General features: G+C 39.3%; 1 protein-coding gene and 1 non-coding gene across 3 annotated transcripts; one reads left to right on the top strand and one right to left on the bottom strand.

The window, feature by feature from the left end:
* The first annotated feature begins 39741 nt into the window (after positions 1–39741).
* On the top strand, positions 39742–43257 carry LOC110877646 (beta carbonic anhydrase 5, chloroplastic). Of its 2 annotated transcripts, XM_022125809.2 has the most exons (10): positions 39742–40038; positions 40201–40268; positions 40955–41013; positions 41118–41280; positions 41363–41411; positions 41502–41615; positions 41782–41835; positions 42214–42296; positions 42423–42528; positions 42857–43257. In XM_022125809.2, exons 1-10 carry the CDS (start codon positions 39979–39981, stop codon positions 43058–43060), a joined length of 960 nt encoding a protein of 319 aa, XP_021981501.1. In that variant the 5' UTR covers positions 39742–39978; the 3' UTR covers positions 43061–43257. The 2 variants fall into 2 exon arrangements, with proteins under 2 accessions (XP_021981501.1, XP_021981502.1); XM_022125810.2 differs by lacking the exon at positions 40955–41013 and having other exon boundaries at positions 39744–40038; positions 41128–41280.
* Positions 43258–53063: 9806 nt separating this feature from the next.
* LOC118482481 lies at positions 53064–53170 on the bottom strand. Its single transcript, XR_004868516.1, has one exon. It is a non-coding gene; the product is annotated as a small nucleolar RNA R71 (small nucleolar RNA).
* Between the last annotated feature and the right edge of the window lie 18919 nt (positions 53171–72089).

Genomic DNA, 72089 nt, shown 5'->3' with positions numbered 1-72089 from the left:
CTTGTCAGCGTAGCTTTTCTGACGGTCACGAGCTGCCGCCATGCGTTGCCTGATCTGGGAAATCTTTTCCGTTGTATCTACCACTAGTTCTGGGCCTGTGAGTTGACTGTCACCTATTTCCGCCCAGCAGAGTGGTGATCGGCATTTACGACCGTACAATGCCTCAAAAGGTGCCGCCTGAATACTGGTGTGGTAGCTGTTATTGTAGGAGAATTCCACCAACGGCAGATGCTTCTCCCAGTTCTTGCCAAAATCGATCACACATGCTCTAAGCATGTCTTCCAGGGTTTGGATGGTGCGTTCAGACTGCCCATCCGTTTGCGGGTGATAAGCGGTGCTCATGTCCAAACGTGAGCCAAAGGATTTGTGCATAGCTTGCCACAATTCGGAAGTAAAACGAGCGTCTCGGTCAGAAATAATAGAAGTTGGCACCCCGTGCCTGGAGACTACTTCCTTCAAATAGATTTCTGCCAAGGTAGAAAACTTGTCTGTTTCCTTAATGGCCAGAAAGTGTGCAGACTTAGTCAATCGATCTACTATCACCCAAATAGTGTCATTCCCGCGTTGAGATCTAGGTAGCCCTGTAACAAAATCCATGGAAATCTGTTCCCATTTCCATTTCGGGATTTCGGGTTGCTGTAGTAGGCCTGCTGGTTTCTGATACTCGATCTTGACTCTTGCACAGGTCAAACATTTGCCAACATAGGCTGCTATGTGGGCTTTCATGCCAGGCCACCAGTAGGTGGTTCTTAAGTCGTGGTACATCTTATCTGAACCAGGATGTACTGAGTAACGGGACTTATGGGCTTCGTCCATCACAAGCTCTCGTAGATCTCCGTAAAGTGGGACCCAAATGCGCCCTGCCACATAGTAGGCGCCGTCCTCTTTCTGTTCTAGTTGCTGCCTCGATCCTCGCAGGGACTCAGCCCTGATGTTTTCCGGTTTCAGAGCTTCAATCTGAGCATTTCGAATCTGGGTAGGAAGACTAGACTGGATGGTAAGTTGTAATGCTCGCACGCGCTTTGGTATAGTGTCTTTCCGGCTGAGGGCGTCTGCCACAACATTGGCCTTGCCCGGATGATACTTGATGGCGCATTCATAATCATTCAGAAGTTCGACCCATCGGCGTTGTCGCATGTTTAACTCCTTCTGCTTGAAGATATGCTCGAGACTCCTATGATCGGTGTAAATGGTGCACTTGGTACCGTACAGGTAATGTCTCCATATCTTAAGCGCAAATATCACTGCTCCTAGCTCCAAGTCGTGTGTTGTGTAGTTCCTTTCATGTGTCTTAAGTTGTCGGGATGCGTAAGCAATGACTTTCTCGCGTTGCATCAACACGCAACCGAGCCCATGAATAGACGCATCACAGTAAACCACAAAGTCGTCCGTTCCTTCAGGTAACGAGAGAATAGGAGCACTGCAGAGGTTATCCTTAAGCCTCTGAAAAGCAGATTCCTGTGCTTCATTCCACTTGTAGGTGATGCCTTTCTGAGTGAGTGTCGTGAGAGGTTGTGCAATCTTAGAGAATCCCTGAATAAATCTGCGGTAGTAACCTGCCAATCCTAAGAATTGGCGAACTTCAGTGGGAGTCTTAGGGGTAGGCCAATTCTTTATAGAGTCGATCTTAGCTGGGTCGACGTGGATTCCGTCCTTGTTAACCACGTGCCCAAGGAAATGGACTTCTCGAAGCCAGAAGTCGCATTTCGAGAACTTGGCATACAGTTGCTCGTTGCGAAGGAGTTCGAGGATAAGGCGTAGGTGCTGTTCATGCTCTTCCTGACTTTTCGAGTAGATCAAGATGTCGTCTATAAACACGATCACAAATTTGTCGAGGTAGGGTTTGCATACCCGGTTCATGAGATCCATGAACACTGCAGGGGCGTTGGTCATTCCAAAGGGCATAACGAGGAATTCATAATGACCATAACGAGTTCTGAATGCAGTTTTGGAGATGTCTTCGTTACGGACCCTTAACTGATGGTAGCCTGATCGCAGGTCAATCTTAGAATAGTAGCTCGATCCTTGCAGTTGATCAAACAAATCGTCGATTCGCGGGAGAGGGTAACGATTCTTGATGGTAACCTTGTTCAACTCACGATAGTCTATGCACATTCGGAACGTGCCATCCTTCTTCTTAACAAAGAGTACCGGTGCTCCCCAGGGTGATGAGCTAGGACGGATAAATCCTTTATCCAAAAGTTCCTGTAGTTGAATAGAGAGTTCCTTCAATTCTGCGGGGGCTAGTCGATAAGGTGCACGAGCTATAGGCGCTGCTCCGGGAGCTAGCTCGATTTGGAATTCGACCTGACGATGGGGAGGGAGTCCAGGTAATTCCTCAGGAAATACCTCGGGATAGTCGCGTACTACTGGAAAGTCTTCAATCCTCTTTTCCTTTTCCTGCGTGTTGGTAACAAGTGCCAAGATAGCGGTGTGCCCTTTCCGTAAACACTTCTGGGCCTTCAAGAACGAGATAACGCCTGAGACTTCTCCGCCTTTGCCACCTTGTACAATGAGGGGTTTGCCAGAACGGCGAGGAATACGAACTGCTTTCTCTTGACAGAGGATCTCAGCGCGATGCTTGGATAACCAATCCATACCAATAACGACGTCGAAGCTTCCAAGAGTAACAGGGAAAAGATCGATACTAAATGTCTGACCAGACAACTCTAGTTTGCAGCCTTTGACAACATGTGAGGCTTCGATGTTTCTTCCATTAGCTAACTCGACGATATGAGGAGAACTTAGTAACGAAAGCGGACGCTTAAGCTTCTTACTAATACGTAGGGATACATAACTAGCATCGGCACCGGAATCAAATAACACAGAAACATAACGATCATCGAGTAGGAACTTACCCGTCACGACATTGGGGTCATTCCTTGCTTCACCAGCTCCAATCACGAAAGCCCTTCCTCTAGCACCATTCCCAGCATTGTTGTTCTGGTTGTTGTTCCCAGCTCCCTGATTATTGTTGCGATTCTGATTCAGTTCAGGGCAATCCTTCTTAAAGTGCCCCTCAGCTCCACACTTAAAACATGCCCGGTTGTTTCCCTGCTGCTGTTGCTGTTGGGGTTGCTGCTGGTTCTGTCTAGCTGGGAACTGACTTCTGCAATCCTTGGCCTCATGCCCCATCTTGTGGCATCGACACTGGCCCTTGTTACACGTCCCATGGTGGTGTCTGTTACACTTGTTGCACTTTGGGTAGCTTCCCCGGTAGCCACCCTGTTGCTGGGTGCCTTTGCTGTTTTCAGTTTTCCTTTGCTGTGCTGGGGCCTGAGTGGGGTTAGCATCCTTGCTTTGACTTCCTTCCCACTTACGCTTGCTGTCACTAGAAGTTCCAACAGTGGCACTAATCCTTTTGGGCAACCGGCCCTCTTCTACGGCCTGATCTGTAAGTTTGTGAGCAAGTCGAACAATCGGCTGAATGGTAGTGTGGTTGGCTGAAGTGACATGGCTTCGAATCTCTGGAGCCAAACCTTTGATATACAGTTCGATCCTTCGGTACATTGGTCGGGACATGTTCGGGCAGAGAGCAGCATAGTCATTGGACAACTTGGTGTAGGTTTCAATCTCTGACCCAACCATCTTGAGCTCATAGTACTCGTTCTCAAGCTTGTGGATGTCATCCCGGTGACAGTATTCATCCTTAATCATATCCTTGAAATCCTCCCATGCCGTAGCATTAGCAGTTTCCAACCCAAACATCTGAATCTGCGCCTTCCACCAAGAAAGCGCGCTTCCTTCAAGCGTAGCAGTAGCAAATTTCACCCAATTTGCAGGAGGACACTCGCAAACGGCAAAAACAGCTTCAATTTTCTCAATCCAATGCAGAAGACCTATGGCACCCTCAGTGCCGTTGAAAGGGAGAGGCTTGCAATCCATGAAAGTTTTGAAAGTACACACTGGTGGTTGCGCCGGTGCATGCTGACCTGTTCGTGAGAAGCGAAGCGTATAGGTTTAGAGGCGAAAAGTCGATGTGGCGGTAGGATCTATACATCCTAAAGCAACGAGCTTACCTATGGGGTGGGCTGCAAAAGCCGCAGCCACTGTGTTGAGCAGGTTAGTGAACTGAGCCTGCGTCATGTTAATGTTTCCTCTTCCGCGTCCACTCATTGTCTTCATAACCAGAAAACATAGTATGAGTGTGATGTCGTAGTGTAGCGAGAATGAGATAGAAGAGAGAGGTGTATCTATCTAGTTTAGGCACACTAGTACGTATAGCATAACAGGAAACATAAAGCAAACAAGTAAACACTGGTCCGAGCTATGAGGTCAAATGTGTCGAGCCTTGCACTTGGAGTGTAGTGTCGTCGCGAGTCACGGGTTATAGTCTGGTTTTCTCCAAAAAGATTTTCCCCTTTTTAAAACCAAGTTCACTATAACCAATGGCTCTGATACCAATCTGTCACACCCCCAAAATCCACCTGCGGATAACACCCGCTTCGGGGGCGTGACCGACCAGGATCCAGCCACCAATTATACTGAATACTTATGTTGATAACAAAAGTAATACTTACTAATCATAAGCTTAGCAAATATTAAGTTCAGAGTTTAAAGTGTTAAGTTCAAAACAGTAATAAATAGCGGAAGCATAAGTAAGGTAGTTTAAAACAAAGTTCATGATTCAAAATAAGGTAACACCCAACACAAGGGTGAACAGACACTACACGTTCCCAAGCTGCAAGCTCCTTCGTCACTGGTTACCTGCAAAGCATGCAGTAAGGGGTCAACAATAATGCTGAGTGAGTTCACTAGTTGTCCAGTTTTAATTACCAAAAACTTTGTTTCGCCGGTTAATTTATCCGTTTATACATGCCCTGGGGAGCTACCCCAAAAGTTAGCGACTAAACTGTTTTTCCAATACCGAACACTAGGTAACCGTTGCGTATCCGCAGGATGCCCCGATGTCAATGTTCTATCATCATTGACGAATATCTGAGTACATTAGTTCACGCCCGTCCCAGACCAGGGCACGGTGTGAGGCTGGTAAACACCTAAATAGCGCTATCAACTAATAACCCGTTCGCCTAACCCGGCGACTAATCGGTATTTGTAGTAGGGACTTGAGTGATAGAGTTTCGTTTAGTGCCGTTAGTTGCAATCCGTATAAACAGTAATTAACCAAAAGGTTTCCCAATACCCGGGAAGAAAAAGTAGGTTTTGTTCCCAATAACTAGGGAAGGTATGTAAATGGTATCCCCTTTTACCAGGGGATAGGGTTGTTAGTCTCGTGTCCCAAACCACCGGGACGCATGCTTTTAAGTTGTGAACTCACCTTGGGTTGCTCGGTAGGTTTAGGTTACTTGTCAATCACGTTGGTCACCACGTCCTAACATGGTTACCGGTATAGGTCAGGTTCGGTGCACAAGCATTCACGTAAAACACATATAGGCACGTATCAAGCATATAAGTAAACAGTCATTGGGTTATTGGGCCGGCCTAAACAATTAAACAGTCAACCGCATCACATAGTCCATTTAACAGATAGTCCAAGTTAACACAGAATGGCCCAATAACCAAAATGGACAGCCCACTCGCAACCAGCTTGTCTCGAGTCGCAACCAGGTGGTCTCGGCTTGTCTCGTTATGGTTGCGAGTCGCAATCGTGGTCTCGAGTTGTCACGTGTTGGTTGCGAGTCGCAACCGTCGTAGTCTCGAGTCGAAATCTCGTGGTTTCGACTTGTCATGCTTTGGTTGCGAGTCGCAACCGTGTGGTTTCGAGTCGTAATGCCGTCGTTGCGAGTCGGAATGCTGTCGTTGCGAGTCGGAATGCTGTCGTTGCGAGTCGGAATCTGTCACTTTCATATACACGTGATGATGCAGAAAAGACAGTCCAAATTGTACATATGAAATCAGACCCATATTTGGAAACAGCCAATAGGGTTTCTACAAACACTTTTCCTAATTTTGACCATATACAACAATAGATCAAACATTACCATTTTAAAATCTTCAAACTATCTTCAACAAGTTCATCAAGTTCATAGTTTTTCTAGGGTTTTCATGCCAACATAATCACACATTTTGGACCGAAAATCACCTATTTCTAACAAGATTAATATGCAAGAACAAGTAAAACATACACTTAGTGGCATTAACATAACTCGGTTGGCCCTAAACATCCTTAAACCATTATTCCATAACCATTTAAGCATGTTAGCAAGTATCATACATAGGGTTTAACACACATAGTCAAAACTTCACAATCTTCCTAAAAATCATGCATAGTATTTCTAACCAAGCATAATATTTCTAGTTCATTTAACCCACATAAATCTTATACACAAAAGATACACAAAGATAACACTAACCGGTTATGAAAGGAGGAGCCGAAAACAAAGAAAAGAGAACCGAGAAGATGGAGTGTCCGAATTGGTCTTGACCGAGTTTCCTTGTCCGAGATCCTTGAGCTTGAACCGAAAGTTTGGAAGAGTTTGGATGTTGTTGGCTTGGGGTTTTTAGTTGAGAGAAAATAGAAGAGGTGTGTGTTTGTTTGGTGTAACAAATGAAGGAAATGAGGAGGAGGTGGGATATATATTCATAGGGTGTTTCGGGTTGGGCTTGGGGGTTTCGACCCAAACCGGTTACGGCCCAAAGGCCCACTCGCAACCGAGTGACCCACTCGCAACCGCCCGGTTGCGAGTCATGGTCTCGGGTCGTGGTTTCGGCTCTCATATTTACATATATAATACATACATACGTCACATATCAAGTAAAAATCACGTTTTCATTTACTAATATATATATATACACAAAATGTTACAAGGTGATCGTTCGGAAAAACCTCGAGTGTCACAATTATTCATCAAGCACACATTTTTGTCATATATTATCATCACCATACATTAAACTATCCACACAAATGAGCACTTTTTGCATAGAATATTATCTTGTTCAAAAGAAACAACTAACCGATCGTTGTGCAACTCAAAGGTGTGCAAGAAGGTGATAAAGTGGAGTCTCCGAGTGATGATTACAAGCCGATCCGAAGGCCTTTTTGTTACCGGTTGGTCCGAGTAGAAGGGAGGAGGATGATGGTGGAACTTTAGGGTTTTCTAGTGAGAGAAAGATGAGAGAAGAGGGAGAAGGAGAGTGTGGAAGTGAGTGTGAGGGAATGTTGGTTGCCCAAAAATGGCAAGGTTGGCTAGGAGCATGAGTTTTATACTTGTTCCAAGTTGGTGCACCCTAATGGGTTCCGAGTGGGCTAAGGAAGGTTGCGGCCCAACCGGCCCAGCTATTTACTGTTTACTCAAGACCGAGTGGTCTCAAGTCGGGTTCATGGTCTCGGCTCACCACATACATATACACATATATACATATATATATATTCTACGTACACATTATCAACACATAGCACATCAAGATAACACACAACTTTCATTTAATAATATATACGTACACATTGTCACTACAAGATATATGCTCGGGAAAACCCAGAGTGTCACATATGGTAAGTTACTACAAGTTTTACAAGAACTTCAAGTTCATGATGTAGTATGATTTACATGATCTAGGCTTATGGTATGACTTGATTGTGTTGTTGATGCTTGATGATGATTTAAAAGAAAATAAACACATGTTTTGAAAACATGGGAAACCTCCATTTTTAGGGGAAACTATGTCAAAATTTTTATAAATTTTGACACTTAGAAAAATATAAGTTTTTGAGAAACTTATTCCCTAAAAATATATCTAAAAATATTTACCAAGGTTTCCCAAATTTTTGTGTTAAGAAATGATGATTTCTTCAAGATTAAAATTGATATTAAGTATGTATATTTTTGAGAAAAAATATATATATTTATTGATCACCAAATTTTGTGCTAAGTGTATGTAGTATGTATTATATGTAATAGTGTATTAGGACTTGAAAATACACTAAATACTCCTAAGGAGTGAAAATACGAAAATACACATACAACACGCTTAGACAAATACAAGAAAATATATTTGTGAAAATATATTACTTGGTAGAATAAATAACTTGGACAAGTTATGAACATGAAATGAAGTTTTGACAAAATACATAATTCGGGTGAAAAATACAAGATACTTATAATTATTTTTGAGAAAATAATATAAGTAAGACACATAGTTAAAAATATAAATTATTTTTAACACAAGAACAAATACATAAAAGATGGCGACTTGTACTTGTGCGATACAAGTCTAGTGACTAACGTTAATAAAACACGTTTAGGTCATGACGCTAGATAAGCAAAAACCGGTGAAGTTTACGGCGCAAGGAACGCAAAGTTGTGAGTTCATGCTCCCCCTTTTCTTTTAACTGTTTTCAGTTTTATAACTTCGGGGGTGAAATACATGTTGCAAATATTACAATGTTTACAAATGGTATGATGGATACAAAAACAAGAAGCACTCTTGGTGATAACTAGTACCAAGTATGATGCGTTTTAAGGAATGATACGAGAAATCGTGTCACGAATAGGGTACCATAAGCACCATTAATCGTGTACATACTAAGACCGCAGAACAAAAGGTTAGATCTAATGGGTTTTCGGGCAGCCACACTCTTGGTGAAAACTAGTACCGAGTAGTGCTTTTGTGTCTCCGTCGTGAATCGACAACTAGAAAATGCCTATGGTTTGGTTGCTTCCTATGTCGTGTCACATGTTAATGGCCTTGCAACCCATTAACAACTTGATACATACAGAAATACTTGATTTATACAAGATACATACCATGTTTTTCATACAAAGTATACAAACGTTTAATACAAGAACTGAATGAATTCACACCAACATTATGTTGACGTTTTTCCAAAAACTCACATGTATTTCAGGTAACTAAAGTGGATGTGCGAGCGGTCTTACTCATGCTCCTGGACGTTGTTTATGTTTATCCTTAAATAAAGTTGTAAACTCTCAGACAATATGATGTCTTTTGATGTAAACACTTAAACTATGATTTCAGTCATGTAATGTTGGCATTTGAAGTTATTTTTATGAGCATGTAGTATGTTTACCAAACGTATGCAATGAAAACCTTTCATGATCACACCTCGTGCTTCCGCCTTAGAAAGGGGTGTGACAATTTTTTGCTAATGGAAATGAATACTCACATGGCTATTTTTTAGCCGATGGTATTTATCCAGAATATTCGATTATCCTAAAACATTTAGAAACCCCATTGACGCAAAAAGAGCTCATTTTAAAAAAGTACAAAAATCATCAAGGAAAGATATTGAAAGGGTTTTCGGTGTTCTTAAAGCGCGTTGGCATTTTGTGAGGAATCCGTGTCGAATGTTGACAAAGGACAAAATAGGAGATGTTATGTATGCTTGTATCATCTTACATAATATGATTTTAGAGGACGAGGGCAAAGCCATTTTCCAGGATTATTATCCATCACATGTAGAAGCACAAACAGAAACAATTACAAGTACGGAACAAAGATTTGAAAATGCGGCGTTAATGCGTAGTAGGGAAGCACATAATTGTCTAATGGCTGATTTGGTCGAGCATGCTTGGATGAGATGTACAATTGAAGATGATTAGTTTTTTTTTTATATTTTAGCATTGTTGATTATTTTTAAGTGTTTTATAGTATTTAATTGCTTAAACACATTTTTAATAAAATATTTACATTATTATTTCAATGTGTGGCTCCTATGATTCTATTATTTTCAAAGTATATAGTTTTAAATGAGAAGAATATTGGTGATTGATATTGAGTATATCAAGTGAATCAAGTATCTATGGAATATAGCAGGTTTGACAAATCATATCATCAAAATGATTTCAATATTTTCTTATTGTTTTAAGTGATTCTATTTTTTAATATTGCAATCTTTTGATCGTTAAAGAGCCATCTAGTCAGTTTCATCTATTTAAACACACCATCCATAGGTTGAGCAATATAGCCAAAATGTTTCCATGGGGACAACCATACAACCCAAATTACCGACCCCCTCGACAAAACGGTCAAAACCAACCTCATCCAAACACGACAACCACACCAAACACGCTAACTACGCCAACGATGCCGGCTCAAGTGGAGTATTTTAAGCAAAATGAGACGAAGAACGCCCATCTTTTTGGCATGATGGCTAATTTGACAATGCCTTCTTTTGGTTATCAACATAACGTCATCGGTTATCAACTGTCGGATGTTCAAAGGCAACAATATCCCGTATTTGTGCCAGAAACACAAACCAGACACAACCGACCCAAGCGGAGCCAACACAACCTCGGAAACGTTCACACAAGAAAAAATCAACCGATGAGCCGAGGGCAAAAAAAACACACACGCTGTGGCCATCAAGTAAGGAATACGCTTAACCATTACCCATGGTCTTAGGAAACCATTGATAATAATTAGACCATGGGTAATGGTTAATGCCCTCAAGGGGCATTTTACGCCACATTAGCCCCAACTCATCATCATTCTTTTTAGCAAAAAACACGACCGGATACGTCATGCCAACAACGAGCCAAAGCGTATTCCTCACTTGATGGCCACATCGTGTGTGTTTTTTTTGCCCTTGGCTCATCGGTTGATTTTTTCTTGTGTGAACGTTTCCGAGGTTGTGTTAGCTCCGCTTGGGTCGGTTGTGTCTCGGTTTTTGTTTCTTGCACAAATACGAGATATTGTTGCCTTTGAACATCTGGCGGTTGATAATCGATGACGTTATGTTGATAACAAAAAGAAGGCATTTCCAAATTAGCCATCATGCCATAAAGATCGACGTTCTTCGTCTCATTTTGCTTAAAATACTCCCCTTGAGCCGGCATGGTTGGCGTAGTTAGCGTGTTTGGTGCGGTTGTTGTATTTGGATGAGGTTGTGTTAGGAAACTTTTTATGTAAGTATTGAAGAAAAACTTATTCAGCCTGATCTAAAGAAGAAGATAATGTCCTGAAGATCAAACAACAAGAAGAAACCAGATAGGACGCTTGAAAAGAACAACACATCTTCCTCTAAGAATCAGAAGTTGATCAAGAACAAGAGAAGATTATCAGAAAAGGCCATTCTGATGGATCTGATGATATTTCTAATGAAACTGATGAAATATCATCAGTTTCTGGCAAATCTGATCATCAGACTTTCTGATGATTTGCTCATCAGAAATTCTTATGAAGTGGTTATCAGAAATTCCTGATAAACCCCACTTGTCTGAACGAGTTCTACCCTGCCACAATAACCGAAGCAACTTGACATTATTGTGTTGCAAGTTGGTACGTTGGGCAAGTAAGAAACAAAACTGTGTTGCAACATCAACAGCTGAATCTAAATATGTAGCAGCAGCAAGTTGCTGTTCACAAGTGTTGTGGATGCAAACTCAGCTGAAGGATTATGGAGTAAATCTGACAAAGATACCCATTCTATGTGACTCAAAGAGTGCAATTGCAGTTACAGAAAATCCAGTACATCACTCTAGAACCAAGCATATAGATGTCAGATATCACTTCATAAAGGATCATGTTGAAAAAGGTTACATAGAGATGTACTTTGTTCCAACAGAAAACCAAATTGGTGACATTTTTACAAAACCTCTTGATGAAAAGATAAATAATTTTCTAATCAGCAAACTTGGCATGGTTAACATAAAAGATGAAGATATTTCAGAAAACACAAAGTCACAAAATGAAAATCAAACTGATGAGTCTAAAGCAGATAATCAGGGTGTAAACAAAAATTCTGATGATCAAAGAATGAAACAACAGATTTCTGATAAAGAAATCCTTTAATCTGATGAAATATCAGAAAATCTGATAAATTATCCATAATCTGATAATTTACCAGAAAATCTGTTGATTCAGCAGAAAATCCGATGAATTATCAAAAAATCTGATGAATCATTAGAAAATCTGATAAAACATCGGAATCACCACTGATTATCAGAAAATTTCATAAATTTTACCATCTTTATTCATATCTCATATTTGTATAAACACATAAATGTAGATAATCTATTTTTGAATTTTCTTTCTTTACATAGTTTAAGTTAAAAAAATCAAAAAGGGGGAAAGGCCACTTGCATTAAGATAAATTCAAAGCCACCATAGGGAAAATCAACCGTCACAGGTAAAATTTTCTGCAAAAAAATCATTTCACTTCTACTTCCAAAGCATGCAACGTCATCGTTCATAAGAGTATTGCAAGACACATGGGCATAAAAATGATTAGGGGCTATAAAAGTAGTCGCCTAGTTATTCAATGCTACTCCCGAACGGGGGCTTAAAACTCTGTCATATACCCTCTGAACCAGATATCGTATTAAATGAAGAGAAAAAAAAAGAATAAGAAAATCTTGAGTTGTTAATACCAATTATGGCATAACTATCACTTTCATCTATATATATTAACAACTTCTGAAGACTTTCTTCTTCATAACAACCTCCACTTCAAAACTGTTTTAGAAAATTTCACTTTCAAAAACCTCAAATGGCAAAAGAAATCAGAACCGAGCACTTTCCTCTCATCCTTCACACCACACACAACCTAAGACTAAGGTCAAAGCTTGAAGGTCCTGCATGGGTGGACCACCGGGTGGTGTACAATATGTTAAAGCAAAGTCCTTTGGGCCATGCTATATCAACACATGTCACAATCTACCTTACACTCCTTCAAGAGTTTTGGTGGAATGCAGAAACGACTAACGCGACTTAGTAAATATATATATATATATATATATATATATATATATATATATATATATATATATATATATATATATATATAGGGAGGGGCTCATGCGAGAACTCCATTTATTGCGAGAACCGCGAGAACCACTTACAAGGACCAAATATGAACATTAATTAAAGTTGTAAAAAAAGGACGGATGGCTAGACTGTAATAACGCGTAACTGTGGATTGTATTTAGGGTTTATTGTAAACTATTCGAATACACACACAAACGACTCATCCGGCGGCGATTTGTAACAATTTTAGGCAATTACGATCGATAACCGACGGCGATTACGGCTGTTCTAAGTTGTTGCGGAGTATTATAATCGCCGATAATACAGTATAATGAATACAGATGAAATCAGTGAATCAGATGACAAACGTGAAACCAGACAGGGTAGATCGAAGGGCATTCTGAGGAAGAAGACTACAGGTAACAAATTATACATAGATTCTGAGGAAGAAGACTACAGGTAACAAATTATACATAGATTTATTGTATTTTTAGTTTACACATGTAAAATGTACAGTAATTTGAAATTGAAACACATATTTGTACAGTTACAACAAATTAGGGCACATTTCACCCGTATAACACATTTTTAGGTCAATTCTGAAAAATAATATGGTATTTTAATGGCGTTTTTTTTGTTAAATACAATATTTAGTATGTTAATAGATGTAGATTGTATATTTTGTGATGATAGTTAAATAATTACAATTTTTGTCTAAAATTATTGAAACAGAGCTTAATTTTTGTACGTTGTATTAATACACAGGTCATTTAGTACACAAATGTATGATTCTGTTAGTTTTGACAAAGTATGCATATATGCATACAATGTGATATGTACATATAAAGTATGCAAAGTAATATGTATACATTTACAGTTGCATATCCAATATGTTTTACATTTACAGTTGCATATAGATTAATGGTATGCATATAGGCATATATATTAATGGTATGCATTTATGCATACAGGTTGTTGAATATACAGTATGTTTACATGTACATTTGCATATAGATTAATGGTATGCATTTATGCATACAAGTTGTTTAGTATACAATATGTTTTATATTTACAGTTGCATATATATTAATGGTATGCATTTATGCATATTTATTAATGGTATGCATTTATGCATAAAGGTTTTTTGAATATACAATATGTTTACATGTACATTTGCATATAGATTAACGGTATGCATTTATGCATACAGGTTGTTGTATATACAATATGTTTACATTTACATTTGCATATAGATTAATGGTATGATTTTATGCACATACATTAATGGTATGCATTTATGCATACATGTTGATGCATATACAATATTTGTACATGTACAGTTGCATATAGATTAATGGTATGCATTTATGCATATAAATTAATGGTAAAATATGTAAACGTACATGTTATCAGTTTTAGTATATTAACATTGTTTAATTGCATGTTTGTACAACAGGTGATGAAAGGGAACAAAGGAAAGTGACATTTAGAGCCGATGTTAAGAAAACTGATGCAAATCCAACACATATTAGAAAAAGGAAACATAATGATGATAAAGAAGATAATGAACCAATTGTGTCGATGATGAGGAAAACAAACAAAAAAAAATGTTAACAATAAAGATGTGGAGAATGTAAAAAACACAACAACAGTTGAACAACCAAGCAAAGGTACGACATACTTGTTTAATATAATGATATTAAGTGTGTATGTAACATAGGGATCCCATGTAACATAAACGTATAATGAATATCTTATTGGTTTGAATGCAGAAAACGATGAAGGTGTTAGGTTGAACAGACGGGTAAAGAGTGTGGCAAAGAAGAAAGCAAATGCTAAAACAAAAAAGAGAACATTTTAATGGCATTGCAGTGTAGGATATCACCACACCAGTTGAGCTTTGTGGTAAAAATGTTGTCAAAAGCACAAAGGGAAACGGTGGTTAACATTGGTTTTGGAAGGATGCTGACAATTAATACAGATTCAATACCATCAAAGCTTGCGTATTTCATAACGGATAATTTTGATGAATCAACAATGGAGATTAAAATGCAAAATGGAAGCATAAAGGTCAATGAGATTGAGGTGAGCAATCTTTTAGGATTAAAGAATGTCGGTATAGTATTGAATGACAAGGAAAAAAAGAAAGATGCTGAAGTTTTGAAAAAAAAAGGAATGGGAAGCATTGTACAAAGGGAAGTTGATAACACCAGCAAACATTGTAAAACGGATTGAAGAGAATAGGGATGATGTCAGCTGGAAATTCAAATACGATTTTTTGACAGTATTTATGAATACTCTTGTTGGGGTGAATATGGATGGATGGTGCATAACAGATTATTTCAACAAATTTGATGAGAGTACAGAAGTGGAGGACGTAAACTGGTGTGCATACATATGCAATAAGATAATGTGTTGCAAAGACGGTTGGAAAAAGGGAAGAAACAACAGTTCGTACAACAGGCCAATTCCAATATTGACTGTAAGTTTGTTTTTATAATAAATGATTGTATATTTGTGTATGTTTGCGAATGAAATCGGTTGTTTTGGATGATTATTATGTTGTTTAATGTGTGATTGCAGATGTTATATGTGGATATGACGGTATGTGGAGAATTGAATAAAGAAAGAACGAATGGTCCATTACAGTTTTGGACAAAAGATATGCTGAGTAGGAGGGAAAAATATGAGATTGTGAATGGCGGGTTTGGAAGGGCAATAGTGAGGGACAGCTTTAAACAAGATGAATACAAAAATGACGAAATGGATGTTGAAATGGAAGATACAAAGAAGGATGCAAATGAAGTTATATGGAATGAAGGAAGCCCGTTTGAGGTATATAAATATTGTGTGATGAAAAATGTATATTTTCCATATATAATATGCAAAATTGTTATATGATGCATTGTTTGATGTAATGTAGAAATACGCTGATAAGAAAGGAGATGTTAAAAAGAAAGGTGAAATTGAAACAAAGGTGTCGGGGAAAAAAAGGTATTTATGCATATAATATTTGAAATGGTATCTATGCATATATGCATATGCACATGATGGTATAAACAAATGTGTATATTAAGTTAATTATGCATATAAACGTATGAATATTAGTTGGTAATGGTATAAACAGAGGAGTATAGTAGGTATGTAATTAATATGCATATATGCATATGAGTATATGAAATGTATATGCATAAATGAATAATACGGTTAAATTAATAAAATATTTGAATGTATTGGGAATGTATATGTAGTAAATGAATATACAGATGTGTAAAAAATATGTTATTATTATTATTATTATTATTATTATTATTATTATTAGTATTATTATTTTTTTAAATATAATAAGTTGAGTGTAAAATCACATATGCATATGCTCATAATCGGTTGATTATGTGTATGTGCATATGCATATGAGGGTATAAAATGTATATGCATATATGCATAAACAAATTTATAGTATATGCATATAATGATGTATAAATTGAATAATGATGTGTAATTCATAGGAAGATGTGAATAGTATAATAATGGTAATATTGTATAATATATATAATAAATTTGTTATTGGAATACTAAAAAGGAATGAAAAATAATAAATGCAGACACATATGGATGATATAGAAGATACGGTAATCGCATTGAAGCATCAGATGAATGACATAAAGGAAGAGTTGGAAAGACAGTTTTTGCTTAATCCAGACGATGAACAACTATTGAAGGTGATTGGGATGTTTAATGAGTCTTTCAAGGAAGATGTAAAGATGGAAAAGGTTAAACAGAACGTGGATGAAATTCTTGATGATGTTATTAGTATGTTGAAGAAAAACGTAAGGACGGATGATACAAAGGAAGGGGAGGAATGTGGGAAGAAAAATGATGAAAATCTATATGATATAATGGGAAATAAAGATTGTTTGGATAAAAAAGATGTGAAAAAAGGTGGAAAAACAGGAATTGATGAAAGTGAGGGTACTAATGATGTACAGACAGGTGATAAATCGACAGTACAAAAAAAGGTGGCGGATAAGTATCGTAGGAAAGAGAAGAAGGTAGTTGATAAGTCAATGCCATCATTTGTATTATTGACCCCAAGTTCGCAAGAAAGAGATGATGATGAGTGCGAGGAGGTAGTACCGATGAATAAACCGTTGGACGAGACAGAAAAATTGTTATGGAATTTTGTGATGGTAATTGGGATGGAAAAAAAAGGTAATTATTGTTTGTTGTGCGTGTGTGTGTATAGTTATATATAAATATGTATATGAATTCATATATGTATATATTTAGGTAGTGTGTTGTAGATTTTATTTGTATTGATTTGTAAAAAACAAAAAATATATTGTAGGATGGAGAGAAAGAAGAAGGATGACGAAGACGGGAAAGGCGTATATGACGAAGATGGGAAAGGCGAAGTTGACACAGAAAAGAAAAAGGACAAATCCGGATTAAGCTTTATGTAAGTTGTATATAGATATAATTATGTATGTAATTTATATGCATGTATGTTTGTTACGAATATGCGTAATGCATATAAAGTATATAGAGTTGTAAAAAACAGAGTTAAAACAATTTAATTATTATTTAATAATTGAAAAAATATATGTGCATGCAGGTTGAAGATGTTTGAAAGACAACATGGATTGTATGCATTGGGGCATACAATGAACACGCTAGATTTCGGGAAGGAGATATCAACGAATCTGATAGATTGTTGGGCAACAATGTTAAATGTTAAGGAGAAAAAGATGGTGGTGAGCGGGGAAAGACGGTTGTTTTGTTATACATCAAACTTCGTAAGTGGATAGTAGGTTTATATATTAATATAAATACATATGTATTAATATGCAAATGTAAACATGTGTTGGATAATAAGATAATATGTGAATATGCATATATGCATATATAGGATAATGTAATATGTCGAGTTAACAGATAGTATGCATATATGCATATAAAGAAAATTATGATATGCACATGAATTAAATTTTAATATGCATATAGGATTGTTAATAATAAAGTGATTGGATATGTATATATGCATATAGAATACAATTTAATATATATTTATATATAATTATATAAAACAAGTGATATGCAATAATGCATATGGGTTATATTATAATATGCAGATATGCATATGGGTTATATTATGTGTTATCCTATATGCATATATGCATAAAATTAATAATATATATAAAAATATATGTCTATAAAAAAATAAAAAAAATAGAAATAAAATAGATATAAAAATATTAATTTTATTGCTACAGTTTTTACATATATATATATATAAATATAATTGTTGTGACAAAAAACAAATTGCAGCCGGAATATATGCTAAAGAAAAAGCAAGATGAGGAGTTGGCTTTGATAACTGTGAAAAAGTATTTGAAAGGGACGACACGCTGTTGGATTTGAGAACTTTTAATATAATAGTGGTACCAATGATCGAGAAGGCACATTTTTATCTTATTTATATGGATTTAGATACAGGAGATGTGCAGGTGATAGATAACATGGATACAAACAGAGATGAAGTGCATGTAAAGACATCATCAGAGTTTAGATACATGGGGACACCATGCAAAGTGGTATGTAAAATTAATGTAATATTTATGTATATTGTCAATTGATGTTAATTTTTTTTATTTTTGTTTTGGCGTTTATTATGCAGAAAAATTACATGTGGACATACATGAAGTCAGTAAACCACTCGGATACAGAAAAGCTTAGAAAAGGTGTAATAAAGAGATTGAAGATTACGTGGGGAACAAAAGATAATGTTAAAGATTGTGGGGTATTTGCAATGCGCCATATGGAATGTTACAAGGGGAGTACAAAGGAGTTTGATTGTGGATTCAGTGATTTGAAGGATGTGAAGCAACATCAGTTGAATAACATGCGAATGCGAATAGCAACAACATTGATGTTATCACCGTCAAACATTTATAGAAAAAGGGTGTTAGATATGGCGAAGGTAGCGGTTGAGAATGTGAAGTATGTTAAGATAAAGGGTAAATTGAAAACAGTAGCAAAACTGCAGGAGGAGTGATGGAGAGGATTAGCGAAACAGTAGGGTGGTTAGAAGTTATATGGTTTATTGAACGGGGTTAGAAAATGGTAAATAGACTGATGATATGGTTTGTTAAGTGATTGGATAGGTAGTCTAACAATTGGAAAATGGTATGATATTATAAATATTGTTGGATTGATGGTGAAATGATATATGATATTATATATATATATATATATATTTATATTTTGATGGTTGTTATGTTATGATGTTACTGGAGTTTTATATGTAGTGTGTAAAGTATGCATATGTTATGAAAGGATACTATATGCAATTTGTAAAATGGATTGTTAATTATTATTTTTTTTTATTGATTGATATTAAAGGATGTTGGTGAATGTTGTTGTATATATAATGTTGTATGTAGATTGCAAAATGAACAGGGTAAATGCGAACAATAGATATGGAAAGTAGTATGATGTACATGTATGCATATATGCATATAAAAATTAGTTTGCTACATACGTAATGATATATATATGTATGCATATATGAATATGGTAATTAGAAGAATATAAATGTATGCATATAAAAATCATGTTGATACATACGGAATGAACGCACATATATATAAATTTATATAGATAGGATGTAACAAGATACGGTTGTATATGCATATATGCATATGATATGTAATAATGTAGTATGTTGTAGTATAAATGGTTTTAGTTATGTAAATAGAAATAATATAATGTAAAATGGATGTATTTTTGATAACAATATAGAAATATGTAATAATTTATATGTACATATGTATATCAATATGTACATACGGGTTTATGCATAATATATAGATATGGAACGATTAGATGTAAGGTTGTAATGGTGGATGTGATGTTGCAATAGTTATATAAATATGACAGAAGGTAGCATGTGATAAAACAGTGTTAATATGCATATTACATATATATATATATATATATACTTAAATTATTCATATATGCATATTTAAACAGGTAAACATAGATTGTAATGATATGCATGTTAAAAAGTGAATGAAGCTGAAAAAATAAACACAACAGAATGTAACACATGATAAACGATATCTTTGATATAGTTGAGACAAATAAAAAGATTATCAAATGTTACTAATAAAAATGCAAAGTTCAAACAGGGGAAAAACATATCAAACATCGTCTTCTGATTCAGTATTGTAAACATAGTTGGGGTCACGACGGGTTCTGGACGAATGTCTAATGGGTTGGTTAGATGTTTTTGAAGGTGCCGGGTCGACTTGTTGAGTATTTGTTGCAATCATATCGTACACTATATCAATAGGGTTGTCGTTGTAGAACTCTTCATCAGAATCGGAAGATGCATATGTAGGTTCAACATCGAATTCATTGTCCGATACGTCATATCGGGGAGGAGGAAGGTTGGCAGCAGCCGCAACATCGCATTTGGCCTTGTAAGCAGCCCGTTTTGCCTCTTTGACTTTAATACAATTGCGACTATCATGATCAAATACATATTTGTTACAATGGTTGCACAAACGCGCAGGACGTTTACGATGTTTAACAATTTTTTCACCTGGACCGACCCGTCTTTTCTTGGTACCCGAACTTTTGTTTCGTATGCCCATAGGCGGCTGGATTGTTGAAGCTGAATGAATTGGAAGGTTGAGTATATCACTGATGTTAGCAGCCTTTGGGTTATGTTCTGGTTCATCAGGTAAATCTTTATATATTTCATTTCTGATGGATCGTATTTGTGTAGATAGTGAACGAAGTCGATCAGGGTTTTTTCCAATCTGATTCATGCATTGGGTAAGTAAATCAAGTATTTCAGTTTTTAGTGTACCAGTCTCACTCGTCTCTGTTGAATACATGTGTGATAACTTATACACACTGGATGGGACCGCATCACGTTTCCATCGCCCACTTATGTATTGGATGGGAATACGGTCAATTTATATGACGGCACAAATAACCGATACGTGTAAATCCCATTCAGGAACAAGTATAAGTGTATGATGGGATATCAGCGTAAACCTGCATGAATATGAATGGTGTAAGTTAAATAACTATATAAGTGAAGTGGATGTTTATAAATATGAATGATGTATTGTTTGTATTGAATAACATAATAAAGTGGTATATATGCATATATGCATATAACATAATATAATAAAGATATGTAAAAAATTTATGGGAGAATGTATGATTACGTATGGAGTACGATGTATGTTCAGGTTTGTTGATGGATAGTTATAAAAATATGTAATAAATGTGTGTCATATATTAGTATAATATAGATATCATAAAGCGGTATATTAAAATATGCATATGTACATACAGTGTACATGTTGTGGAATGTTATGAATATAAATATGTATGCATATGGTATTGTAGGCATATATGCATATTGTAGTGTTAGTTACATGTATGCATAATAAAATATGAATATATGCAAGTATGCATAAGTTGGGATGAAGTAAATAATAAGTAATCAGATGCTGTATGCACATATGAATAAAATGTAAATTATAATAAATATGCATCACATATGTTATGCACATATGCATATATACATATATTTAAGGTAATAAAAAAATAAAGAAAAAAGAAAAAAAAAAGAAATAATTAATAGTTAACAAGATAGGTACCTCGAACGTGTTGACAGTAACTCTGTGTTTGTTAAGATGTCTAACATTATAAATAGAGTCGACAGACGTGTGGGACGCTCAGAAATGATACAATGCAACAGTCCTCGATGAATCTCTTTTTGAACTTCCAAAAATATATTCCAGGTGTATATCTCAGATGCTTGAATTTCAATGGGAAGGGTTGTTAAAAATTTTGGTGTGCGTGTGTCACTATCAAACTCATTCTTACGTTGTTTATTACGATTGGAATCAACAGCAGTATCATAGCACATTAAGAATTGGACAAGGGAGTTTGTTTCTCTAGAGTTAGTTTTGAAACGTGCATTAGAACTTTCGCACCTGGATGTCGTTTTCATCAAACAGCATAACATAATCTCTCTTAAATAACATGGTGCCCAACGTGTGCGAATGTTATACATATCGGTCAACCATTTGTGATTTTCAAGTTTATACTCCTTCATTAAAAGTTGCCATTGTGCTTCAAATGTTTCAACTGTTATGAACAAGTTCCAAACAAGTTTGTGTATTGATTTTCTCAGATTCCCATTTGCAAGTATATCACCAGATATCTGTAAGTGGTTGACAATTTATAAATAAAAAATGTTAAATTATAATATTAGTAAAAGAATGATGATATATATGTACATTGAAATATTGAATAGGATAAAGTTAATAATATCGTTACCTTAGCGGGCAGTTTATCCGTTATGTGCCACATACATAAACGATGGGTGGATTCGGTGAATACATTTAACACAGCTTGTTTCATAGAAGCATCCTGGTCAGTAAGTATAAGTGAAGGTTGTTTTTTGTGGGCTTTAAGGAACATTTGTAGCAGCCAAGTGTATGATTCAATTGTTTCATCATATAGTAATCCAGCACCGAAAATTACACAACGTTTGTGGTGATCAACACCAGTAAATGGAACAAAAATCATCTTGTATCTGCAACATATGTATTGTAATATGTATTAATAATACAAATCATAAAATAAAGTTACGACATGTAGGTAAAAAAATGTATGTTGTGGTATGTAGGCGTGAATAAACAGAATTTATGTGTATGATGATAAAATAGAATATAGTGTTATATTAACATATGAACATATGCATACGATGTAATGTATGTGTAAGGATATGAATACAAACATGTATGAAGATGATATTGCATGCATATATGCATGTGGTTAATGTTATATATGTATATTTTAAATAGCATAATAGGATTATATGCAGTTATGCATAAGTTGATATGAGGCAAATAATAAATGAATATATGGTGTATGCATAAGTGCATAACATGCAAAATATAATAAATTTGAAGTAAATATGTTATGCATATATGTATACATATTTATATACAAAATGAATATACAACATATGCATATGTGCATGAATTACACATAAACATGTGATTATAAATATGTTGTTATTTAATAATATTGAAAGTTGACATACTTGTTTGTATCATATGTAGCATCAAATCCACACACATCTCCGAAAGCTTCGTAATTACGAAAGGATACAAAGTCAGCCAAAAAGTGGAACGAAGCTTGTTGTTTGTAACAACATATTCAAAGATGAAATCTTGACGGTTTTGGCTTCTTGCTTGTAAGGTGTCAACAAAAAGGTTTGCATCGCGGTCACCAATGAATAATCGAAAGTCTCTACTTACATTTTTAAAATCCACTGTAGTACCCTGCACATTTTGTGGTCCACCTTTTAAGGAAACTTGAATATTGGGGGCAATGCTTGGCCCTATTTTGTTTAACCCGACCCGATGTATAAATTGTTGATTTTCAAAAGTTACTTGTCTATTTTGTCTGAGAAGATCAGCATTTTCATTACTGATCATGCAATGATTATGTTGCTCATCAATGCTATATAATTGAAATTGATTTGTTGTTTCTAAATATCGAAAACGGGCACATGCACCACAATTAGAGACGGTGTATCGGCTACGTCGTTTGTTGTTTGTAGGTGGTAGTGAAGAATCGAAAGTGTTATGTTTTGGCTTGCCATTTTTTGAACATAAAAGATACGATGTGTAGGAATTCTTATGCTGGGATTGGATGGGTCTGTCTTTGTTTTCAAAGTGCCAATACGGACAGAAAATCCAGCCTTTGAAGCGTATTGCTTATACATCATGATAGCATCATCCCAGTGTTGGAAGACACTTCCAATGGATGGCATGTATTGAATGTCAACGTCGGGAGTCCATAATTTGGTACCATCGGGGGACGAATAAACTGAACTTATAAATGTACCTGTTGAATGAGTAAATGAATATAAGGTTCATAATGCATATTATAAAAAATAACAGAATTATGTTGTAACCTAATGTATGAATAGTGCAAGTATTAATGTATTGGGAATAAGATGTTGAAATGTCAGATTTTGTGATTGAATGTATGTAATGATATAGTAGTATATGAATGTGTTTATATAGGCATAGTATAATGTATGTATGAATAAAAAATGGTCATGTATGTAGAAGTGTGTAATGGACATAATTCATATGCATATTGAATATGGTATGCATGTAATTGTGCAAAATTAATTATAATGGACATATGGTAGTATAACAGTTTGTTTATAGATTAGATTGTTGTGAAAAGATGATATTAGAATATTGTTATAAGTATTATAACAGAACGTGTATAATAATGAATCAAGTGTTGATATTAAATGAATGGTATATATGTAAATTGTTTTTAAACAAATGATGATGGAGTAATGTAATACCTTTCTGTTCTTTATGTAGGAATTGTAGTCATTTTGGTGTTTTTGATGAAGTTGACACATAAGAAGACGAACCAGAATCAGAATATGACTGTGTGTTATACGGGATTTCAAAATTATCATCTGTCACAATGTCATATATGGGGTCGATAGCTGCAACAGCACAAGATGAATCAAGTATAGGAATTAACCCTTTATCAGATTGCATTGGTGTTGGACAATGTCGATCATTTCTAATAATATTGATTGGGGCGTTTACTGAAGACGAATCAGATGATGCCATAATATCTGCAATTAATGTGAGTAACATTTGTTGTTATTATATTGATCACATGTTGTATATTATGTATGAAAGTATATAAAAAACATAGTATAATGTAACAATAGGTAGAATGACAAACAGTGTAACATTTGTAAATGTGTGTAGACAAATGTGATCGTATTAGAAGGGAACATAGATGCAAAAAGTAATGTATATGCATATGTGCATATGTAATAAATAAAATAAAGTAATAGTTAAATGTTAACAAATCAGTTTAATGTTTATGAAACAAGTGTAAATTTAATGTATGTATTAACAGAACATAAAACATTTCAGTTATGAATATGTATACAGATCTTAATGAACAAATATTTGCAGAAAGATATGTTGTAAAATGTAAATTATATAACATAGGTCAAACGTACATATATTTGAATTCAGGATTGATGGGGTATTTGATAGTATTGAACAATTCGATGGTGATTAATTGAGTTATTACAGTTAATTATTAGTAAACAAACAGTTGTCTGTAAAATGTATATAAGTTAATGATGAAACAGACGGATGTTGTCACACCCCCAAAATCCACCTGCGGAGTATCACCGCTTGGGAGCGTGACATGACCAGGATCAAGCCACCAATCATATAGAACAATGTAAAAAGTAAAAGTAATTGTATTTAAAACAAACCAATCCATATGAAAGGTGTTCCAACATAAGTGTAATAACAAAGTTTAGCGGAAGCAATTGAGTAAAAGCCCAACATAAATAAAGTATGTAAAGTCATAGTGCTTAATCAAAGCATCACGATCCTTGTCCACAACGACCGCGCCTCCCCATGCAAGCTCCATGTATACCTAACGACCTGCAAAGCATGTAACAGAGAGTCAACAACTAGTTGAGCGAGTTCACAGCAAGTAAGTTTGTAACAGTAAGTTCCTTTCGTAACGTGTGGCTCTACTGGGCCGATAGTATGTTCTATTGGTGGGGGCTTCCCATAATTGCAAATACACTAGACTATTCGTAACCATAAGTGTTCTTCATAACCCGAGAACAGTAGCACGTACAAGTTTTACGTAGGTTTTACGTAAGTATCCTTCACAACCGAGGACAGGGGTACGCGGGGGTTTACGTAGGTTTTACGTAAGTGTCCTTCCTGACTCCGGAAGACAGTAGTATTGTACTTGTTTACGTAGGTTTTACGTAAGTGTCCTGCTTAACCCGAGGACCATGGTAGATAGTCTAGTAATCGTGTAAGTATGAGAAATCGTTCAATTCCATCATTCAACCCATTCCCGATCCCCGGGAATCCCATGCCTTGGTAAAGAGTGTGAACTCACCTTGGTTTGCTCGGTATGTTATTGCTTCTAGTGTTAATTAATAGTTAGGTCCTTTACACACGACCTAAGGTACATTGCACATAACTCGATGTAAGTGTTTATTTTCAATTAGGGTTTACAAGTCTTTGGTATTCAAGCAACTGTGTTCTGTGTGATAATTGTGTACAGAATGATATCGGATAAAATGTTCATACATACAGTATCCAGTAACAAACAGCATCATGCAGTAACATACACCTACAGTAACATACATGCAGTGGTGGCAGAATAGGTGTTTTTCATTCAACAATTGCTTGATTCTGTTAACAACTCAACATACTCGGACTGTATAACCATTAACAAAACTCAGATTACACATGTATCTAGTAAAAGGTCGGACCACATGTTTACATATAAAAGTCGGACCAAGAGAGCATTTCACAAAACTCTGACTAACATGCTTGCAAAATTCAGACTTGCCATATATGTATAAAGTTCGGTCCTATTCCCCCTCCCCTTATAAAATTCGGACAACATGTAACACCCACAAAAGTCGGACCACACATATGGAATATTAAAACATCGGACCAACAACCCCCTTAAAACTCGGATAAGTGAGCACCATCTAAAAAATTCGGACTCAAGGTCTTATGTGAAAGTCGGACCCCATAACACTTGTACAAAATTCGAACTAGCATCCTCTTTAAAGTTCGGACCCCTTGATCACCCTTTAAAGTTCGGACTCCCCCCCCCCCCCCCTTGTATCATTTTAAAAATCGGACCTAGTGTCTTGTTACAAAAGTCGGACCTAGACCTATATATACACAAAATCGGACCACATCACAATTAAAAGTCGGATCCCTTTAACCCTTCACAATATTCGGACATCATAGGCTACCACAAAAAAATCGGACATCATGTGAAATCAAAGGTCAGGCATCAATCGTGCAAACATTCAAACTCAATGTAACAGTTACGCATACGATTAAGAAACCCTAATTTCATGTATTCACAGTGCAGTAATCAAATTAATCATCAACAGTTCTAATATCATGCATCTTAATCATCAAGCAAATGATTACACAACAACCATAACCATTTCACAATTATCAGAATCAATAAACACAGAACCATTACATGTAGAACTAGGGTTTTGCATGAATCACATAATCAAAGATTAACAACAAGAAATCATTGAACAATTACCTTGGATTGATTCCAAATGGAATGAAAGATCAAGATTGATGCAAGAGAACTTGTGCCAATGAGAAAGAAGATGATTGCAAGAGAGGATTGGAGAATGTGAAAGTACGTGTATTGATTTTGTGTGATGATTAGTGAAGAGGATTAGGGTTAAGAGTTGTTAAGGTTCACAATCTACTCTATTCACCCCTAAGTATCATCTTTTACATAAAGCACACCCATCACAACATAATTTACAGTTTCACCACCAAGTTCATGCATTTGTCAAATCTTTCATAAGTAACACATAACCATGCACAATTACAATACACTTTATCGAACCAAAACATATACAGTTACAAAGCAAACCAATTGTGCAAGTAAATAATTAAACAAACAGTGAATGTGCAATAAATGCGAAAGTGGAATCTTGGAAACTCGAGTTGTCACATTATCCCCAACTTGAAAGAAATTTCGTCCCGAAATTTAGCATGCGGTTACTGAGGAAGCTAGGTAAGTTGCATCGTTTACTGGTTTTCCTAGGGTGTCACATCATCTCCCCGTTGATTTGGAATTTCGTCCCGAAATTCTGTAGTAGTAGCTTCAGCCTCAGTAGTGGTTGCACGGTTTTCGAATAACCGGGGATACTTGAGTTCCATTTGATCTTCTCGTTCCCAGGTGTACTCTGGGCCATGACGGGAGTTCCAACGAACTCGAACAAGAGGTATTCTAGTGTTCTTGAGGACCTTGACATCCCAGTCCGTGATTTCAACTGGTTCCTCGACGAACTGCAACCGCTCGTCGATAGTGAGTTCCTTAAAAGGAACTATGGGGGTCTCATCTGATAGGCACTTCTTCAGATTCGATACATGGAAAACATTGTGAACTGCACTGAGTTCAGCTGGTAAATTTAGTCTGTAGGCCACTTTGCCTATTCTTTCAGTGATTTCAAACGGTCCAACATACCGTGGATTGAGCTTGCCTCGTTTACCAAAACGAACCACACCCTTCCAGGGTGAGACTTTGAGTAGCACTCGATCCCCAACTTGGAACTCGAGCGGTTTCCTGCGCTTATCAGCGTAACTTTTCTGACGGTCGCGAGCTGCCGCCATGCGTTGTCGTATCTGTGCAATTCGTTCAGTAGCATAAACTACCATTTCTGGACCTGTGATCTGACTATCCCCCACCTTTGCCCAACAGAGAGGTGACCGGCATTTACGTCCGTACAATGCCTCGAATGGAGCGGCTTGTATGCTGGTGTGGTAACTGTTATTGTACGAAAACTCCACTAATGGGAGATGTTTTTCCCAGCTGTTACCGAAATCGATAACACACGCCCGAAGCATGTCTTCTAGAGTCTGGATAGTGCGCTCAGACTGCCCATCTGTCTGAAGGTGGTAAGCTGTGCTCATGTCTAATTGAGAGCCAAAAGATTTGTGCATTGCTTGCCATAGTTCTGAGGTGAATCGTGCATCCCGATCCGAAATAATAGAAGTTGGGACTCCGTGCCTCGAAACAACTTCCTTCAAGTAGACGTCTGCTAAGGTAGAGAACTTATCCGTTTCTTTGATAGCCAAGAAGTGAGCAGACTTCGTGAGTCGATCTACGATCACCCAAATAGTATCATTCCCACGCTGGGATCTAGGCAGACCAGTAACAAAATCCATGGAAATTTCTTCCCATTTCCACTGTGGTATCTTGGGTTGCTGAAGTAATCCTGAGGGTTTCTGGTACTCCGTCTTGACCCTTGCACAAGTCAAACACTTGCCGACGTATGTTGCTATGTGGGCCTTCATGCTAGGCCACCAATATGTAGTTCTGAGATCGTGATACATTTTATCCGAACCTGGATGTACCGAGTAGCGAGACTTGTGAGCTTCATCCATCATAAGTTCCCGTAAACCGCCATATAGTGGGACCCAAATACGTCCTGTTACATAGTAGGCGTCGTCTTCCTTCTGTTCTAACCGTTGTCTTGAGCCATGTAAGGCTTCAGCCCTTACGTTTTCTAGTTTCAATGCTTCTACCTGAGCATCTCGTATCTGTGCAGGAAGGCTAGACTGAATAGTGAGCTGCAAGGCTCGTACACGCCTAGGTAGAGTGTCTTTTCGACTGAGAGCGTCAGCCACAACGTTGGCTTTACCTGGATGGTACTTGATGGCGCATTCGTAATCATTCAGCAGTTCGACCCATCGTCGTTGACGCATGTTCAACTCCTTCTGCTTGAAGATATGCTCGAGACTCCTGTGATCGGTGTAAATAGTGCACTTGGTACCGTACAGGTAGTGTCGCCATATCTTAAGCGCGCAAACAACAGCTCCCAGCTCTAAATCGTGCGTCGTGTAGTTTCGTTCATGAACTTTAAGTTGCCGCGAAGCGTAGGCAATGACTTTATCCCTTTGCATCAATACACAACCAAGACCCTGAATCGACGCGTCGCAATAGACCACAAAATCATCCGTGCCCTCTGGCAATGAGAGAATAGGTGCGCTGCATAGCCTATCCTTTAGGTACTGAAAGGCTGTTTCTTGTGTATTACCCCAACGATAAGTGTCACGACCCCCGACCCCATCCTGGCCGGAATCGGTGCCGTGAGCAGTCCAGTGGTACCGGTGGTTATTTTTGAAAAACGTTGCAGCGGAATTTTCATCAGGACCGTGAGTTAGGAAAAATATCAGAGTTTATAAAACACCGGATTTGATTTTAAATGGGATAAACCCCTGTTTTACAATGGTAGCTTTAATAAAGATAAATTTTATTTTATAAAACAATATTTCTTAATTTGATTAAAATAAACCACTTCTTGATGCCTTTCAGTGCCGTATCTAGCCTTTATTCCAATCTATGGTAATTACCTGAAACATGTTTGAAAAAGGTTTTGTCAGTGGAAAATACTGAGTGAGATCATTCCATTTTTATAAAATATATTGTTATACCTTACAGTATTAAGGTTTTTATATTTATTTGTATTTACCCCACTCAATCAGTATTTTGTCACATGATGGCAGTTCCAATATAACAGCAATAATATCACTCATTGGCTTACTTTCGTCCAATAGTGAATTTATCAAATAACTATACTTTACTATTATTCAATTTATCTGTCATTAGGCGATTCCTGTGACGGGGTATATCATTGTTGATCATTCTTTCAACTAGTGACTCTGGTTATATCACTGTTGATCATTCTTTCAACTAGTGATTCTAATTATAACACTGTGATCATTCTCTCAACTAGTGTCTTTGGTCATATCACTGTTGATCATTCGTTCAACTAGTGACGCTGGACATGATGATGTCCTATGACATTACTTTGTCAAATATATTATTTATGGCACAAAATCATGTAATCCAGAATAATGACATTTTATGTCAACTATTATAACTTATCCAATACGTCAATTCACTAATTGTAATATCATGATATAGTAACCAGACTACAAATAGAATACATTATACTTGACTTTATTATGGTATCCACCATTTAGATTTATTCTTAAACATACATTAAATTTATTAACAATTTAATGTTAAGATAATATTAGTTATAATTGTGGTCATGCTATTATTAGCTAACTTTTTGGTTAATCGTAAAGAGGATCAAATAATGTATAAAACTTTCTATACCCGCAGTTATTATAAAATATAATAATTTAATCACTGTAAGTATAACTGGTAACCATTTAGGATTTTTAGAAAGCATTTGTAATATAATTGTATCACAAAAAGGTGATAAAAATATGATAAAAGAGTATGGACTCACAAACGGTGAGAAAACAGAAATGAACTCACATTGCAGATTTCTACGGGCAAAGTTTAGTCTATAGGTAAGTCTTGATATATTGTAGATTTAATTTGAGCAGAGTCTGGCCTACTGAATTGCCTTGATTAACCTAATAACAATTCACACAAACAGGGTTGTAACTAATACAGCAGTTACGACAATTCACGAGATTAAACCCTCACAACGATTAACAAGTGCAATACTTAACAATTCAATCGGATTCGCAACGAATAACAGAGCATAGTCCGAATTCGAACAGCACTCAAATATTCAAGTCGAAATCACGATGAATAACAAAGTATAAGCTCAATTTAAGCAGCACCCGGACAATCGTTGGATAGTTACAATCGATCGGACATTGAATCGTAATAGCGATCGAGTTATTACCCTGATTGCGGCAGCGTTTCGAGGTGTGTGTGTGTGTTAATTGTGGTAAACAGAGCATAACTCCGTCTAATTTCCGACTTTGTTCGTCGTTCAAGTGCCCAGAATCAAGTGCCAATGTTCTGCTATTTATACCCAATTTTGGCACTGCTTACGGACCGTAAGCCTGAGCCCTTACGGTCCGTAAGGGACACCTAAAATTCTTTGGCTTGCCCCCCACGGGACTAGCCCTGATGAGTCAACAGTTTTGGCCAATAGAATTCAAACAACGATTTATTAAGATAATCGTTAACTAGGTTTTACACCCCTTGAGTTTTAGGGGTCCTGATCCTGATTCCGATTGTTCTGAAACTTTCAGGGTTTGTGTAGAATTACTTGGGTGTCTTAATTAGGTTTTCCTATTGAATAAAATAATATAATAAATAGTGGTTTTGACGAGGGTTGTTACAATAAGTGACACATTTCTGTGTCAATAGAGTAAGCGGCTGTGCAATCTTTGAGAAGTCTTTGATGAACCGTCTGTAGTAACCCGCCAAACCCAAGAATTGGCGTATTTCCGTTGGTGTATGCGGTGCAGGCCAGTTCCTGATCGAATCTACCTTGGATGGATCGACATGAATCCCATCCTTGTTAACCACATGGCCCAAAAAGTGAACTTCGCGAAGCCATAAGTCGCATTTTGAAAACTTGGCGTACAGTTGTTCCTTTCGAAGAAGTTCCAAGATAAGTCGTAAGTGCTGCTCGTGTTCCTCCTGACTCTTGGAGTAGATCAGAATGTCGTCGATGAAAACAATCACGAACTTGTCTAGATAGGGTTTGCACACCCTGTTCATAAGATCCATGAAAACTGCAGGCGCGTTCGTTAGCCCGAACGGCATGACTAGAAACTTGTAGTGGCCGTAGCGAGTTCTGAATGCTGTCTTGGAGACGTCCTCATCCCGGACTCTTAGCTGATGATAACCCGATCTCAGATCAATCTTGGAGTAGAAGCTCGACCCTTGCAACTGGTCGAATAAGTCGTCAATACGTGGAAGAGGGTAGCGATTCTTCACTGTGACCTTGTTCAGTTCACGGTAATCAATGCACATTCTGAATGTACCGTCTTTCTTTTTCACGAATAACACTGGAGCTCCCCAAGGCGAAGAGCTAGGACGAATAAAGCCCTTATCCAAGAGCTCTTGTAGTTGCTTAGACAGTTCTTCCAGTTCAGTTGGAGCTAAACGATATGGTGCGCGAGCTATAGGTGCTGCTCCTGGAGCTAGCTCGACTTGAAACTCGACCTGGCGATGAGGCGGTAGTCCAGGTAAATCTTCAGGAAACACTTGAGGAAATTTGCGTACAACTGGGATATCCTCTATTCTTTTCTCTTTCATTGATGCATCAGTAACTAGTGCCAAAATGGCGGTGTGTCCCTTTCGCAAACACTTTTGGGCCTTCAGGAAGGAGATGACGCCAACCACAGCACCACTCTTGTCGCCTTGAATTTCGAGAGGTTCTTTACCAGAACGAGGAATACGAATGATCTTCTCCTTACATAGGATCTCGGCTTGCTGCTTGGATAACCAGTCCATACCCACGACGATGTCAAAACTACCCAGAACTATAGGAATGAGGTCGATGGAGAAAGCTTGACCAGCGAGGATAAGATTACAACCCTGAACTATGTGTGTGGCCTCTAGATTTTTACCATTAGCTAACTCTACAACATGTTTGGTGTTTAGGAGAGTTGGTGCACGTTTTAACATTTGGCTGACTTTAAGAGACACATAACTAGTATCCGCACCCGAATCGAACAATATAGTAACGTAAAAGTCGTCAAGAAGAAACTTACCCATAACTACGTTGGGATCATTCCTGGCATCACCCTGCCCCAACACAAATGCACGACCCCTAGCGCTGTTGTTCCCATCATTGTTGTTTCCCCCATTATTGTTGTTGCCATTGCCCTGGTTGTTGTTATTGTTGTTGTTGTTGTTCTGGTTTCGGTTTAACTGAGGGCAGTGCCTTTTGAAATGACCTTCAGCGCCACAATGAAAACATCCCTTGTTGCCCTGTTGCTGATTCTGCGGTGTTCGCTGCTGCTGCTGCTGATTCTGATTCGCAGGCCGCGGGCTCCTACAATCCTTGGCCTCATGACCCATCTTGAGGCATCTCTGACAGCGACCCTTGTTGCACTGGCCACTGTGGTGTCTGTTACAATTGTTACACTTTGGGAGGTTCCCTCAATAACCACCCTGCCTGTGACTGCCCGAAGATTGCTGACTAGGACTCTAATAGTTGTCAGTCTTTCGCTGCTGAACTTGGGACTGAACTGAAGCTGAACCTTTGCTGGAATCCCCCTCCCATTTTCTCTTGTTGTCACTGGGGGTAGCAGGAGTAGCAAAAGTGGTAACGGTAGCAGTAGCGCTGATGCGCTTAGGCAGCCTGTCTTGTTCCACTGCCTGATCTGTGAGGCGATGAGCAAGGCGCTGAATATCCTGGATATTGTCAAGATTAGCCGATGTCACATGGCTCTGAATTTCTGGTGCCAACCCTTTGAGATACAACTCAATACGTCTAATAGGAGGGTCCACCATAGTTGGACACAGAACTGCCAGCTCGTTTGACCTTTTAGTGTAAGCCTCGATTTCCGACCAAGACATTTTCAACTGAAAGAACTCCACCTCTAGCTTGTGGATGTCGTCTCGTGAGCAATACTCTCGCTTAATCAGCTCTTTGAAATCATTCCAGGGAGTAGCGTTAGCAGCTGCTGATCCCAAAAGTTGAACTTGCGCATTCCACCATGTCAGCGCAATCCCTTCTAAAGTACCAGTGGCGTATTTCACCCTGCAAGCCTCAGGGCATTCACACATCTCAAATACCGACTCGAGCTTTTCAAACCAGTGGAGGAGTCCAACCGCTCCCTCCGTGCCACTGAACATGCTAGGACGACAGTCCATGAAGTTCTTGAAAGTGCAAACAGGTTGCTGAGCTGGTTGACTTCCTGCGTTTGCAGCTGCAAGTGCCGCAGCAACTTGTTCATTGATAAGAGCCGTCAACTGGGCTTGAGTCAAGTTAACACGTCCGGCCATTGATCTTCACATCAAAGGCAACATAAGTGAGAAAGGTTCGCGAATAGTGCGATGACAGAAGAGTGTAAGCACACAAGTGTTCCCAAGCAATAACAAATAGTGAGCAATGTAATCTAAGCATACCATGAGCAAAGTTCTATGTAATTCTAGCATGTAGGCAATAAACATAAACCTTATTACCTAGGATGTTGAGTCTTGCATGTGGAGCGAGGCGTCGTTGTGGATCGTTGAGCACTGTACTGGTTATAGTCTGGTTTTAATAAAAACGTTTTCCCCTTATCAAAACCAAGTTCTCTATAACCAATGTCTCTGATACCAATCTGTCACACCCCCAAAATCCACATGCGGAGTATCACCGCTTGGGAGCGTGACATGACCAGGATCAAGCCACCAATCATATAGAACAATGTAAAAAGTAAAAGTAATTGTATTTAAACCAAACCAATCCATATGAAAGGTGTTCCAACATAAGTGTAATAACAAAGTTTAGCGGAAGCAATTGAGTAAAAGCCCAACATAAATAAAGTATGTAAAGTCATAGTGTTTAATCAAAGCATCACGATCCTTGTCCACAACGACCGCGCCTCCCCATGCAAGCTCCATGTATACCTAACGACCTGCAAGGCATGTAACAGAGAGTCAACAACTAGTTAAGCGAGTTCACAGCAAGTAAGTTTGTAACAGTAAGTTCCTTTCGTAACGTGTGGCTCTACTGGGCCGATAGTATGTTCTATTGGTGGGGGCTTCCCATAATTGCATATACACTAGACTATTCGTAACCATAAGTGTTCTTCATAACCCGAGAACAGTAGTACGTACAAGCTTTACGTAGGTTTTACGTAAGTATCCTTCACAACCGATGAAAGGGGTACGCGGGGGTTTACGTAGGTTTTACGTAAGTGTCCTTCCTGACTCCGGAAGACAGTAACATGTATGAGTTTACGTAGGTTTTACGTAAGTGTCCTTCCTGACTCCGGAAGACAGTAGTATTGTACTTGTTTACGTAGGTTTTACGTAAGTGTCCTGCTTAACCCGAGGACCATGGTAGATAGTCTAGTAATCGTGTAAGTATGAGAAATCGTTCAATTCCATCATTCAACCCATTCCCGATCCCCGGGAATCCCATGCCTTGGTAAAGAGTGTGAACTCACCTTGGTTTGCTCGGTATGTTATTGCTTCTAGTGTTAATTAATAGTTAGGTCCTTTACACACGACCTAAGGTACATTGCACATAACTCGATGTAAGTGTTTATTTTCAATTAGGGTTTACAAGTCTTTGGTATTCAAGCAACTGTGTTCTGTGTGATAATTGTGTACAGAATGATATCGGATAAAATGTTCATACATACAGTATCCAGTAACAAACAGCATCATGCAGTAACATACACCTACAGTAACATACATGCAGTGGTGGCAGAATAGGTGTTTTTCATTCAACAATTGCTTGATTCTGTTAACAACTCAACATACTCGGACTGTATAACCATTAACAAAACTCAGATTACACATGTATCTAGTAAAAGGTCGGACCACATGTTTACATATAAAAGTCGGACCAAGAGAGCATTTCACAAAACTCTGACTAACATGCTTGCAAAATTCGGACTTACCATATATGTATAAAGTTCGGACCTATTCCCCCTCCCCTTATAAAATTCGGACAACATGTAACACCCACAAAAGTCGGACCACACATATGGAATATTAAAACATCGGACCAACAACCCCCTTAAAACTCGGATAAGTGAGCACCATCTAAAAAATTCGGACTCAAGGTCTTATGTGAAAGTCGGACCCCATAACGCTTGTACAAAATTCGGACTAGCATCCTCTTTAAAGTTCGGACCCCTTGATCACCCTTTAAAGTTCGGACTCCCCCCCCCCTTGTATCATTTTAAAAATCAGACCTAGTGTCTTGTTACAAAAGTCGGACCTAGACCTATATATACACAAACTCGGACCACATCACAATTAAAAGTCGGATCCCTTTAACCCTTCACAATATTCGGACATCATAGGCTACCACAAAAAAATCGGACATCATGTGAAATCAAAGGTCAGGCATCAATCGTGCAAACATTCAAACTCAATGTAACAGTTACGCATACGATTAAGAAACCCTAATTTCATGTATTCACAGTGCAGTAATCAAATTAATCATCAACAGTTCTAATATCATGCATCTTAATCATCAAGCAAATGATTACACAACAACCATAACCATTTCACAATTATCAGAATCAATAAACACAGAACCATTACATGTAGAACTAGGGTTTTGCATGAATCACATAATCAAAGATTAACAACAAGAAATCATTGAACAATTACCTTGGATTGATTCCAAATGGAATGAAAGATCAAGATTGATGCAAGAGAACTTGTGCCAATGAGAAAGAAGATGATTGCAAGAGAGGATTGGAGAATGTGAAAGTACGTGTATTGATTTTGTGTGATGATTAGTGAAGAGGATTAGGGTTAAGAGTTGTTAAGGTTCACAATCTACTCTACTCACCCCCTAAGTATCATCTTTTACATAAAGCGTACCCATCACAACATAATTTACAGTTTCACCACCAAGTTCATGCATTTGTCAAATCTTTCATAAGTAACACATAACCATGCATAATTACAATACACTTTATCGAACCAAAACATATACAGTTACAAAGCAAACCAATTGTGCAAGTAAATAATTAAACAAACAGTGAACATGCAGTAAATGCGAAAGTGGAATCTTGGAAACTCGAGTTGTCACAGATGTGTTTAACAGGCATATAGAACATATCGATTATGAATTTGATTATAAGGTTGAGATTGTTGAAAAGAAGGTGTTAAATTACACAATTAGATGCGCATTTTGAAGACATATACATTACCTTGTAAGCTGAGAAATGACGAAGATGCTGTAAGAATGTTAGGGTTTGCAGAAATTTGATGAATTGTCGTAATACATGAATTAAGTCGTTGAGGTGTTGCGAATGTGACCGGAATTAAAGATACATTGTCGGAATCTTCGTTCGGTGGTCGGAATCATGGTGGCGGAGACGGAGGCGATAGGCGGCGTCGGACATGAGTGAATAGTACCAATTTTGAATGGATACGATGACTGATTATCTGGAAATATCGTATTTTACATTCCAGCCCTTGTAGTTTGAGTATTGTTGCGTTCACACTTGGTTCTCACAGTTCTCACAATAATAGCCGGTTCTCGCATGATCTTCTCCCTATATATATATATATATATATATATATATATATATATATATATATATATATATATATATATATATATATATATATATATATATATATATATCCTAAATCACTCGGAAACTGAGTCGTTTCCGAGACTTAGTTTCTATCCCGATTATAAATGGGATCAAATAATCATAGTTTGGTTATTTCAAACCAAAATAATAACACCTTCATTGAGTCGTTTTGTTAACGACTCGGTAGAGCTCGGACACGTAATTTAGCTACGTTGTTTTAATTAGAAACTTAAAGGTTATTCCTTGTTAGGAATGCTATAGTTGCATGCTAGCGAGTTCACGTTCTTGGAACGACATCACGGAATCACATTAAGCTGGCTATGCACAAGGACATCAAGGTGAGTTCATAAACCCCACTTTTTACGGTTTTGCATTTTTATAAATGTTTTCGGGGGTGGAAAGACATGAAAGTTTTTGCAAAAGCAAACACTATTTCGATGAACGGACACACATATTTATAAACCATGTTGTAAATGGATTTTAACGAACAAGTAAGGGGACAGGTTGGTCCTGCTTACAAACTCTTTTGGGCTAGGCCCACTTATGCTCGTGCGAGGAACGAAGACTCAGGGATTGTATTGTCCTACATACAAATTTTTATAACACGAAGTTTTCAATTGATATGCAGAGAAAATTGGTTCTGATACGTTTTCTCAACAACTTTTAAACCGGTCAACGAAAAGATTTATTTTAGATCTTTTACAAAACAAACTATGAACTCGCCAACTTTATGTTGATTTTTCGCATGTTCTTTCCCAGGTTGCATTTTCAAACTATGGAACGGTTGGAATAGGAGAACCCATGGGGATTCGAGTACTTAGCAGTCGTTCACTGTTTAGAAGTCTTAGCTCAATTACTTTCGCAGTGCAATGAAGATACCATTCGAATCACACCCGAATCTGATGTAATCGATTTATCGGGGTGTGACAGGATTGACATCTGGGTGGGCGATCTTCCTTTCATGGAAAGATGGCCACATCTGTTTGTTTTGGATTCGTGTAAATCTTGCAGGGTTACAGATAGAATGGATACGAGACATGGAAATGGCGGCCACTCTTGGAATTGGGTTAGACAACCCGAGTCTGATATTGAGCTCAAGGAATATCAACATGTTATCAATATGGTTGGATTGTCCAATGATAAGGGCTCATGGTTATGGAACGTTGACAGTCAGGAAGGTTTTTTTGGTGAATTTTGTGAAAAAGGTGTTAATCTTTGATAGGGGAAACAACCATCTCCCTAACTTCGAGTGGTGCAAATGGGTGCCCCTCAAATGTAATATCATGGCTTGGAGAGGTAACTTGAATAGGCTTGCAACCAGAGTCAATCTGAGAAGAAGGAACGTGTCTTCGGTTATGTGCCCTTTCTACGATGAGTATGAGGAAACGATGGATCATTTATTCACCGCATGTTCGGTGGCTATTCGGGTGTGGGCCGCTATCAGTGCTTGGTGCAACATTCCCCCGATCTTCGCCTTCGAACTCAAAGATTTAATGGATATTCTTAATTCGCTTCAGGTTGGAAAGAAAATGAAAAAGATTATACTTGGGTTGGTTATTATTACGTGTTGGTGTATTTGGAAAGGTAGGAACGAATTGGTCTTCAAACAGATCTGGAAAAGCCTGCAAGATATTTTGATAGAGATTAAGTCGAGAGGTTTTGGGTGGGTTAAAAATAGATCATCATGTAAATATATTAATTGGAAGGAATGATATAAATATATTATGTATATGTTGTAATTTTGCCCTTTCCCCGTTTGAGTCGGGGATGTTGTTTTGGCATTTTACCCGTTTGGGTCGTAGGTTTGTTTTAGGCCCAAACTATCTACACACCAAGTGTGTAGATTGCCACACCCAAAAAGATGTTTTTGTCCTATATGCACACTCTACAGTGTCGAGCTGTGGCTAAAGCGCGGCGTTTTGGTTCGGTTAACCAGACAAAGACTGACGGGTGTCTGATGGGTCTGTTGACCGGACCAAAACGCTGAGCTTTGGCCGTGTTTTGGTCCTGTCAACCAGACAAAAAACTGACCGTGTCAGTCTTTTGTCTGGTTAACGCGGCCAAAGCTCGGCATTTTGGTCCGGTCAACAGACCCATCAGACACCCGTCAGTCTTTGTCTGGTTAACCGGACCAAAACGCCGCGCTTTAGCCACAGCTCGACTCTGCTGGGTGTGCATATACGACAAAAAAACATCTTTTTGGTGTGCCAATAGGCAAATGAGTGTGTGAATAGGTACACCCTTGTTTTATTGAAGTTTTATTTAAAAAAACTAATGTTAATCGAAATTATTAATGACAGCTAAGTACACAACACGTGTCATACAAACAAAGATTTAGTAATAATCGCAGTTGTGGAAACCCAAGTACTTCCAACTGTACTCATTAGTTGGCTGACCTGACCCCTGATCCGACAGCTCTTCCTAATTTTGGCAACCTTGGTTTCTCCGCTTTTCTTGGGATGAAACAACCGATCTTGATCTGTCCACGACACCAACTTCTTCCACCACCTATATATTCCATGCATCCTCACCATTCAACCATTTTGATCCAAAAGTACCCGATTCCTTTGACCCCGAATTAAACCCATCAACAAAACCCTTTTATTTCATTCAATATATGGCCCAATTATCTCTCGGATCTTCCCCTATTTACAAAGCCAAGTTTGCTAGATCAACTGTAATTTCTCTGTTTAACATACCCTTTTTGTGTTTTGATGGTTGTGGTTTGGTGTGGATTTTTATGACTAGTGTGTGGTAATAATGCAGATAAGGTGTTTGATGAAATGTTTGAGTGAGTTTTTTTGGCTGATTATTGTTTCTTGTTTTGGTTTTTGGCTAGATCTTTGATCCCAAGTTGAAGTTTTTGGAAATTGAGCAGACCCAGTTGGGGTTTTGGAATTCTTCCAAGTAAGTGTTTTTTTGCAACTTGATTTCTTCAAGTGTATGTTTGTTTCAAGTGTTCATCATAGTGTGTTCAAAATAAGATTCCTGTTAGGTACAGATTGCTAAATGTAAGAACTGGTCTCTGTTACTGTTTTGTGTTAACAGTAGTTTGCTGCTATGTTTTTGGTACCTTTTGTTTTGTTGCTATTTTTAATTTCCAGTGGCACACTTTATGTTATCTGGATACTATGCTTAACTGTCAAGAAAAGGTTTTTGGAGCCGGAGGTCTTAACAGGAGCAACCTCTCTATCTTTCGGGATAGAGGAAAGGTTTGACCCCATTGCAGTGGCGGACCCAGAAAATATTTTCAAGAGGTGCGGATGAGGGGTTTAACCAAATTCTCAAGGGGTGCGGGCAGAATTTTACCTTATAAAATACACAAAATTTTTTTTTTTAAGGGGTGCGCCCGCCCACCCTGATCCCTTACTAGGTCCGCCCTTGCCCCATTGTACCCTCCCCAAACCCTAATAAAAGCTGGGATTTTACTGTATACGTTTGTGTGTTTAGTTTTCTGAATGATCTCAACTCTGTCTAGACTCTATCAACTTCATTCTTTGTAAATGAGCTTAATTCGATAAAACTATAATAACCACTAAATTGGTCTATACCTCGGAAGTTTCTGATTGAATTGTTTGATGATTTATTTATAGGAAAGACATATTTTTACGATTACAGACATCAATGGTACCTTCGGGATTGAACCCAAGAGATAAGCGTGTATTTATTTTGGTTTATGTTATCCACAGGGCTAACTATTGCTTCATTTTACTACAAAATATACATATCATATTTTTCTAACACAATCCACCTCACACATTTATAGGAGCAATATGGCTTTAAGATTGCAAGCCTCAACGGAGGGGGTCGCTCTGGTTCAAGAAACCACGGAAACTACACCAAAACTTATCAATGATAGCAGCGATTCATTCACTGAGATGAAAAATAGATTTTTGAGTTTTAAAAAACACAAATACTTGTAAGTGGCAAACATCTTTGATATAAAGTTTTGAATAAAGAGTTTGCTGCTTCAATTAACATGCGCCATTGGTGTTGAATAGGGAAAACCTAGAGCGCTATCAAGAACTTGCTCAAGCACAAGCCCCGAAGGTGTTTATTTATTATTAACTACTATTATGTCTAGTGTTAGTTGTTCAGGCTTGTTGTAACGGTTCTGCTTACTGACGATTGTCAGAACAGTTTTTGGTGATTTCGTGTGCAGATTCAAGAGTTTGCCCCTCGTATATCCTAGGATTTCAACCTGGTGAAGCTTTTGTGGTCCGTAATGTGGCTAACCTTGTTCCACCATTTGAGGTATAGAAGTACATCGACACCAAGTTTTTCACTTTCTTTGATGTTTTTTATGTTTCATTGGTTGGCATACATTTTTAGCGGCTTTATCAGATTTAAAATTTTTATTCTGATAGTGGTATCGTTTTTCTGGTACAAGTCTCTATGTTCTTTCTAATTTTATGTGCAGAATGGACCGTGTGAAACAAATGCTGCGCTTGAATTCTCTGTGACTACTCTTGAAGTAAGTATACTTATTGGCATGCCCGTTACTATTTTGTAATTTGTCACCAATTTAATTAATTATTTATTTATTATCACAATTGATATAGAGGTGGTCATATTGGACCCATCATTCATGAACATGTCGCTAGGTTTATTTTTATTTTTGTCAAGCTAAGAAAATCTGGATAAGAATGAAACATGCCAAATGGGTTGAACAGCTGTCCAAAGTGTATTTTCAACCTCGTTGGGTCGGGTACCCAACTGTAGCTTACTTTATTATCATAATTATGTAGTTAGTAGTCATCACATAGGACATATAACTTATTTGTAAAAAGATAAAAGAATGGGCATAAATGGTTTGAGGGTCACTTAAATTCGAGTATAAAATGAATCGCAGGTTGAAAATATACTGGTGACTGGACATAGCTGTTGTGGAGGTATCCGTGCCCTCATGAGCATGGAGGATGAAGAAAATTCAAGGTTTGGCTTACAAAATATATACGTTTTTTTTTTTTTTTTTTTCCAAATTCTCCTGTGTTATTGGCGTCATTGTTTCCTATCAACGCGTATTAGATACTTATTCTCATAAAGCTACTTGTTTTACAGTAGCTTCATCAAGAATTGGGTTGTGGTAGGAAAAGCAGCAAAATCAAGCACAAAGGCTACTGCCTCTAACCTCAGCTTTGACCAGCAGTGCAAACACTGTGAAAAGGTGCTTATGATTATGTTACTTTTATAAATGAAATTTAGTATTTGCATTGATACAGTGTTGTTTGACTTTTGAAGTCAGACAAACTGAAATACCAATCTACATTTGATACATGTTCGGTAAATTGGAGATTAATTCAAACTCGATAAAGAATGCTACATCTAGAAAGATGATGGAGAATTAAGTTTTGTTAAGGAACTTGTATCAACATTTGTATTCGAATGTAGTTGGTTTGACTTTTGACCTGCAACTCTAAAAGTCAAAGTTCTTGTTTCTGTATCTAAGAAATTGAGTGCTTTCTGATATCATTGAGTTTCATCCAACTTTTCAGGAATCAATAAATAATTCACTGTTGAACTTGCTTACATACCCATGGGTCGAAGAACGGGTGGCAAAAGGTTTGCTTTCTCTCCATGGTGGCTACTATAATTTCGTGGATTGTACATACGAAAAGTGGACTCTTGATTACCAAAAGAGCAATCCAAAGCAGGAAACAGGTGGGTACGCCATAAAAAACCGTGAGTTTTGGTCTTGATGGTCGTGTTGTTCGTATACTTCTTGATTTTTACAGCTTGATAAAAACTCTAAATATGATATGATTGTTGTTTGTGCTGGATTATTGGATCCATTTAGACCATAGTGAAAATTATGTATCCTTTCTGTGTAACATAAATCACCAGACTTGTACTAAAAGGTAATAGAAGTATGCAATGACCGTTTAATGTTTTATCAGATTTTTGCGAGAATATTGGTATCTGTTGTATGAGTCTAGGTTTGGTCATATATCCAACCAACATGTTAATCTGTTCTATGAATCTCTCTCTCTCTCTCTCTCTCTCTCTCTCTCTCTCTCATCAGTAAAAAGGAAGTAAAGAGGTGAAGGCAGTAAAATTAGAAAATAGAATGTTGTACGAGAAGATTTTCTTGGGGTGTTTAGTAAAATCATGGTTATCTTTTTAAGTGTCTAAAAATCAAAATGCAATGGCCAATTCCTTTCACATAAAGGCCTTGTAGATGGAAAGAAGATCATGTAACAACCTTTTTTAATATCAACTAATAAAAGTAACTCACCGACTAAATATGTCGATACATGTTTTACATTTATCGAAAACTATTAAAACAAATATTGGTAACGGTTCAGTAGCACCAACACCGTATCGACGTTGTTCATTTGGATAGACATGGTACCGATGGCCAAAATTTGAAACATTTATTTATATTAAAAACAGGAAAAATTATTATCTTAACACCATTTTGCAGTCAGTGTCCTTTTCAGCGAATTTTGACAGCTTTTGCCCTTTATAGGGAGAATTGTTGCATGTTACGTCCTTTGGCCTAACCCAGTTAGTTTTTTTGTTAAGTCTGGTCAAACAGGGGTAATTTAGTCTTTATATCCATTTATTTATAAATCTTTTTAATATATAAAACAAAAAGAATTTAAAAAACTAATATCTTTATAAATATTAAAATATATCTCTCTGTCTACAAACACACACAATTCTCTCTCTATTTTCTCTCTCACCTTTATCTACCACCACCATCTCCCACCTCCCACCACCACAACCATCTGCCCCCTTCTCAACCATCATCCACCACCACTTCCCACCACAGCCAACTGCCGCCGCCCCTGTCTACCACAGACCTCCATCGGCCGCACCACCCCCAATTAAACACCCATTCAAAATGTTCTCCACTCCATCGTCGCCCCACCCAGGGGCGGACCCACTTGGATCCGTGGGTGGGCAGGCACACCCCATAAACTTTCGGTTTTATAAGTATATATACGATTCAATGTTGACTTCACACCCCATGAAAAAAATTTGACTCCACACCCCATGAAATTGATAATGAAAGAATAGTGGAAGTAAAATGTGTTTGAACTAAAAGAAAAGAGAGTAAAAATGGTGTTCACCGGATTAGTTGCAGGTGGGGCAAAATGGTGGAGAAGAAGACCTTATTTAGAATAGGGGTAATTTTGTAATTTTACATACTCACTCAAAATTCTTGTTGCAGGATGGCACGTGATCCTTTCCCTTTTCAATAACTTTATTTACTATTACTCAGTTCATTACTTTTTACTTTTTTTATCTTATTAAATTATTAGTTTGCTTAAAGATTCATATCTCTCGATATTAATTATATATGTATTCTGTATCATTTCTATTTGAAATGATCCTAGAAAAAAAAATAAGGTAACTGATTGATACAAATGTAAAAAATGTATATTAGGAGTCCTTGATTAAAATTTTCTAGTTTTGTCTCTTGATTAATTTCTTTTTTGTTCTAGACTTTTAGTTAATGATTTTGTTGTTTTATTTAAAGTTTTGTTTGTATGAATGATTAGCAACAAGTAATCAACATTTAAAACTAGGACTTGACTGTTTGAAACATAAAATTGAAAATTATAGACTATGGTTGATGATTGTTTATTTGTTTAAGTGCTTAGCGTTGTTTCATGGACTTATGGAGCGATTTATATGTGAAAGGAACCATGAGTAGATATCTTATGGAACGATTCTTCAAGATGAAAGGGATTGAGAATTTAAGTGATAATTGTATATGAAAGACTTGCTTAGGAAAGTCGCTCTAGATGATATTTTGGATAGATTTAAAAAAAATGAAAACCCGTATGGCCCAATTTTAAATATGTTTGTAATGACATTTAACACTTTGACGTCCTTTTGATGAAAATTTAAATTTTAGTTTGATGTTCTTTTATTTTACATGACCTGACCCGACCCGCTATAAACCGAATTTTTTTATATAGCTAGGGGCCAAAAATATTTAAAAATATTTCGCACCCTCAAGACAAAATTTATGGGTCCGCCACTGGCCCCACCCCAACCAAATCATCTCCACCTCTACCAAACTATTTCCATTCAAATGTTTTTGATTGGTTAAACTATGGATCGTTTATACGATTATACTCGCTGGAACAAAAGTGAATCTGGCCAGAACAAATCGACGAACAAATTACAAGTTTAGAAAATGAAGAAAACGAAGATTCAATCAGAACATGAAGATTCAATCACCATCGTTATCTAGATCAGGTGAAGTTACGAGTACCAGTGTACTTACCGGTTTGCACTGCCATTCCTCCGCCGATATGATCTTTTCTTACTTATCAGAGTTCACTCACAACGAAAAAAACCCGGTGTTCACTCTCAACGACCAACCAACCGAAACCCTCGTCGGACCTGCAACACCACCCCTTTGGACCTACACCACCACCCCCATTTTAAGATTGATTGCTACTGCAAGAGAGAGAAGAGTTCAGATGTTTGATAGAGAGAGAGAGAGAGAGAAAAGAGAGAGGAGAAAGAGATGGGAGACTTTAGAGAGAGAGAGGGGTTTATTATATTTATTTATCTTTTTTTATATTTTTACAAAATAGTCCCTAAGTATAACTTATTTATACAATAGTCCCTAGCATGGTGAAATTACAAGAATGCCCTCATGTGCAAGGCACATCACTAGACTTAACCAAAAAACTAACTGGGTTAGGGCCAAAGGATGTAACGTGCAACAATTTTCCCTATAAAGGGCAAAAGCTGTCAAAATTCGTTAAAAAGGATACCATCTGCAAAATGGTGTTAAGATAAATGACAAAACGTGTAATTTTTCCATATATCGTTCAAAAAAATATAAAAAGGTTTAGTTTAGAAAACCGAAAAAAAATTAAAAAAATTATCATATACTCAAACTTGAATAATATCCTATTTATTCAATCAAATATAAAGTATATCAATTTTATTTTTTGTGATATTCTATATCATTCGCATTGAATTTTTTTTAGTGAAGTTAGATATGTAAAAGGTTTAATTGTTATTTTATAGCAACTAGTAGTAAGACCCGTGTGTAAATACGGGTGGTTTTTAGAAAACCATGGATAAAACATTTTAATAGATAGTAACGATAGGTATATAGAAATTGTATCATAACGGATCATAGCTCTGGGCGAAATTGGGAGCTCTGGGCGAAATTGGCGACTATCTCCTAAACCCTACTTTCATTCGTATCTAACCTGTTCTTGATCGATTTTGATTAGTGATTAGGGTTTGTCGATTCCTTCTCTTAAGGAAACTTGACTATACCTTGATCCCTAATTGATTGAAGTTAAGATTAGGGTTTTTACAAGTTGGTTTGTTTTGTCTTTGCTGCCGTTCATCATACTACTAATCTGGTTTCCGGTTGTTTTTTTTATCTTCGAATTGGTTCGGGTGACAGCTGCTTATTTCGCTTCTAGGGTTTGTTCTTGATCTGATCTAAACGGCGATTCAGTATTACATCAGATTAGGGTTCACCAGAATCGGCTACATTCAGGTTTGTTACGGCTGCTAGGGTTTGCCAATTTCTCTTTGGGTTCAGCCGTCACTCCCTTTCTGATTGATCAGATTAGGGTTTAATGGATGAACAAACGAAAATTGGTGGTAAGCCGCCACTGTCGTTTAAAGAAATTGCTGATCGTATTCTTGATGTTGATGGGAACACTATAAAGCCAAAACGTGGTATAAATATCATTGATGAACTCACAAAGGTCACATCTCCGGTGGTAAAATCGGCTGCTGAGCGACCAGAGCAATGTTGGGATTATCCCACGATGGGATGTTCACCATCAACAGGTTTCAATGGAATGAATTTCTCGGCTGCTCAAGGTAAAGCACGAAATTCGGGGCCTGCAGATCCTGTTTCCTTCGCTAACATTGTAAAGAACACAAAGGAGAAGGTTAAAGTGAATTTTCGAGCGATGGAATCTGCCGAGAAAGCTGATGGTGCTGATGTTGTTATTCCATTGTCGTCGGTTCAACAAGTTACTGATAGGTATGCTAACACTTTGTTTGGCTATTTTCTGGGTAAACGGTTGGCATTTCCTGTGGTCGATTACTTTGCTAAAAACAACTGGGCTAAATACGGTCTTTCCCGGCTCATGATGAATGCAAACGGGTTATTTTTCTTTAAGTTTACTACTAAGGAAGGGATGAATCAAATGCTAGAGGATGGGCCTTGGCTAATCAGAAGTGTTCCCATAATTTTGAAGGAGTGGTCGCCCTCTATCAAGATGGAAAAAGAGGACATTAAAGTGGTTCCAGTTTGGGTCAAGATGCATGATGTGCCGTTAGTGGCATTTACCGAGGATGGGCTTAGCTTGGTTGCCTCTATGATTGGGATACCTAAGATGTTGGATACGTATACTGCCTCGATGTGTGCTGAATCTTGGGGAAAGAGCAGCTATGCTAGAGCGCTTATTGAAGTGCAAGCGGGGGCTGAGTTAAAAAAGAGTGTTACTGTTGCTATCCTATCTATGGATGGTAGTGGGTATTCAAAGGTGGAGGTCAAGATTGAATATGACTGGGAGCCTCTAAGGTGCTCCTCTTGCTGTGTGTTTGGTCATGATGATAGCTCGTGCCCAAAGAACCCTCAGGTAACTTCTAGTGGGGATGCTGAAAAGAATGAGTTTCAGGTTGTAGAGGTCAAGAAGAAGAAAGTGCATAACCAAGGCATCCATATGAAAAATCAGAAGCCTAAGGTAGTTTACAGGCCAGTTGTTAACCCTAAACCAAAATCGTCCTCAAAGAGTCCGATGCAGAATCAGGTTTCAACGTCTAACCCGTTTGACATTCTGAAGGATGATACTGGTAATCAGGGAGGTACCACTGTGGGTCGAGTGGAGAAGAAATCGTCGAGTGACAGGCAGGAATCGGATGAGGAGGAGGTTGAAGAAGTCTACAATGAAACTAGTAAATTTATGACATCGGGTACTCATCCCTTCTCTTCGAAAGCAGGGGCAAGCACCTCTTCTACCAAGTTCTCTAATGGATAGGCTGTCTGCTTTTCGTCTGAAGGGGCTGCTGTATTGTGGCTTCTTTATCTTTGATGATGGTGGTTGAGGACTATGTTTTGTGTTTTGCATTGTTTTGTCTACTAGATGTCTTGTCATGATGTATAGTAGACTAGGTTATGGGGTGTTATAGGTCTTTGGTTTTTTTTGTTTTGATTTACATATATGGGGCATGTCCTGTATATGAACTAGTGTGGAACACATCCTCACTACTTGTACTTAATTGCGGTTGCATTTTAATAGATTCACCGGGGTAACCCTTTACCCAAAAAAATTGTATCATAACGTGTTATTTATTATAGCTAATAGACAACTATAAACATAGATCATCGGTTAATATATCAGTTACATATGATTATTTCCATTCTTATTTCCAAAAAAACGGAGTACCCACCTATTGACAATGTAAACTGCTTATAGACATAAGTACATATAAAAGATGTCTAACAAACTTAATAGAATTTGAATACAACTTAAGTTTCAACAAACATTAACTACGAACACACGAGCTAAATAGAACAGTACAGGCACTTCCTTATTTTGATTTTTATTCTCTCATCAACCTTTCCCGGATTTTCCCTTTGAATTGGAGCTCAAAATCCAAGGAATTAGTATCATCTTCATCGCTATGAAGCTAAAGGTTTAAAAGATCTTGGAGGTCAACTGCATTCAGACTAAGTGCATTCTCCCTTGATATCTTTTCAGCACTACCATCAGACCTGAGCAAAGTCAATACGTGGGTATGTTTGTCAGACTTCCACTTTAGTATTTTAGGGTCTGATACGTTTCTTGGGAGAAGTTTTATTTGAGAGGAGTTTGGCGATTGAGGTCTGCTTGCCAACCTTTGAAGTGTTTGAGCAACTTGAGCTTGTAGTTGCAACGAAGCCTCATCCAATCCATATCGTAACTGATTTCTGATAGCCTCTTTTCTGATTTCAATTTCCCTCTTTTCATCTTCCTCATCAATCAGTTGTTTTTTTTCTTTGGTTCAAGACATTGATGGATACATCTGCTGATGAGAACAACTTTTTAGAGTGAAGGGTCTGCTAAGGTCTAAGAGCGGTTTCATCTTTGTATACTGGCTTTTTGGGAAGGGATGGATCTGTCTTTCTTCGTTCTTCTAACTTTTTGTAAGTTTGATTAATATACTGCCTAGACCATCTTGTAATGGCTCTAGCAGTCCTATACATAGCTGCTACAAGTTCTGCCCCCAATCTCTTATACTTCAATGCCTCATCCACTTCAACCTTCTTGTATTATTTCCAGTTGGGAGCAGATTTTTGCATTCGAGGATCCTTTTTCATCATTTCAATTCTATCAACTTCCTCTTTAAGAGCTTTAAGGGGCCAGTCTTTGAAATCAGACTTGTAGGCTTCGTAGGGCTTGGTATCCATGATAATGTTCAGGAAATCATCCCTTAATATCTTGTGTAGCTCAGCATTTGGTGGCGGATTTGACATTTTCTTACTCAGGTCTCTAGCAAAGTCTTCTAACTTCTTGACTTTACTGAAACCCTAATATGATCTTAGGCGATTTTGGAGACATCAACTGAAACCCTAATCTGATCTTCTTCGTTCCTCTTCTCGATTGCATCTGGTTAGTTTTAGTTTGATTCAATCGTTGGTAGGATTTCTGTGTATTAGGGTTTCGGCGATTAGACTTCTAGGCTGATTAGGGTTTGTGTTCTCAAACGGGTTTGGTGGCTTGTGCGATCGAACCTGTTTTGGGTTTGCTACAATCCTAATCACATAATCGAGTAAAGACTGCTTCTTCTTAATACCTGTTCGGCGAGTTGGGTAATCTGGTCGTTCTGTTTCGGCACTCTGATCCAAGTTCAGTCCGATTCTGTATTAGGGGTTCGGCAATTGTTGGTTTTCTTTCACCATGGATGATTCAGATGCAGATAACTCCAAGGTGTTTGCTACTAAAATTAAGAACATTGATGGTAAACCGTTTGAGCCAAAGAAAATATCACATATGCCTACGGTTTCAGAAGTGGGGAATAAGAAGGTAAGATTCATGTTACCGCTGAATGATACGAACTATGTTCTTGGCTGTTCTGATTCTCCAGATGAGGATTATGCAATGGTTTTTGACAAGCGAAAGGTAGCATTTGTGCTTGATGTGTGTAAAATGCAACATATAAATCACATCAATTAAGGCTTAAAACTAACCCTTTTTAAGTACTAATGTTGGAAAAAGAGTGTTTTTGTCTTCCTTTTGTATTTTCAGGATGAAATGAGCTCAAAATCACAAAAGAAGCAAAAAGACAAATAATTCTACCATAAATACAAGAAAAGGAACAAAAGTAGACTGCCCGGACCCTCAACGGCACCTCCCAAAGCAAAGGAGAAGAAACAGAGTCTGAACACGCCCCGTGTCCAGCGAACACGGGGGCGTGCCCAGGAAGCAGCAGAAAAGACAAACCAGTAGAAGCTTCCATTGCCCACCACGGGGCCGTGTCCAGCGGGCACGGGGGCGTGGTGAAAGTACAGCAGGCGCATTAATTGTAATTGCGAATTACAATTAATGAAGAGAGAGAATGTCAGACGGGCACGGGGCCGTGTCCAGCGGACACGGGGCCATGTCCAGCCTTCTGTTCAGCCTATAAATAGAGGAGCTTGGTTTCATTCTCTCTCATCCCTTGGCACACCACCTCTCTCACACTTCATCCACCACCCACCACCACCATAACACCATCATCCACCACCATTATCCATTGTCCATCGTAGAGTGTGTGAGTCGTCTCGGGATCCAAGATTGATCGTAAGAGTTCTTGACAATCAAGGCCATGTTTGCCTAAGTCTCTTACATCACTTGGTGAAGACAAGTGTTTAGTATAATACTTTTTATTTTTAATCTTTTGCACTTTTTATTTGGTTTTGTATTAATGACTTTAATAACTAGTTACTTATGTTGAAGGTGATCTTTCCTTATCGTTTGTCCGTGGTGTCTTGGCATTATTTTACTGTCTATATAAAATAAAAGATTTTCACCATTCATATCTCCACGGTCTATATGGAGGTATGTTGGCTACCTGGTCGGGGGTTAAGGGAACGGTTTGGTAAGGGTCTTGCCCTTGTTCAGCGTTTAGAGGTCCTGCTTGGGACCTGGGTCAAATTTAGTAGGATCTCCTTCAATGCCCATAGGTATTGGATGGCGGGGATCCAAGCTCTTTGACCCCCTCATAAGTTAACTACTATTAATACTATAACCCGGCTATTTAGGACTGTATCCCTGCTGACTCAGACTACTTAGCCGAGGGTAACGTCACCGCCAAAAGCGGGGCCTACCACAATTTGCATTAATAACTTAATTTATTATCTTTCAATAATCCGACCCTTTAGGATTGTATCCTTGCTGACTCAAACTACTGGGTTGAGGGTAACGTCGCCTTCAAAAGAGGGGCCTACTACAATAACTAAGATAATCTCTTAAACAAGTGCAAAAGTGCAAAAATAATCAAAGGTTATACTAATACACGTGTCGGATCCAAGTGATTCATTTTGTCTATCTATTTTTATTTTCAGCATTTAGTTAGTTTTTATTTTTCTTAGTTTAAAATATTTTTCTAACTTTTCGATTTGATTAGACGTTGAGGATAAACCGGTATTAAAAGCTCTTGTGTCCTTGGACGACCTCGGTATCTTACCAACACTATACTACGTCCACGATGGGTGCACTTGCCCATATGTGTGTTTAGTGTTAGTGAATATCGTGTTTTATAAATTTAAAACTTGGCTAAAAGTGTAAAAAAGGGGCTTAAATACTCATAAAAAATATAACACACTTCACGCACATCAAGTTTTTGGCGCCGCTGCCGGGGACACAAGGATTTTAAGAAAGTTAGGAATCAGCGGCCTAATCATATTTATTTTTCTTTAATTTTTTAGGATTTTTTTTTTTTTTAGTTTTTCAGCTTCTGCAGAGCTCAGCACGGGGCCGTGCCTGGTTGGACACGGGCCGTGCTCAGCATCGTTACTGGCAGTTTTTGTTTTTCTAGTTACAGAAGGCTGACCACGGGGCCGTGCCGGTGCAACACGGGGCCGTGTCCAACTTCCAGTAACTGGGATCTGAAAAACAATCACTGTAATTCCGACCACGGGGCCGTGTTGAGCAAACACGGGGCCGTGGTGAACCTTCTGACCAACATTCTTTTCTGTTTTTATTGCATGACTTGGAACCCGATGCCAACCTCACGTAGTGTATGAACTCCAGTTCCAATAAAGACATAAAAGAACCATTAGAAGAACCCGAACGCTTTCTCAGAAAAAGGTTAAAAGCCAAAAACCAAGAGAAGGTTTCGGGTGATCCACTTCCAATGGCGGACCAACGTACCCTTATGGATTATCTACGGCCCACCGTAGGTAATCTAGGCGCCGCTATCAATGCTCCGAATGTCGAAGCCAATAACTTCGAGCTTCGACCGCATTTGATACAAATGCTCCAAAACTCCGCAACCTTCCACGGGCTTGCGGACGAGGATCCCCATCTACATATAACTAATTTCTTAGAAATATGTGATACCTTTCGGATCAATGGAGCATCAAACGACGCCATCCGCCTCCGTATGTTTCCATTCTCACTAAAAGACCGAGCGAAAGCTTGGCTCAACGCCCTCCCAGCTGGTTCGGTAAACACCTGGGATGAACTAGCCCAAAAATTTCTATATAAGTATTTCCCTCCTGCTAAAACTGCTAAATTAATGACTGAAATTAATACATAGTCACAAGAGGACGGGGAATCCTTATATGAAACTTGGGAAAGGTTCAAGGAGCTATTACGCAAGTGTCCCCATCACGGCCTCGCAATATGGCAACAAGTATCCACTTTCTACAATGGATTGTTGCCACACACTAGGCAGACACTTGATTCTAGCTCCGGGGGACTTTTAGGTAACCGACGCCCACATGAAATATATAATCAGATTGAGGAAATTGCTCAAACCAATTTTCAATGGCACACCCCCCGGGGAAATAAGTCTATCGCCCCGGGCGCCCATAAGGTCGACGAAAGCACTTCTTTACAAGCCCAAATCGAGGCCCTTTCTTCAAAAATAAAAAAAATTAGAAATGACAAAAACCGTCTCGGTTATGGCTTGTGAAGGGTGTGGTGGGTCACATGAAAATTGGAGTTGCATGAAAGAAACGGACGATCAACAAGAAATGGTAAACTACATTGATAATAGACCTAGGCCGTCAGGTCCTCCAACGGGAACTTACAACCAAGGATGGCGAAACCACCCAAACCTTGGTTGGAGGGAACCCGGCAATAGTAGTAACCAACAAACCCAACGAACAAACTTTCAGCAATCAAGAAATGAGTCACAAAATTTCACTCAACAACAAGGTGGACGAGAAAGGCTCGAAGATACTATATCTCGCCTCGTCTCTGACACTGATAAGAAAAACTCGGAAAGATTTCTACAATTAGAGTCTAATTTTAGGAATCAACAAGCTAGCATTCAAAACATAGAAAAACAAATAAATCAAATAGCTCAAAACTTTTCCGAGAGACAGCAAGGCGCATTACCTAGCAATACCGAAACAAACCCAAAGGCGCAAGTTCACCTCATCACACTACGAAACCGCACCGTACGGCCTGCAGAAGTACCGCCACCTACGGAAGAAACGATGCCAACACCTCTGCAGGAAAAGAACTCTCCTCCATCACCAGAGCCTACCAAGGCTCCTCGAGTTCCGTACCCCGGTAGGTTAATTCGTCAAAAGACCAATGAGCAATTCACAAAATTCGAAAGTCTGTTAAAACAGTTGCATGTCAATATTCCTTTTATCGAAGTCCTAACCCAAATGCCCAAATACTCTAAATTTATGAGGGACTTCCTTACCCATAAAAAGAAAATTGAAAATTTGCAATTAGTTAATTTAGGCGAAGAATGCTCTGCCCTCGTACTCAATAAACTACCCCAAAAGAAAATCGATCCCGGAAGTTTCACGATTCCATGCTCAATAGGGGAATCACCCGTTCTCAATGCCTTGGCCGACCTAGGGGCTAGCATTAACCTCATGCCCTCATCAATGTTCAAAAGTCTTGGCTTGGGAACCACGAGCCCTACAAAAATAAGCATACAACTCGCTGATCGATCCGTCAAGTTCCCACAAGGTGTCATCGAGAATGTCTTGGTAAGGGTAAGCAGATTTGTTTATCCAGTTGACTTTGTCATACTCGATATGGAGGAAGACACCGAGGTCCCCCTTATACTAGGGAGACCCTTCCTTGCCACGGCACAAGCAGTGGTAGACATGAATGATGGGACACTCACTTTGAGGTATGGGGATGATGAGGTGAAGTTCGGAGTTGGGAAGAGAATAGAGGACGACGACCCAGTCAATTACATGAAGGTTATTGATTCAAGCCTGGATGCCGCTCTCCGACGGTGTAACATGGGAAGCCAGGCATCCCACTCAGAAGATATATAACCTCGACTCGGGTCTAGCCAAGGACCCTTATAAACGTGGCGCACCACGGAGGCATTCCGCGGAACTATCCTTAGTTTAGTTTAATCTTTTAGTTTTTGCAGAATAAAACACACTCATGGTGGTAATGGATGAAAAAGGGAACGAGAAAAATGGAACCATGCAAGAAGAACAGAGCAACCCGACAAAAATCTCCATCATAGAAGGCTCAACACGGGCCGTGCCCAACCAACACGGCCCCGTGCTGAGCCCCCTGTAGAAAATCACCCAGTTCAGGTAACTGGACACGGGCCGTGTTCAGCGGACACACCCCCGTGTCCAGGCTTCTGTTTCAATTCTCTAATTTTTTGTTACTGGCACTTGACCACGGGGCCGTGCCCGGTCAACACGGGGCCGTGTCCAGGATGCCAGTAACACAAAACTTTGCTTTTAAACCCACTTTTACACATTCTAATCAACCAAAAACTTTATTTTTGGACACATTGAGGACAATGTGTAATTTAAGTGTGGGGGGATGCTAAAACCTTGAAATTTTGCAAAATCCTAAACACAAGCCTTACACAAAACTCTATTGGAACCGCTAAACACCCCAAATTTTTATTTTTAAAAACTTTTTCATTTTTTTTATTTACTTGTCTTAGTTTAAGTTGGGAATAAGGGAACGGTTTGGTAAGGGTCTTGCCCTTGTTCAGCGTTTAGAGGTCCTGCTTGGGACCTGGGTCAAATTTAGTTGGATCTCCTTCAATGCCCATAGGTATTGGATGGCGGGGATCCAAACTCTTTGACCCCCTCATAAGTTAACTACTATTAATACTATAACCCGGCTATTTAGGACTGTATCCCTGCTGACTCAGACTACTTAGCCGAGGGTAACGTCACCGCCAAAAGCGGGGCCTACCACAATTTGCATTAATAACTTAATTCATTATCTTTCAATAATCCGACCCTTTAGGATTGTATCCTTGCTGACTCAAACTACTGGGTTGAGGGTAACGTCGCCTTCAAAAGAGGGGCCTACTACAATAACTAAGATAATCTCTTAAACAAGTGCAAAAGTGCAAAAATAATCAAAGGTTATACTAATACACGTGTCGGATCCAAGTGATTCATCTTGTCTATCTATTTTTATTTTCAGCATTTAGTTAGTTTTTATTTTTCTTAGTTTAAAATATTTTTCTAACTTTTCGATTTGATTAGACGTTGAGGATAAACCGGTATTAAAAGCTCTTGTGTCCTTGGACGACCTCGGTATCTTACCAACACTATACTACGTCCACGATGGGTGCACTTGCCCATATTTGTGTTTAGTGTTAGTGAATATCGTGTTTTATAAATTTAAAACTTGGCTAAAAGTGTAAAAAAGGGGCTTAAATACTCATCAAAAATATAACACACTTCACGCACATCAGTGCTACCGCTAAATGATGTCAGTTTTGCCCGCCCTTGAAAATAGGTACAGGGCGATAATGCTCAAGTTCAACAGCAATCTTATGCGGATGTGGTCGAGCAGGTAGGTATTCAGCAGGCTGTTATTTCTGATCAGCATCAGAATGTCGAGGGAACAGATAGGAAGGCCAATGAGGTGGTGGATCAAGTTCCTAAAGTTAATTTTAGATCGCTAAAATCAGATGTCTCATTGGATGGTGTGGATGTAGTGCTGCCGATTGATTCTGTTCGCCAGGTTAATAACAGGTTAGCTAACACTCTTTATGGGTATTTTCTGGGGGATAGAATTGCATATCCAGTAGTTGATTACTTTGTGAGAACAAATTGGAAGAAACATGGTCTTCAGAAAACTATGATGAATGCAAATGGGTTCTTTTTCTTCAAGTTTGAAGACAGAAAGGGTATGGATGCTGTTCTTGAAGGGGGACCTTGGATGATCTGTAACAAACCTATGTTTCTCAACATTTGGTCCCCTACAAACACACTTAAAAAAGAAGAGCTTAAAAAGGTTGCGGTTTGGGTTAAATTGCACGACGTCCCTCTAGTGGCGTATTCTGATGATGGTTTAAGCATGTTGGCATCCAAAATTGGGTCTCCTGGGCACCTTGATTCGTATACAACTGATATGTGTAATGAGGCTTGGGGAAGGAGCAGTTATGCTAGGGCTCTGATTGAAATATCGGCTGATCCGGAGTTGAAAGGGACTCTAACCATTGCTATTCCTGAATTGGATGGAAACAAATATGTTACGGAGACTATTAGGGTGGAGTATGAATGGGAACCCTCGAGATGTGCTCAATGCTGTGTGTTTGGGCATGACTCTGAGGGATGCCCTAAACGTATTGGCTCAACATCCAAACCTCCTACTAACAGGCCGAAAGTAGATGAGGATGGTTTCACTGAAGTTAAGGCTAAGAAAAGTGCCAAGAAGAATGGCTTTCAAGTTAATAACCAGAAGCCCAAATTTGAGTATAGACCGGTCGATAGGAAGAAAAAGGCCGTTGCAAATCAGCAGGGTACTACTTCTCCTAAAATTCAAACTCATAATCCGTTTTGTGCTCTTACTTCTGTTGGGGGAAAGGGTGTTTCAATCCAAGGGAGAAAGAAAGGGGATAGACATGTTCATGAGGATTCAGATGAGGAAGAGGTTGAGGTTGTCTATGATGAAACCATTGACTTTATGACTGCGGGTACATATCCTTCATCTTCAAGATCAGGGGCAAGCACCTCTTCTACAAAGTTCTCCAATGGATAGAGCGTCTTTGATTCGTGTTAAGGGGCTACAGTTTCATGGCAACTTCATTTTTGATGATGGAGGATGAGGATTTTTGGTTATGTATTGTTTGTCTGCTAGATATCTTTTCATGATGTATAGTAGGTTAGGTTGATGTGATGTTATAGGTACTTTTATGTTTGTTGGCTTACATATATGGGGCATGTCCTGTATATGAACTAGTGTGGAACTCATCCTCACTACTTATACTTATTTGTGGTTGTTTATAATAGATTCATAGGGGTAAGCCTTTACCCAAAAAAAAAAAATGTTGCATGCGACCTGATAAGTTGCTGTCTCCTAGCCCTTTAATATCTTCTTTTGCCTGATATTCTGCTTGCTTGGCCTTTAGCTTCAGATATTCATCAATATTCTTTGGAGTTCTGAATCCATGAAGAGATGGGAAAGTTCTTTTGGCTGGATCATCCTCTGTGTAAAATTGAATCATTTTATCTTGAACTGCAAGTAGTTCTAGAGGGAAATTTACTGCCAATGGAATGTTTCTTGGAGTGTAACCAGCGGGTGGATATTTGATTGGGTTGATTTTTGGCAGGGCCATTCCAACGTTTTTGTAGACCCTAAGCGGACTACGAAGTGGAGGCCCTTTTGCAAAACATATAGAGATAAATAGAAAAACTAGTTGCTAAAGTTAACCTACGTTTAGTAATTAGCCCTAATTTTGCCCATAAATTCTCCTCCAATCCCGACAGACCCGACGCCATGAGTGATTACCGTTAGTGATAGCCAATAACCTAGAAAATCGAAAGAGCAGGATGCCATAAGAGGTAAGAATGATGATTGCGGCTCAATTTTAGGGACTTCTGGCGCTGATTCACGGAATTCGGATGAGGTCGAGTGGTAGATGGTTGCTATAGACTGTAGTTATGTCTGTGGTTTAATTTCGAAACTGGGTCTTGAATGTGGGCCTTTTTTCCTAAACAATTTTTATCTTTGGAACTTTATTAAAAAACATGGTTTAGTTTTGCTTTTTATTTAAGCCTGATACATACTATACAATATATAAAACTTTACTAAAAATTGGAGGCCCTTGATTTTTGGTGGCCCTAGGCCCATGCCTAGATTGGTAAGCCTAACGGGTCGGCCCTGATTTTTTATGATGGAGGTGGAATGAATGGTTTGGGTGAAGTTTGAATGAATGGAGCAGATGATAATGGAATTGGTGCAGGTATATCTTTTTCTTCCGTTTCTTCTTCATGCACCATGAATTTTCTTTTTCTTGTGTAAACAGATTTTGGAGGAGGAGAAGGAGTTTGTGAAGGAGAATGTGCTATGGGTGTAAGGGTTGATTGTGATGGGAATTGAAATTGGGTAGAATCAGTGGATTGACTAACAACTATTGAAACAACTGGTGTCTCAACCGCTGTAGTCTTAACATCTGTTGAAGCATTTGTTGCATCAACAATTGTTGCAGTGGAGGTTGGTAGTGGTGATGAGGGTTTTGTTTTTTGCTTTTTAAGAGGTGGTTTTTGTGGTGAGAGTTTTGGTTTAGGTGTATCAGTGTTTGGCTTTTTAGGTTCAGCAGTGGTTGGTTTTTCTGGTGGTGATTTTGGTTTAGGAAATATGACAATAGGAGGTTTGTTGTGTTTGTGTGATTTTCTTCTATTTGAGGTTCTAATTTTCAGCACTTTGTTTTCTTTCTTCACTTTTTTCACTAACTCCCGCCTCAACACATCTGTTCTACTTTCTTTTCTATCCTTTCTCTTCTGCTTTGCTTCAATCTCCTTATCTGTCTGTTTGTTAAGGGTATCATCAATTCCCTTTTTCTTACCAGTGTCAGATTTTCCAGAAGATTTTGCAGAAGTTTTCTTGGTAGGCGTTGGATTTTGTTTTGGTTGATTCCTTGGTGTTGGTTTGCCAAAGTTTTTCATGGAATCCTTCTCCCCCTTTTTGGCATCATCTTCATCATCTTTTTCAAAGATAGGTGCAGGGGTAGTGCTAGTTAACTTTGCAATGGATTCTTTTATGCCCTTGATGTCAGCCTGTGTGTGTTTGTATCTTGCTTCAACCATAACTCTAATTAGCTCCATGTGGGAATTATGTTAAAGCTCAGCCAGTTCCCTTTGAGCTGCAAGAATGGGTTGTACTGAGTTCCAAAGCTCTTGGGATAACTGCTGATGAGAAGGTTGACTTTTGAAAGCGTCCACCAACTGCTTCATTTGATCTTTCATATCTGCAACAGTTGTTTCAATGTTAGATATCCTCTCCGTCAAATCCTGGTATTTTAATCCATCACATAACTTAATAGGATCATCTGAATTCCCACCAGAGGTGGTTGTATCTGCTTTTGAAACAGGAGGTGTCTCCAAATTTTCATTAGCAAATGCCCCTTGTTCTTGGTTCTAGGGACTTCCCTCTACATTAGTGGTTTCTTTAGTGATCACACTAGTGGTTAACTTGAACTCACCAGTGGATACCTTGGTAGACACAGCAGTGGTTGCCTTCAAGGGAGTTTGACTGATGAAACTACTGTCCAAATTTAGAACAGTGGATTTGACATTTGTAGTAGTTGCTCCACTTGAAATACCACCAAGAATTCCGCGAAATTCAAGAGGTGTAGCCTCCTCAGCTGTTTGTGGGTTAGCTAATTGAACAGGTTTAGACACAGCTATTGTTGAAGTGAAACTCTTAGTAATGTGTTCGTGGGAGGGGCTGCTATGAGTCTGAATGTCAATAGCTTCAAAAAGTTTTACAAAGGTTGGTGGAATAAAAGATGAAGGGATTGGTGTGGAAAGAACATTGCCTTGGGAGAGGGGCTTTTAAGCATACTCTCAAATGAGGGTATGGCATCATATTGTGGTGTCCCTGTGAATACAACATGTTCCTTTTGTGAGGAATCATGAGGAGTTTGGTTTATGGGTTGAGCTCTTTCCACATGTTGCGAGGAAGTATCAACAGTGGTTTCCAGTGACATTTGTGTTGTCACAGGGTTAACCTCTGGGATCTCATCTTCCAGAGGACCCGTTTTTGTGGTTTCGGTGGGCTTTTTGGATTTTGTTTTGGTCTTTTTGGGTTTTGTTGTTGGGGGTTTCATAGTAGTGGTTGTAGTGCTGTGATCACTAAGAGCAGTGGGCTCAGCAACAGAGGTTTGAGGAGCAGTTGTGGATTCATCTAAAATTTGCTCATTCCTCTTTGCTTGTGTTTTGGAAACATTTGACTCTTTAGTCATAAGGCGAGTAAAAGTTTCAGATGTTAGACTATTCATTTTAAAAGTTGTACCTTGTTCAAAAGCGCTTTGAGAAACATGTTTTTGCAGGTAGTACCTTAATAGTCTAGGAAACATAAGAAAAGCAGCATTTTTTTCCTATTTTTAATGTTTTTAAAATATGTAACCAAGTCAGCAAACAGTGCTTAGGAGTAGTTAAAATCAGTATTTGTCAAAATTGCATACCCCAAGTACTGAATTTTCAACTGGCCTGGCGATCTTGTTTCTCATGCAACCCTAACTTCCTGTGTCGTGATCTTCTTCGTATAATAGTCTGTGATTAGTGAATTGATTCCTCAATGATCTATAACGAACTCGTTAGCGAACTTGTGACCGATCATGAATTAGGGTTTTGATCCTGTTTCTTCTTTTCAATCGCTGCCCTAGCTTCCTATTTTCGAAACAGATTGGATAGTGTTGTTGTTTTGTCGGCCTTTCTGGTAGGGCAGAAACCTTGACTTAATAATTATACTATTCGATTTTGCTAGAATCAAAAGTTAGGGTTTTGTGCTAGTCTAGGGTTTTCTCGGCATTGGTGGTTCTGCTGGATTTCTGGTTGATTCTTGTTGCATGGTTTCTTATTTTCGGTGCTAATAGAGAGATTTGCTGTACTCCTTATGGACGAACGAAAAAAATCAAGTGGGTACCCGAAGGATGATCGTGGTAAGCCACCTTTACCTACGGGTATTGCGAGTAGAGTTGTGAATATTGATGGTGCAAAATTTATGCCTCGTAGAGGTACTACTGATAATTCACAGTTTGAGATCAAAAAGATAAACGTAATTGATGAACTCACTAAGATAACAAAGCCAATCACTGTTCAAACTTCACCGGATCAGGATCCATTATCAGTTACTGGAGAAGCTGAACTGTATGAGGGCGTAACTAATCGGATATCATATGCAAAAGCGGCTATGAAAAAAGCGGTGAATAATAGGGAGGTCAATTTCAGGCATATGATACCAGTTGATACTAACCAGGAAGCTGATGTGGTTATACCACGAGAAGTTGTGCAGAAGGTTCAAGATAAGTTTGAGAATGTGCTTTATTGTTATTTTCTAGGTAATCGATTGCCATATCCGGTAGTAGAGTACTATGCAAAGAATGTTTGGTCTAGGTTTGGGTTTGTTAAGCTGATGATGAACTCAGATGGGTTTTTCTTTTTCAAGTTTGACTCTAAGGAAGGTATGGCTAAAGTTCTAGAGGGTGGCCCGTGGCTTATTCGGAAGATTCCTTTGTTTTTGAACACTTGGTCCCCGTCAGAGGTTTTACAGAAAGAAGGTATAAAGTCTGTCCTGGTGTGGATTAAACTTCACAATGTGCCTATTTCTATCTATACGGATGATGGATTAAGCTTGTTAGCTTCTAATCTTGGGGTGCCAAAAAGATTAGACAGTTATACAGCGGACATGTGTGCAGACAACTGGGGTAGAAGCAGTTTTGCGAGAGCAATGATTAAAATTAATGCTGATTCTGAACTGAAGGAACATATTGTGGTGGCAATACCTAAATTAGACCAGGAGGGGTATATTATGGAAAAAATTCGAGTAGAATATGAATGAAGCCCCAACGTTGCTCTCTATGTTGTATTTTCGGACATGATGACCAATCCTGTCCAAAGAATGTCGCGACTAACCAAAACAAGTTACAGTTGACGCTGATGGCTTTATTACTGACAAGAGGAAGACAGTCAAACCTGGTGGTATACATAAGAAACAAAAGCTAAAGTTTCAATATCGGTCGAAAGTCTCTAAAGTTGAGCCGAGTACATCTGGTACAAAGCCTGTTAGTAGGCCTGATTTGGAATACCCGAACTCAACTGGCACTATCCGGATGGCAAACTCTTTTGGGACCTTACAAAACTTGGATGGCGATGGTGTAGAAAACCCAATTGATCTGAACTAGAAACCTGATACTCTTAATATCAAATCTGGTCGGCTTACTGAGGAAGTTGTGGAAAATATTCCTACAGAAACGTCTCGTTTCATGAGTATGGATTATCCGAAAACTCATTCTGAGGGAGCAAGCACTCCTGGTCAAGGTGTTATCAATGGGTAGCATTCTAACGTGGAATATTAGGGGCCTGAACTGTCACACCCCCAAAATCCACCTGCGGAGTACTACCGCTTGGAGGCGTGACTGATCAGGATCCAGCCACCAATCATATTGAACAAGCATATGAATAGTTATAAAAGTCTAACCAATACAATTGGTGTTCAAACAAAACATAGTTTAAGTTGCAAGCGGAAGCATAAGTTTTAAAATCAAAACATAAGTTCAATTGTTTCCAAGTTTGACATGGCATGCAGCTATCCATGTCCCACAATGACTCTCCTCCATGCAAGCTCCAGCTAAGTACCTATGGTCCTGCAAAGCATGTAGTAACGAGTCAACAACAAGTTGAGTGAGTTCACAGTTGGGTGTTCGTTTTAGTTTGTTTCGAAAACAGTTTCCTTTATCAGGCATCCTGCCGTGGGGGTTACCCAATAGTTGAAAACGTGACTTGTTTATTCCCGGTTACTCTGGCATTCCAGCCATGGGGGCTACCCCGTGTTAGTTATCTGGCATTTCGGCCGTGGGGGCTAACCCATGTATACACTAGACTCGTTACCATATCGACTGCTGACTGTAGTCATGTTTATGTGCCCTGAAACTGTCAATGTCTATCATCATTGACGTGCCCCAGATACATTAGTTCACGCCCGTCCTCTGCGGCACGGTGTGAGGTTTGTCAGACCTAAATAGCGCTATCTAACTAATGACCCGCTCGCCATTGGCCCGGCGATTAATTCGATATAAAAGGAGGGACTTCGTGATAGAGTTTTGGTCTAGTACGAGTTATCTGTCCGTGAGGACGAGGAATTACATTCCTGAACCATTGTTGTCCTACCCAAGGAGGACGAGGAATCTACGTTCCTTAACCCCATTCCCAACCCAGGGAATCCCATGCTTTGTAGAGGGTGTGAACTCACCTTGGTTTGCTCGGCAGATACACAGAAAAGTCAATCAAGTTGTAGGTGGTCAACTACGTCCTAACATAGATACCATTCAAGTCAGGTTCGTATCCAAGTAGTGCACGTATGTTCTACACGTATACTAGCAAGTAACAATCATGGCATACATATCTAGCATGGCAGTTCAACAACAGTTCGCAACAAGTTCCATAGTAACATTCATGTAATAACCAAAGTCTAAGTGTGACCCAAACAGTTGGTCTCGTAATAGCACGCAAGCCCAAAACACGCATTCAACAGTAACACAAGAAGCCCGTAAGTCCGACCCAAATATCCAAGCCCGTAGCAGTGTGGAAGTCCAAATAGTGTGTACATGCATATGGTCTCGAGTCGAGACTGTGCGGTCTCTAGTCGAGACTGTGCGGTCTCGAGTGTAGCTTACAAGGTCTCGAGTCGCAACCGGACTCGCAAGCATGGTCTCGGGTCATGATGTTTGTGTGATGATCATGTGTGGTCTCGAGTCGAGACTAGGGGTTCTCGACTCGCAACCTATGTCGCAATCTATGTTCTCGAGTTATCATGTTTATGGTCTCGAGTCGGAATCAGGGGTCTCGACCCCCAGCACCTGCTGATTCTGCACAGTGTACTATCCAATAGAGTCTTGTTTTCATGCAACAATTGTGTACTATCCACTAAACATGTTTTCTTGTCTAACAATTTACTAAATTGGATCAAACAACTAGTTTTCAGATATTCAAGACACATTCATATCATGTTCATGTTGTTCTTCATATATTCAAGTAGTTCATGTTCATCAAATATTCATCATATTTTAGGGTTTTTAGCATTAATCATAGTCATAACGTGAATAACCATCAAAACACTTGAACATAACACCTCAAACTCGGCTCTACACTAATCCGATTACATGACATATGCAAGCCGGTTTCATGAACATCAACAATAAGTGGTTTAAATCACATTTAGATACAAGATATTACTAGCTCATTATGTAATATGTCCGAGATTAAACATGTTAGCCGAATAACATCATCATACACATCCGATTCACAAGGACATCAATATTCTTACAACTATACTTAGTTAAGTCATGTCATTCATACTATCTTCTAACAACAAACATCATAAAACACTAACATTAACAATAAACATCATAAAACACTAGTCATTAACAATAAACATCATAAAACACTAACCGGTTGAGTTTTCAAGGGGGATCTTAAGCTTGAACCGAGAGTTCTTGTGTTACCGGTTGAATCCGAGAAGAAGGAGAGGGAATGTGAAGTTTGATCTCTAGGGTTTTTAGTGAGAGAATGTGGGAGTGTATGTGTTGTCCAAAGAAATGGTAAACATGGCTATGAGTGTAATATATATACTAGTTCTACATGGTGCACCCTAATGGGTTTCGGGTGTGATTAAACGGCCCAACCGGTCCAACTGTTACTGTTCACTCGAGACCTCGAGTCGTGTCCTTGTGTCTCGGTTCACATAATCACACAATTTCACTTAGGTCCTTCATTGAATCAACAAGTTAACTAATCACATAATGTTTCAAGCAAGTTACATCAAGATACAACGAAAGGTTCTAAGTTTCGATTGTCACATCATCCCGAAGTTGAAAGAAATTTTGTCCCGAAATTTGGTGGCACTCATTGAGGAAGCTAGTTAAGTTGTATGGTTTTCCCGGTTATCCTGGGGTGTCACATCCACCCCCCGTTGATCTGGAATTTCGTCCCGAAATTCCGTAGCTTCAGCCTTAGTAATGGTTGTACTGTTTGTGAACAGTTGGGGATACTTTTGTTTCATCTGATCTTCGCGCTCCCAGGTGAACTCTGGGCCGCGACGTGAGTTCCAACGAACTCGAACGAGAGGTATTCTAGTGCTCTTGAGGACCTTAACATCCTGGTCCATGATTTCAACTGGTTCCTCGACGAATCGTAACTGCTCGTCAATAGTGAGTTCCTTCAGAGGAACTATGTGGGTCTCATCTGACAGACACTTCTTCAGATTTGACACATGGAAAACGTTGTGAACTGCACCGAGTTCTGCTGGTAAGTTTAGTCTATAGGCCACCCTGCCTATCTTCTCAATGATTTCAAATGGTCCGACGTATCGTGGGTTAAGTTTGCCTCGTTTACCAAAACAAACCACACCCTTCCAGGGTGAAACTTTGAGTAGTACCCGCTCCCCAACCTGGAGCTCAAGTGGTTTCCTGCCCTTATCGGCGTAGGCTTTCTGACGGTCTCGAGCTGCCGCCATGCGTTGTCGTATTTGAGCAATCCGTTCAGTAGTGTCCACCACATGTTCCGGACCAGTGATCTGACTATCCCCCACCTCTGCCCAACAAAGAGGTGACCGGCATTTACGCCCGTACAATGCCTCAAACGGAGCAGCTTTAATGCTGGTGTGGTAACTATTATTGTACGAAAATTCCACAAGAGGCAGATGCTTTTCCCAGCTATTGCCAAAGTCGATTACACATGCACGAAGCATGTCTTCTAAGGTTTGAATAGTACGCTCAGACTGCCCGTCCGTCTGAGGGTGATATGCCGTGCTCATGTCTAATCGTGAGCCAAAGGATTTGTGCATTGCTTGCCACAGCTCTGAAGTAAAACGTGCATCTCGATCGGAGATGATAGAGGTGGGCACCCCGTGCCTCGAGACAACTTCCTTGAGGTATATTTCCGCTAGAGTGGAGAATTTATCCGTTTCCTTAATCGCCAAGAAGTGTGTGGATTTTGTGAGTCGATCCACGATCACCCAAATAGTATCGTTTCCGCGCTGAGATCTAGGTAGGCCGGTAACGAAATCCATGGAAATTTGCTCCCATTTCCATTGTGGTATCTCTGGTTGCTGGAGTAGGCCTGAGGGTTTTTGATATTCTGTCTTGACTCGCGCACAAGTGAAACACTTGCTAACGTAAGTTTCTATGTGGGCCTTCATGCTAGGCCACCAATACGTAGTTTTGATATCATGGTACATCTTATCCGAACCAGGGTGTACCGAGTAGCGGGACTTGTGTGCCTCATCCATCACGAGCTCTCGTAGGTTGCCATAGAGTGGAACCCAAATGCGTCCTGTTACGTAGTAAGCACCGTCTTCCTTCTGTTCTAAGCGTTGTCTTGACCCGCGTAGGGCTTCAGCCCTGACGTTTTCTGGTTCCAGTGCTTCCATCTGAGCAGCTCGTATTTGGGAAGGTAGACTAGAATGGATCGTGAGTTGTAAAGCTCGCACGCGCTTAGGCGCAGTGTCCTTTCGACTAAGGGCGTCAGCCACAACATTGGCCTTGCCCGGGTGATACCTGATGGAGCACTCGTAGTCATTCAGTAGCTCGACCCATCGTCGTTGCCGCATATTCAGTTCCTTTTGCTTGAATATGTGCTCTAGGCTCCTGTGGTCGGTGTAGATGGCGCATTTGGTACCGTACAGGTAATGTCGCCATAACTTAAGTGCGAAAATTACAGCTCCCAGCTCTAAATCGTGTGTAGTGTAGTTCTTCTCGTGAACTTTGAGTTGGCGCGAGGCGTAGGCTATAACCTTATCTTGTTGCATCAATACACAACCAAGGCCTTGAATTGATGCGTCGCAGTAAACCACAAAATCGTCTGTGCCCTCTGGCAGTGAAAGAATAGGTGCACTACAAAGTCTATCCTTTAAGTGCTGAAAGGCTAACTCCTGTGCATTTTCCCAGCGGTAAACAACGCCTTTCTGCGTTAGCGAGGTGAGAGGCTGTGCGATCTTAGAAAAATCCTTAATGAACCTCCTGTAGTAACCTGCCAATCCCAAGAATTGGCGAATTTCCTTTGGTGTGCGAGGTACAGGCCAGTTCTTAATAGAGTCTACCTTGGATGGATCAATGTGAATCCCATCCTTGTTTACCACGTGGCCTAGGAAATGGACCTCACGAAGCCAGAAGTCGCATTTCGAGAACTTTGCGTAAAGCTGTTCTGTTCGAAGGAGTTCCAGAATAAGTCATAGATGCTGCTCGTGTTCCTCCTGACTCTTAGAATAGATCAGGATGTCGTCGATGAAGACTATAACGAATTTGTCCAGGTATGGCTTGCACACTCGGTTCATCAAGTCCATGAAAACTGCAGGTGCGTTTGTCAGCCCAAACGGCATGACCAAAAACTCATAATGCCCATAACGAGTTCTAAAGGCTGTCTTAGAGACATCCTCTTCTCGAACTCTCAGCTGGTGATATCCCGATCTCAGATCGATCTTTGAATAGTAGCTCGACCCCTGCAACTGGTCGAACAAGTCGTCAATACGCGGTAGAGGATAACGATTCTTCACAGTCACCTTGTTGAGTTCACGATAGTCGATACACATTCTGAAGGTACCATCCTTCTTCTTCACAAATAACACTGGGGCTCCCCAGGGCGATGAACTAGGACGAATGAAACCCTTATCCAAGAGTTCTTGTAGTTGCGTAGAGAGTTCTTCCAACTCTGATGGAGCTAAACGATAAGGTGCACGAGCTATAGGCGCAACTCCAGGAGCTAGTTCAATCTGAAACTCGACTTGGCGATGGGGTGGAAGACCAGGTAATTCCTCAGGGAATACCTCAGGATAGTCACGTACAACTGGAAAATCTTCTAGCTTCTTCTCTTTCTCCGAGGTGTCAGTAACAAGAGCCAAAACGGCAGTGTGGCCCTTTCGCAAGCACTTCTGGGCCTTAAGGAAAGAGATGACGTTTTCAACAGCACTCCTCTTGTCGCCACGAATCATGAGAGGTTCACTACCGGAACCGGGAATACGAACGATCTTCTCGTTGCAAAGAATCTCTGCTCGGTGTTGGGATAACCAATCCATCCCAATGACAACGTCGAAACTACCCAAGGCGATAGGAATAAGGTCAATAGAGAAGGTCTGGTTAGCGAGGACAAGTTTGCAACCTTTGACTACGTGGGTGGCTTCTAAACTTTTACCGTTTGCTAGCTCTACAGTGTGTTTGTTGTTCAATGATGTTGGGATACGCTTAAGCATTCTACTAACTTCCAGTGACACATAGCTAGTATCGGCACCCGAATCAAATAAAACTGTAACATAAAAGTCGTCAAGGAGGAACTTACCCGTCACCACGTTGGGGTCATTCCTTGCTTCACCTTGGCCAATCACGAACACCCGCCCCCTGGCACCATTGTTGTTGTTGTGGTTCCCATTGTTACCATTCCCCTGATTGTTGTTATGGTTGTTGTTGTTCTGGTTCTGGTTCAGTTGGGGACAATCTTTCTTGAAGTGGCCTTCAGCTCCACACTGAAAGCACCCTTTGTTGTTACCCTGTTGCTGCCGCTGATTCTGTAGGGCCTGCTGACGATTCTGATTGGCGGGGTATAAGCTCCTGCAATCCTTTGCAGCGTGACCAGGCTTGTTGCACCTATGACAGTTGCCCCTGGTGCATGGCCCACTGTGGTGTAGGTTGCAGCGATTGCATTTGGGGTGATTCCCCTTGTACCCACCATGACCTTGACCACCAGATGATTGCTGACTGGGGCTCTTGTAGTCATCAGTGTTTCTCTGCTGAGACTGAGATTGCACAGAAGTTGAACCCTTGCTTGAAGCTCCATCCCATTTCCGTTTGTTGTCATTAGAGGTACCAGAAGTAGTTGCAGCACCTATGCGCTTTGGTAACTTGTTCTACTCCACCGCCTGATCAGTAAGACGGTGAGCCAGCTGAACAACCTGCTGGATAGTGGCCAGGTTTGCTGAAGTCACATGACTTTGGATTTCTGGCACCAGGCCCTTGAGAAAGAGTTCAATTCGCTTAAATGGAGGGTCCACCATAGTAGGACACAATAAGGCAAGCTCATGCGATCTCTTAGTATACGCCTCAATTTCTGACCCCGTCATCTTGAGGTTGTAGAACTCGTCTTCCAGCTTATGAATGTCATCTCGACTGCAGTATTCCTCCCTGATCATTTCCTTGAAAGTTTCCCATGGGGTGGGGTTGGCAGCAACCAACCCCAGCATTTGAACTTGAGCGTTCCACCACGTGAGGGCTAAACCCTCGAGAGTATCGGTAGCATACTTCACCCTGCGCGCCTCAGGGCATTCGCACATTTCGAAGACAGATTCTAGTTTCTCAAACCAGTGGAGGAGACCTACTGCTCCTTTAGTTCCGCTAAAGGTAGTCGGTCGGCAGTCCATAAAGGTCTTAAAGGTGCACACCGGTGGCTGAGCATGTTGACCTAAGGTAGGTGAAAGAAAGACAGAGTTTAACACAAAGGTTGGTTCACGAGAGTAGGATTCTAAAGATCCTAGGATGAGTTCGGACTGCAGGATATACCTCCTGCGTGTGCAGCTGCAAGTGCTGCGGCAACTCGTTCGTTAATCAGAGCCGTCAACTGGGCTTGTGTCATGTTAACGCGTCCACTCATGATCTTCATACAAGAGGGAAACATGAGTGAGAGAGGTTCGCGAAAGTGCGATGGCAGAAGGGAGTAAGCACACATGTGTTCAAGCAACAGTAGTTATACTAATCAAGCATACCATGGGCAATGTACTATGTAACCATCAAGTAGGCAATACACATAGATCATATCACCTAGAATGTCGAGCCTTGCATGTGGAGTGAAGCGTCGTTGTGGACCTTTGAGACCTGTACAGGTTATAGTCTGGTTTTAACAAAAACGTTTCTCCTTTATTAAAACCAAGTTCACTATAACCAATGGCTCTGATACCAATCTGTCACACCCCCAAAATCCACCTGCGGAGTACTACCGCTTGGAGGCGTGACTGACCAGGATCCAGCCACCAATCATATTGAACAAGCATATGAATAGTTATAAAAGTCTAACCAATACAATTGGTGTTCAAACAAAACGTAGTTTAAGTTGCAAGCGGAAGCATAAGTTTTAAAATCAAAACATAAGTTCAATTGTTTCCAAGTTTAACATGGCACGCAGCTATCCATGTCCCACAACGACTCTCCTCCATGCAAGCTCCAGCTAAGTACCTATGGTCCTGCAAAGCATGTAGTAACGAGTCAACAACAAGTTGAGTGAGTTCACAGTTGGGTGTTCGTTTTAGTTTGTTTCGAAAACAGTTTCCTTTATCTGGCATCCTGCCGTGGGGGTTACCCCATAGTTGAAAACGTGACTTGTTTATTCCCGGTTACTCTGGCATTCCAGCCGTGGGGGCTACCCCGTGTTAGTTATCTGGCATTTCGGCCGTGGGGGCTACCCCATGTATACACTAGACTCGTTACCATATCGACTGCTGACTGTAGTCATGTTTATGTGCCCTGAAACTGTCAATGTCTATCATCATTGACGTGCCCCAGATCCATTAGTTCACGCCCGTCCTCTGCGGCACGGTGTGAGGTTTGTCAGACCTAAATAGCGCTATCTAACTAATGACCCGCTCGCCATTGGCCCGGCGATTAAGTTGATATAAAAGGAGGGACTTCGTGATAGAGTTTTGGTCTAGTACGAGTTATCTGTCCGTGAGGACGAGGAATTACATTCCTGAACCATTGCTGTCCTACCCAAGGAGGACGAGGAATCTACGTTCCTTAACCCCATTCCCAACCCAGGGAATCCCATGCTTTGTAGAGGGTGTGAACTCACCTTGGTTTGCTCGACAGATACACAGAAAAGTCAATCAAGTTGTAGGTGGTCAACTACGTCCTAACATAGATACCATTCAAGTCAGGTTCGTATCCAAGTAGTGCACGTATGTTCTACATGTATACTAGCAAGTAACAATCATGGCATACATATCTAGCATGGCAGTTCAACAACAGTTCGCAACAAGTTCCATAGTAACATTCATGTAATAACCAAAGTCTAAGTGTGACCCAAACAGTTGGTCTCGTAATAGCACGCAAGCCCAAAACACGCATTCAACAGTAACACAAGAAGCCCGTAAGTCCGGCCCAAATATCCAAGCCTGTAGCAGTGTGGAAGTCCAAATAGTGTGTACATGCATATGGTCTCGAGTCGAGACTGTGCGGTCTCTAGTCGAGACTGTGCGGTCTTGAGTGTAGCTTACAAGGTCTCGAGTCGCAACCGGACTCGCAAGCATGGTCTCGGGTCATGATGTTTGTGTGATGATTATGTGTGGTCTCGAGTCGAGACTAGGGGTTCTCGACTCGCAACCTGTGTCCAATCTATGTTCTCGAGTTATCATGTTTATGGTCTCGAGTCGGAATCAGGGGTCTCGACTCCCAGCACCTGCTGATTCTGCACAGTGCACTATCCAATAGAGTCTTGATTTCATGCAACAATTGTGTACTATCCACTAAACATGTTTTCTTGTCTAACAATTTACTAAATTGGATCAAACAACTAGTTTTCAAATATTCAAGACACCTTCATATCATGTTCATGTTGTTCTTCATATATTCAAGTAGTTCATGTTCATCAAA

The sequence above is a fragment of the Helianthus annuus genome, chromosome 9 (genome assembly GCF_002127325.2).
Source record: "Helianthus annuus cultivar XRQ/B chromosome 9, HanXRQr2.0-SUNRISE, whole genome shotgun sequence".
Lineage (NCBI taxonomy): Eukaryota > Viridiplantae > Streptophyta > Magnoliopsida > Asterales > Asteraceae > Helianthus > Helianthus annuus.
The sequence above is the reverse complement of the archived record's forward strand: the minus strand, read 5'-3'. Positions and strand labels throughout refer to the sequence as shown.

Bases quoted from the DNA above. Each gene is read 5' to 3' on its own strand.
- LOC110877646 (XM_022125809.2), top strand. From the start codon at position 39,979: ATGGCCCAATTATCTCTCGGATCTTCCCCTATTTACAAAGCCAAGTTT. The intron at 42,297-42,422 runs GTTTGGCTTACA...CTTGTTTTACAG, and splicing joins GAGGATGAAGAAAATTCAAG to TAGCTTCATCAAGAATTGGG. The intron at 42,529-42,856 runs GTGCTTATGATT...CCAACTTTTCAG, and splicing joins AGTGCAAACACTGTGAAAAG to GAATCAATAAATAATTCACT.